General features: G+C 41.1%; 1 protein-coding gene across 1 annotated transcript; it reads right to left on the reverse strand.

Annotated features, from left to right (window-relative positions):
- Positions 1-271: 271 nt before the first annotated feature.
- Positions 272-22,883, reverse strand: LOC129326477 (acetylserotonin O-methyltransferase-like). Its single transcript, XM_054974646.1, has 8 exons — positions 22,812-22,883; positions 21,271-21,445; positions 15,290-15,419; positions 14,146-14,208; positions 11,528-11,646; positions 10,026-10,166; positions 1,003-1,125; positions 272-480 (listed from the first exon to the last, which is right to left on the reverse strand). The coding sequence occupies exons 1-8, from the start codon at positions 22,881-22,883 to the stop codon at positions 272-274; spliced, it is 1,032 nt and encodes a 343-aa protein (XP_054830621.1).
- Positions 22,884-72,089: the final 49,206 nt, after the last annotated feature.

A 72,089-nucleotide genomic window follows, 5' to 3' on the forward strand; every position in this document is an offset into this window, starting at 1 on the left:
TTTTTGCACGAAATCACGTCTTCCTGGCACGATTTCGTGCGCAAAGACGCTGTCTTCCACAATGTTCCGGCAGAATGTAAGAAGTGCAGAAACAGCCAGTATTTGGCTATACAGGCAAGCCATTCAGTATGGAATGTTAAATTCATGGGACAAATAACATCATGTTCTTCATACTCCTTAAACTATGCTGCGCATTGAACATTTAGCCAAACTGATGGTGAGAATAACAAACATTTTGATGTTGGTCCTTCCTTTGTGAGCTAAACAAGGATCATTTTCTTGCTAAAATAGCATCGAAGAGTCTTGTTTTTTTTCTTTCAGCCTCCTTGAAGCCGGTTGCACTAAGAAGTGTGCTGTACTCTGATGGGGTCCGTTCTTTTCCTTCAGTAAGTGCCAGCATAAGAATCGACTTCAGGTGGACTAGTAAAGGCCCTTTTCTGTCTTCATTGAGAACCATTTCAATGATTAACACTCCACCACCTGTTTCAAAATAGATTTCCATTAGTTTGGAAGAAGCCAAGTCAGTTCCATGCATTATCTTTTGCTGCTTGTTTCCCTTCTTTACTTTGTTAAAAAACATAGAATTTCTGGTTATTCCTAAAGCATATTGATGTCACTTCTGAGTTTTCTCAAGAAATGACACCACACCATTGGCCCAACAGCAATATTTTTGTTGTCGGCAGGCAGTATCTCACCATATCAGGAGACTTGGCAACCTTATTCTGTTTTTTGCTGATACAGTATACAGAAAGAAAGAAAGAAAGAAAGAAAGAAAGAAAGAAAGAAAGAAAGAAAGAAAGAAAGAAAGAAAGAAAGAAAGAAAGAAAGAAAGAAAGAAAGAAAGAAAAAGAAAGAAAGTCTTCACTTGCTGGTGGAACACAGTGAGTAAGAGATTTAAGGTCCCTATGCGCAAAATAAGACATTGTGCCTTGGCTTGCTCACTTGCCCTCTACATCTTACTGGTTGCAATTTGGGTCATCCCTGCTTTATAAGTTCACATACGAGGTTTGCAGGCTTTGTACACTTTGGTTAGCAGCTGAGCACACTTCTCATCAGTCCAGTTATGGCATATTCTAGCCAGAATATACAGATCAGCTTCTGGAATGAGATCCTCAAAAAAATCACCTGTATTAAAACAAGGCAGTCGTCACTTTAATTAAGCATATAGTGCAACAAGAAGAATAAATAGCTGCATGTTATTAATCATCATGTATACACCTCATTATTACTGTTTCTAATAAAACTTAAGGAAAAATATTATGCATCACAATTCTCAGGGCACAACATAGGTGTGATGGCCAGCAAGACTCAGCATGGGTCCTAAAGTTCCCTGTAAAAACGGGGATGTGAATAAGTTAAAGCATAGCCTGTGCAGCAGATTTAGAAGAGCTGAATCCTCTTTTTCCGCCCATGTTTTCCAATCCAAAACATATTTTGAAAGCACATTTTTGCTCCAATGGGGTTAATCAAGAAATCCACTGATAAAGAAATGGCTAAAAAGTACTGCCCATTCCACTGCCTAACTACACAGTATGTTGCCCTTGGGTCTGCATGATCAAATGCTGGGAACTTAAGTCCAGGCACACATGGGCCCAGTTTGGGACCTTGGCATGCAAGGATAGTGGCTAAATTCTCTTCCTCAGCACCTTCCAGCCCTGAAAATGCCCTGTGGATCACTAGTTGCCCCCACTGGGGAAATCTACGTTTACCTTATCAGTGAATGTGGAGCCCCCAGCAGGGCAAACAGTGGCTTGCAGAGGCCGTTTCAGGCCAGGACAATGGCACAAGGGAAGACTAATACTTCTTCTCTCCATGTGCCGTGGCCAATCTGAATTGTATGCACACATGCCTCAGATTTCATTTCTCAAACTGCACAGACCCTGAGAACATGTAGTGTGTAGTTAGGCCTTTTAAAAGACACAGCAGGATACTGAATGCTGCACAAGAGTATGCTGCCATCAAGTTTAGTTTTGCCCTGAATCTGCAAGGCCCTGGCTTGCTCCAGAAAGCAAAATTTCCAGTAAAGGAAGACCAGAGAGCAATGAGGGAACATCTGATGGTAGTCATAGAGGGACAAAAAGCCAGCAATATTAGTGAGGTCACCAAACTGTAAAAAGAAATGTTTGAAACAATTTTCCTAGTTGCCAATTCTTGTCTGTGTTGCAAGTTGTGCTCCATTTGCCCAAAATTCTTACTCTACTAAATTCTCTAATCCACTAAAATAAAGAGATGTTATAATAAGCACATGTAGCTATTTTGTACCTGTGCATGTGGGACATTCCTGGCCAGGCTAGAAAGATAAAGGAGGAAATAGCTGTTGGCCCAGAAGCTGATTAACCTTCAGTGTCAGACCATTTGGAGGATACATTGACTTGTGACTGAGCAACTAAAATCAGCAGAGACTGTCAACCTTTACCAACACAAGGACCCTATTTTGATGTGAAATCTCCTCTCCTCCCACACCAGTGTCTGCCATTTGCCAGAAAAAATGTACAGTCAACTGTGCATGTCCCACGGAAGCCTCTATCCTCTAGTTTAAGTGGAATATTTGTACTGTCCACGCTAAATTTACAAGGCCAGGTATCAGAGAGTAGCTGATGCTAAATTGCCACCATTCAAAAGGCCCTGACCCAAAGTTCTAATTAACCCCATCACTTAATAGGGTTGCAAACTTCAGGTTGGAAAATTCTTGGAGATTTGGACATGGAGCCTGGTGAGGATGGAGTTTAGGGAGGGGAGGGGCCTCAGTGAGGTATAATGCCATAGAGCCCACCCTCCAAATCAGCTATTTTCTCTAGGGGAACTGATCTCTATTGTCTGGAGATCAGCTCCAATTCCACAAGATCACCATGCCCCACCTGAAGGCAGTCAACCCTATTACTTGATTGGAAGAGTTTTTGTTCTAGAGAAAATAAGATCCTTCCTTATTGATTAATAAATATTGAAAATATGTCTGGGAAAACTTTGAGAGTTATTCATAGAAAAATAAAAGATCAGTGTCATAAAATGTCAACATCTGGCCTTCTATGGAAACCAACAAGGTCTAATGGCCAAGAAAATAAAAAAAATATAAAAGAAATATAATTATTAATTGCATAGTGCAAAAGTGATTTAAAACGATGTACCTAGTAAAGACCTAGTACAGAGAGTCACAAAATGGTTGACTTATATAAAAGAACCAAGTCACAAAACTGATTGCACATACATACATACATATATATATATATATATATAAAAGATTACATACAGACCTGACCTGAGCCAGAGTTTCATTCCAAGTGTGAGTTCCTGTGCTAGTCAATGTGCATCTTTAAAAAGTTGCCCCATATCTAATATAGAAGGTGAAGGCTGGAGCAAATGATGCAATGTGTCAGCAATTTTCAATCTCAGAGTGGGAGGGGGGAGGAGGGAGGAATGGACAGAGAGAAAATGAGACCAGACTGCCTGCCTGAAGAAATGATAAGGAAATACAAATCACTGCACATGGTGACACATACAAATCAAGTCCTCCTGAACAAGTTACAAGCAAAGCCCATCAATTTCCTCATTATGTCCATGGAGTTGTAATGTATTTAAAGTGAATGTCCAGAAAGTCTCTCTTTGCCTGAGTTTTTTAATCAGCTGGTTTGGAGGCACCACAACCTGTTCTGGGTCTTTTCGCATTTAAAGCATTTCAGTATCTGTTCTGCTTCCCATGTTTGCAGGAGTTTCATACTTGCAAGGTAGTCATGGGATGCAGTACCAATGTTTGTTAACGGTATCCCTAATTTTCCCACCTGCAGACATACTGTGATGTTATTTTGAAGCTGTTGCCGAGTTGCATCTGGCCCAATTAACATCAGTGCGAACTCAGTACTCCCCTTCTGCTTCTCTTCTCCCCCATCTCCTTTTCCCCGGGAGCTGATTGGTCTGTGCAGAATTAACCACTCCCACCCTCTTCAGCTCTCTGAACTTTCCTGCCATTTTTATCAGTAAAGCGAAGTAAGGGTCATAAACCTGCTTCTCCATTGGCTTCCTTCCTCCCAGGTAGAGATGGGCATGAACAGAAAAAAAACTCGATCATGATGTTTGCTGTTCATTGCCATCCATGAACAGGGACTCACGAACAACCATGAACATGGCCCTGTTCATGAACATGTTTGTGGTTGGCTGTTCGTGGGTGCCAGCAGGCTCTCCTCCAGCCATCATCCAAGTCAAAATCCCTACTGCACCACTCCCAGAAACCTGACTTGAGCAGGCACCAGGAAAGGTACCAATAATAAATAATAGCTTGGCCCCAGAGCCTGACAGCAGCCCTGGAACTTGAAGGGATAGATCCCTACCACACCACTCCCAGAAACCTTACCTGAGCAGACAGCAGGAAAGGTACCAATAATAAATAATAGCTTGGCCCCAGAGCCTGACAGCAGCCCTGGAACTTGAAGGGATAGATCCCTACCGCACCACTCCCAGAAACCTTACCTGAGCAGACAGCAGGAAAGGTACCAATAATCAATAATAGCTTGGCCCAGAGCCTGGCCGCAGCCCTGGAACTTGAAGAGGTAGATCCCTATCCCACCACACACGAAGAAAATTCAAGTTCCAATGCACTCTATCAAAATCCCAACAGCAACTGTCTCTCCACTGTCTGCAGAGTCAGAGCTTGGAGCCCCCCTCTCCCCTGCTCTTTGCTCCCTTGCTGTAACAAATTTGGAGCTCCACATTTGAAAGGAAGACCTGCCTATCAAGCTAAATTGGGCTTAGATTGGGGTTTCCAGGGCAACAGCAGGAATTGAGACAGAGGTCAGACAATCCCTGCCTAAGTTGCCAAGGGAATTGATTGCAGGTGCCAGACTGTTTGGTTTGACAAACAGCAACGAACAGCAACGAACGAGGCTTGCAACAACCACCTGTTCATTTAGAATGAGGCCTCATGAACAGCTTGTTCGTGAACAGCAGATTGGGCTGTTCGTGGCTTTTTTTTGTTCGTATTGCTGTTCGTGCCCATCTCTACTCCTGGGTATGCAAGCTCTCTCTTTTTTTTGTTCAAAGCCAGGAACTATTCTTAATGTTGCTTCTTATTCTCTGCTGGCATTAAAAGCCTGAAAAAAGTTAAACAGCTACTTTCCCCTTACTCCCTCAAGGGTATATGTATGATCTCTTTTTTTTTTAAGCCAGGAATGAGTTGTATGGTTGCTGTGTTGCTGTGAGTTGTAAGGTTGCAGTAAGGTTACTGCTCATTTCTCTTGGCTTGGCTTAAAAAAATAAATGGAAGTGGAACAAGCATGAAAAGTACTTGTTTTCCCCCAGAACTCTGCCACCAATTGCCTCTCAGTGGGCATGGGACAGCCCAATCAGCAAATACATGATGGGATGGGTTCCAACATTGCAATATTATTACACATGCTTAAAGTATTTTTTAAGAAGTGTGACATGAATTGCAAAGCCCCGAAAGCCTGAAACTGCATTGCGGCTTCAAAGTCCGTCTAAAATGAAAAACAAGACAGCAAATCGAAACTGCCCTGGACAGTGTGGAACGTGGGGGTGCCATACCAAAGCCATTGTGATGGCGGTGAAGGCTCATAAATGGTGATTTAAACTGTAAGTACAAAAAGGGTCCTGCAATCCAGAAGCATAAATCTCTGTCAGTATGGGCAAAGGTGATGAAATGTTGTACCAAAGAAGCTGTAAGTTTCTTGGTGAAAATGCAGCTCCTATGTTCACAAATGCATGTTTTAACTGGTCTTCTAGAGAAGCCTACATACAGACATTTACAAGGACGAAGGCTTTCACAGCCGGAGAACGATGGTTGTTGTGCATTTTCCGGGCTGTATAGCCGAAGACCACAGCTATACAGCCTGGAAAATGCACAACAACTATTTACAAGGACATTGTACAATGTATATTATGGCTTCTGAATTACAATTTACAAAGAAATTTATAGAGAAAGTCTTATAATTGGATGAGTTCTGAAATGTATGTCTTTTTACTGAAAAAGCACAGGCTGAGCAGTTACCACAGGGGTAGATTTAAAATTTCTCTCCTCTCCAAAACATCATATAAAACCTCTAGTGCCTCATCCTGTGGGATATTGGTACAGAGTGACACCACATCCATAGTAACAAATAACACCTCCTCATTATGTAGCTTTAAGTTGCCAATATGGTTTTAAAAATCCATTCTCTCTCATAGGTATGATTTAATAGTACACAAAAGGCTTTAAAAATTGGTCCAAGTAGAAAGTGAAGGGTTCCAAAATGGATCCATACTCTGAGACTATAGGTCTACCAGGTACAGGGCAGATACCCTTATGAATCTTAAGTAATAGATAGAATTGAAGCACTTTTTCCTCAGTTTGCAAAAGGAAATCAAAGGTCTGTTTATCAATATAGTTCTCTAGCAGTCCTTCCTGAAGTAGCTCAAATACCTGCTTCTTAATCAGCCTGGTTGGATTCACAGGGATCTCTTAATATAGTGTTGTTCATTATGTAATTGTCTATGTACCTCTTGGATATAATCCTCCCTATGCCATATAACCACAGCATCACCCTTATCTACCCGTTTAAAAATAATACCTGTGTGTTGGCAGAGTTGTTTAAAGATGTTTCTCTCCAAACTACTGAGGTTGTGTCAGACTCGTATCTCAACTTGTTGAAGTCTATTTAATTCTTCCAGGACCAACTCTTGGAAGACTAAAACTCTAGGGTTACTAGTTGGAGGACTGAATGTGGATTTGGACTTTGAGGAGGTCACAGTCATTGGTTGAGTTCAAAGTTTCCTTTTCCCCTTTAAAAAGTTTGCTAGTCTTATCTTCCTAAATAAGAGCTGGACTTCTGTAATCAGTTGGAAGGAATTCATTGGTGGTGTAGGTACAAACGAAAAACCTTTGCTTGATACTGAAAGCCCAATAGGGGTGAGTTCTGCCTTAGATAGATTGACTACCTGTCAGTTCTGGGGGTTCTTCTCTTGCTGTAAAATTTAGCTTCCTGAGTCCTGTATTTGTTCCCTGATCTCAGTTCCCAACCCACACCGAAAAAATTCTCCTCCTTCCTCAAAACAAAGTAATAAGAATTGTTATGAGGCCGTCTTGTAGAATGGGTACAGGTTATACCTTCAGACATGGTAGTTTTATCCGAGTCTGAGCTCATGTCTAGGGTGGTATTAAAGGACACTGATTTCTTTGTGCTAGTCTCTTTGCCTGATACCCAACTGTAAACTCTATTTTCATCATAATCTTTTTTCCCCTCTGGAATTTCCCAAGTTTGATCTCCTTCAATTCTGTAAATTGTGTTTGAACCTCTCTATCGAGGTGATTAACTGTAAAGTCACTGTCAGTTTAAGATGTTTTCATTTTTTCTTCCATTATTTTGATCTCTGTCTCTAATCTTGAACTTTCATCCATCAGTGTAATTTGCATTGTATTTAGGGGCATTGTACAGCATTTAATAGTCACAGAACTATACACTGATTACATGCCCTCACTATATACTGTATATTTTTGTAGAATGCTAGTTGAGCACCACTTCTGTGGAGTGAGGCCACCCAAGTAGATATTAACAACAAGTGACTTATATTAGTGGCTATAAATGTAAGTGCCACTGTCTTTTATTTTAAGTATATATAGTAATTAGAGATGGGCACAGACCGGCATTTGCCTACGGACCGCCGGTTCAGGGTTCATGGGCTTCCACGGACCACGGTCCACGAACTTTTAATGGACCAGGCCCGGTTTGAGAACCGGTTCAAGTCAGAAAAGGCCTTGGTTTTCCCACAGATTTTCACTTCAGTCGACTTTCCCCACCAAAGGTTCTCATGTAACACTCCTCGATTATCACTTTTCCAAAGAGACAAACAACAACTTCCCCTCCCCTATTCTGACTGACCCTTACCCACCCTTGGGGGAAGGAGAGAGACTTGTGCTCCTGTCCAGGAGAGGTGGCTGCCCACAAAACCCACTTACATGGGGCTGCATCAACAAGAGATGCCCTCCCCGGGGGAGGGGAGACCAACTCTCCATGATGGGAAATGATTGGATGTACTTGAGTGAAAGCCAACTCCGCAACAGGATCATGTAGCAATTCAAAGGCCCCTTGCTGGAATGGAAGGCACGGGAGGGATGGAAAGGATGTCTTCCACACCTTGAGGGAAAGAAACTTATGCTACCCTGTTCAGAGGGAGCCTCTTTGGGCTGTGGGTGACGAGTCCCACCTTAGTGACATGGTGTGTCAGCTTGCTTGCTATCAAGCAAGCTGACCTGGGCCACTGTCCTACTTCTCACTGGACTTTGGGGATTGACCCTCAGAGGGGCCCTTGCACTTGCACTTGCAAGAGCAGGACAGTCGCCGACGAAACCCACTTCACCGAGCGTGATGCAGTCCATCAAGGAAGCTCATCATGTGCCTTAGACTGTTTTGTCAGCATACAAATCATATCAAGAAAAAGAGGAGGTACTTAGAAGGTGCCAGGGACAGGGCTTGTCGTCGGGAGGAGGATAATATATGTTTGTAAAGCTCAGTCATCATGTGCCTTACACTGTTTCGTCAATATACAAATACAAATCCACAGAGCCCCCCAAAACGTGCTGCCAGTGGTCCTAGGGTGGGTGTTTCACAGAGGCCAGTAGCAGTCTTCCCCCTGCACCTCAAAAGCCAGGCTGGAAATATCCCCCCCCCCCATTTAGGGAGTGAAAAAGGCTTAGAAAGAAGTGAAGCAAACAGAGCCCCCCAAAGCCTGCTGCCGGTCATCAGAGAGTGGGTGTTTCACAGAGCCTAATAGCACTCTCCCTCTGCTTGCATCTCATCAGCAGCCAAGAAAGAACAAGGGGGGAAAGAAGGCAAGAACTCAGGCAGACAACGCCCAAAGCTGCCTTGCACCCACTGTGGGTCTGTGAGTGGGTGGCGTCAGAGCACAATAGAACCCACCGGCAACCCAGAAAAAAGGAAGAGATTTGGGGGGGAGGGGGGATTAAGCCCGAGAAGAACCCAAGGACTCGAAAAATGCAGAAAGAAAACTAGAATAGAAAGGAGGAGAAAAAAATTAAACAGGAATGGAGAAAAGGGTAAGCTCTCTTGCAACTGAAGCCCCAAAGCCCCAAGGCACAAGCCGCGCTCTCACAAAAAAAAAAAACAACCTTTCCCCACAGCAAGCAGTTGCTAAGCTAACTCGCGTCCCCGCGCCAGCAAAATGGAGCGGAGCTTCGCGCGCTTTGTCTTTTATGCAGAAAGGCTGGTGATCTCTGTTTGGCTGACAGAGCTGCCAATCAAGGTTTCCTGGGCTAAGATTGGTGTGTTCCAAACAGGGAAGGTGGCTCCACACCGCTGCCGAGGAAATTGTTTGAGTGGAAATCCTGGCATGATGAACCAACGGACACACGGACAGAAAGCCCCAATGTTCGGCGGTTTTGTGAGAAAAACACGCGCCCACGCCCCGCACGTTTGCGAAGGACGAACTGGGTAAGTTTGTGATGAAATTAGGTCTGTTATGCGGACCGTGCCCTTCTCTAATAGTAATATTTTTGACAGCATTCTGGAATTGTCTTACACCAATATGTTTATTTCTATTTTTAATTTTAGGTTCTATATTTATACTGAACCCGCAAGCTTTTATATTTATCAGTCATAATTTTTGTGTGTGTGTGATAACAAATTAGACTACTGAGGAAGGCCCAGAGGGCCAAAAAGTTTTTGGTCTCTGTATATGTGCAATTGATTTTGTGACTTGGTTCTTTTACATATGCCAACCATTTTGTGACTCTGTGTAACTGATGTTACTAGGTCTCTAGATTTTTAACTGTGTTCCATGGCTTTTAATCGCTTTTGTACCTGAGCAATAAATAATTATATATCTTTTATATTTTTATTTTCTTGGCTGCTCAACCATGTTGGTTCCTGACTTGTTTATTAGCTTGTGTTTCCCCCCTCTTGTTTTTGTCCTTCTATTGAAAACTCCCATTGGTTATTATTGTTTGTGGCTGTAGACTGGCATCTGTGTCTCTCTATGCTGACATGAAATATTAACAATAGGATTTTAGAACAACCTACACCCACCTTCTATGAAATGAATCCATTGTTCTTCCTCAGATATAAAGTGCTTCTTTGCTGTTCTTACCACTTCAGGCAGGTCTAAAATAGTGACTGTGCAATTTGGGTACAAATAAATGCATTCCTTAGCCAAGGCACCGCCACCCCCTTAAAGAGACAGAAAAATGCAGAGAAAGAGTTTTAAAAAACCCACTTTGTTCAATGTTTTTTCCTAGCAGCCTAGTGCAAAACACAACAACGTCACAGCAAGATGCTGGCCATCCAGTGATTTTATAGGCAGCCTAATTCAGTCTTTGAGTAGCTGTAATGATTTGGTAGCACAGAACTTTGGTCACAGACCTTCGTAGTAGTTGGTGCTAAATAGGGTTGCCAAGTCCCCTGAAGCTCACACTGGAGGTGGAGGGTGCTCATATCAGGAGGACTTACACTAGAATGGGGGTCAGTTTTTATCAACTCAGCCCCACATAGGGGTCTTCACTTCCTTGTCACGCCAGGAATCATATCATTTCTGGCACAAGAAGGAAGTGTTCTGGAGTGCACAGGAGCACACTGCAGGGGCTCCCAGGTCCGTTCCCACACTTTTTCCCACTGCTGGCCAGATGAGAAGTGGCAGAGGATGGAAGCTGGGAATGGGAGAATCCCCTAGCCCCACCATAGAAGAACACAGTGGAACAATTCTATCATCTCTAGCTGCAACAAAGAGGATACATGCTCAATAAAGTTAGATAGAAATGGCAACAACATATTCTGCTTCTGATATTATTAACAACTTGATCTATAATTCTTTCCATATAGTGGCCTCTATTATTTCAAAGTGGTATTTTTCCTTACTAGTTCCCATATGCAAAGTTAACCAGAAATAGGAGTAAAACAGTACAAAGAAATATCTAAACAGCTCAGTTCTCTCCAGGCTCTTTATCACCCACTGATTCCTTTACTTCTTTTCAGAACTCCACTTCTAGGATTATGGTAAAAAGGTAAACACTGGAAACACTGAGTCATTACTGACCCATGGGGGGACGTCGCATCACGTTTTCTTGGCAGACTTTTTGTTACAGCGTGGTTTGCCATTGCCTTCCCCAGTCATCTACACTTTACCCCCAGGAAACTGGGTACTCATTTTATTGACCTCGGAAGGATGGAAGGCTGAGTCAACCTTGAACCATTTATCTGAACCCAGCTTCTGCCAAGATTGAACTCGGATCGTGAGCAGAGCTTGCGCTGCAGTACTGCAGCTTACCACTCTGCGCCACGGGGCCACTTACTTCTAGGGTTCTCCACCCTAATTATTTTGGCCTTTACGTTCTCCATGCTTTTCCACCCACTTTGCTCTCCTGCTTGAATATATTGAATCATTCTTGTCTTCACTTTCCTTTTCAGTACATTAATCTGACAGGGTGATTTTAAAAATGTTCTAAGTTAAATTATATTGGAGCATTCATTCACTTTTGCTATAACACCCACACTGCAAGTAAAGGACGACAGCTGAGAATTTCTGTCATACTTACCTCCCAAATCACAAATTTGTGGGAACTGAGACAGATCAAACGCAGCAATTACATCTCTGCCCCCCAAGCTCCAGGTGCCATTCATACAGCTCACGAACCTTTGCATCTGCTCTTCTGATCTAGCATTTCAAAACAGTATTGATAGAAGTAAGAGACACTCAAATAGGGTCTGACTTTCAAGAAAGGCCTTGGTATGCAAAATACTACTGGGTGCAGCATTATAGAGTGTGGCACAGGTTTTCCACCTGGCCTTACAAACTCCAGCCATTCCTACAATCCTTAAATGACATGGGGCATTTTGTGAGGTTATTCCATTGGCTCTGGCCCCATACTGCTTCAGTTCATCCTCTGATTTCTGCATAAATTTTTGAGCCTTTGGCTTTTGCTTTGAGATCCCTCCTCCAGTTTTTTCCTGGTTCTTTTGAGACCACTTTTATCCTAATCTTTTTCTAGAAGCCAATTTTGAGTCAATGTTTTCTTCATGTATAATGTTTCTTTTGGTTTTGTTTGTCCCACCCGCTCTCCCACTCACCTCCAACCCACTTTGTAATATTGGACTGTCGCTATTGTCAAGCCACTTTCCAGCAATTTAAGAAAGCATGATGAGGGGGCATAAAGGGGGTGGTTCCTGTTGCAGCTCTGCAGACTCTTATTGGGCTTACCCCTTTTATGTCCCCCATCATGCTTTGCTGAATTACTGAAAAAGGCCACCCTGAAGACAAGTGGTTTTGTTTTTGATCTTCTTTTAAAAAATCAACCCCAGTTTCATGGCTGGCACAAGGAGTGTGCGCTTCGGGTTTCCAATTTGGGCTTTTTAACATTGCTGAGCTGATTCGGGAATCCCGAAGAAAAACTTCCCAAAGTGATTCGTATCGCTTAGGGAAGCTTTGGGCAAAGCAGAAGCAACCACAGCATTTTTCTAGCTGTTGACACTTGCAAACAAGCAAAGTTTCAAACTTCCCTACCCCTGAATTTTTCACCCAATGGGAGGGGGAGGAGGGACCCTCCCCTCCCCTCCCCTCCCATTGAGTGAAAAAAATGGTGGGCTGGAAGTTTGAAAGCAACACTTTTCTTGCCACATACAAGTGGCAAGAAAAGTGTTGCTTTCAAATGCCCACTGCTTTTTTTCAGCCAATGGGAGGGGGAGGAGGGGGGTCCAATCTCCCCCTCTTATGGGGTAAAAAAAGTGGTGACCATTTCAAAGCAGCAACACTTCTCTTGCACAGCAAGAAAAGTGCTGCTTTGAGCTTTGGTGCGCTCCATAAAGATTCCCAAATCTTTACAGAGCATACCAAAGCATTTAAACACCTGAATCCCGATGCAGATTGCTTTGACCCACTGTGTGGCCGTTCCCAATCAGGATTTGCCTGTGACATTCAAAGCCTGTTCCACAAATTTTGTTTCACAGCCATAGTTTGCTTACAATACTCTAATATTGTTGCTACCATCTGCATTTGTAGAAGTAGCACTATACCAGGGCTGTTTAATTGCTGAACTTCAAGTATAGTTGGATGCTGTGGATCTGTAGTCATAATGGCAGGACTTTCCTCCAACAGAAGAATCTTGACTGATGCTTGCACCACTCATTGTGTGTGGAGTGCTTCCAGCACTCATTGTGCTGGAAGAAAGTGCTGCTATTGAGGTATCAGGTCTTCTGGATCCAATCAAAATTTCTAGGCAGAGGCTTGGATCTTATGAACAAGTTCCATGCACAAATGAAAGTGCTAGTACATGAGGAAGCACACTCCATGGCAGAGACTACCTGGCATGCACATAGCTTGTTGAGAGCCAGTGTGGTGCAGTGGCTAGAGTGGTAGACTAGGATCTGATTGACCCACGTTCAAATCCCCACTCTGCCATGGAAGCTTGCTGAGTATCCTTTGAGCAGTCACAAGCTCAGCCTAACCCACTTCACTGGGTTGGAGGAGAGGAGAATTATGTAAGCCACGTTGGGTCCCCATGGAGAAGAAAGGTGGGGAATGAATGAATAAAATACAGATCCAAGCCAGAGTATCTGTACAACAGCTAGCATGGCACAATGGTACAGCAATGTTGTGGATTTTGCCTATAATCACATTAATCTTAAAGTTGTGTGTATCTGTCTTTTAACAATTATTTAAATCCTTGACTTCATAAATAATATTTTCCTACATTGCTGACGTTTCAACTTTTGTTCCACAACTCTTGTTTGCTTAGAATACATCAGTTTCACTGAAGCTCCAGTACTCATCAGCACATACTGGATTCTCCAACCAACAAGAACCTTTTTCAGTGTATGACTATGGAGGGACCAGATTCACATATGCAAAAGTATGTGCCTATCTCTTAGGATTAGGTCCAATGGATGATACATATGGAAACACATGCCTCATACATCTGAACTCATGAACTTCGGGGTATCTGGTCCCAGAAATAAGGGAGGGGGGGACCGTGTTGAAATAAGCAGCATGTCTGAAATATGCCCCTGTGTAACCTCTGAGAAATTGCAGGGGGAGGGGACTAGGCAGAAGAAAGTATGAATATAATAAATATATTTCATAATATCAAAATGTAAACAAGTTTCATCAGTCTTCTCTAGTACAAGAAAAACAAACAGATAGCCAGAATATAATTTTTACCTGTAAATACCATCATAAAATTTTTTTGAATTGAGAGATTTCTCATTCAGATTTTTTCCTTCCCTAGAAGGGAATATTTACTAAAATTAGATGACAATTAGGCTGCAAAAACAGAAAATTACATCTCAGACTTCTGTTGTTAAAGAGAGTGTATTACTTCTACAATTACCCATGTATGTTTTTCAATTTTAAAATGTTTCTGATTTTGCTATGATCCAACAAAACTCTCTTCAATCTTTGTCTATGTGCATCTGAAGTAGAGTTCCCAGCATTGCTTCAACAAATGCTGGGAGCTTTTGAGGGAAGTGCCTGGGGAGGATGGGGTTTGGGGAGGATGCAATATCACTCCTGGGTGACAATCTAAGAATTTCCTCTAAGCTCTGTGATAAAGACCATAGTGATTTTGGATAATTCCTAGCGAGTCATTATGGAGGTCATTTTCTGGACATTTTTTCCTCCCACTTCATCAGTTTCTCAAGACTGGGGGACTGGGGCTAAGGGCATGGTATACCCACCATGGGCAGACAAAAGGCAAGCTATAATCTAGAGAAGTGGACTCTAGTTCATGAAATTTATGCAAGAATAAAAATTTTGAGGTGCCACAAGACTCCTGTCTATTGAGTCTGCTCCTGAAATATAAACCCCACTTTTGTTTACTTTCAGTTAAGATTTATCACAAAGTTCATAACTTTGGGCGGGGGGTGGGTGGGGCAGCAGAATCAGACTACTGGTGGTCTACTACCAATTCTTCATCAACATGTATTGCACATTGTTCATTGTATAACTTACAATGCTTTATTTCACTGTTTTAAAATGTTGTGATCCATCTTGAGTCTCAGACAGAAAGGTAAATAATAAAGGAATGGATGAATATTGCTTCTTTAAAATTCTTCATTAGCTTATGAATAGGCACAGAGGATATGAAATTAAATAAAGGGAGTACTTCACCAGCAGGTGGCAAAGTTGTCCACTGAACCTGCTGATAGTCCCAAACACCATAATTGTCAATGCCATCCTTGCAAAACTTTCAAAGCAATTTTAAGCAGACGTATTCATTTCCGTAGCTGCCCAGACCCTCCCTCAGCAGCACAGCACTTCACAGTGAATAGTTTTCTGTTTTAGTGTTTAGACCCCACATCCTCACCTCACAGCATCTGCCAAGTAGTGTAAATTCATATAGATGCTTTCCGAGAACCACATCATATGATGATACTGAGATTTTGGACTTGATTTACCAAGACAGAGACTGGAAAGGTCCGTGTTTCCATAGAGAACTTTTTAAAAGGGAGAGAAAAAAGATATTAATGTTTTCACAGCTTTGTACATGGCCCATTTTTATCTCTTCCTGAAACACCAAGCACAAATGTTTAATTCTACAATAGTAAGGGAGAACAAAGTTTACTATGGCAAGAATAACCCAAACAAATCAAAACAAATCAAGCTCCTGGCTGAGTTAGGTGCTGTCTCTTTAAGAAGAGCTCACTGAGAGGGAGACCTCTGGTCCGCTAATCTTCTTATAGGCTCCCTGGACCCAGAGAGTGCAGGAGGAACTCTGTACGACCTGGGTAAAGGAGGAAGCTGTGAAGACCTGGACAGACACTTGCCCACTTTCTCCAAGGATATAAAGGACAGCCAATTTCAAGGGGTAGAAAAACCATTAGAACTGAGTTGTGAAGACCATTAAAAGCCATAAAGAAGTACTAAGAAGAGAAGGAAATTACTCACAGCACTGGAGATTTGAAAGCTTGAGAAATCAGCCAGCCAGCTTTGCTGAAAGATCTGCAAATATGGTGAGGTGTTTTTAGGTCTCTGACACTATAGAATTAATAAGAGTAAAACTGAAGGATTTACCTCATACAGAGAGCAAAGCTATAAGGAGAGACCGTTAAGAAAGTTAAAAACGGATGAAAGGACTGGGAAAGCAAAACTAAAGAAGCTTAGTAAAAAAAAAAGCAATGGAACTGTTGCAAGCTTTGTAAAAAGAGCTATAAACTGGCATAGCAAAAGAAAAGCAAGCCAATAATGCCACCTAATGGATATTTTGTGTATAAGTTTATAAGTTTTCTAACACTGAAAAGAAGAGACAACTTTGTTGTCAGATACTAATGGCAGCAGCTCGAAGACGCAGGGGAAATTCAGTAGACATTCAAAAGCCACCCACTCTCACACACCAACTACAAGGGATGGAAACCATAAAGAACTTGTTAGAAGGTATGGAGAAAAGGTTGGAACAAAGATTTACCCATTTAGAAAATAACTTAGACTCTTTAAAGTTGGACATCTCAAAGGAATTTAAAGGTTTCAAAGATTCTGTTAAACAAATGAAAGAGCAGGTGGATGGTATTAAACTGAGATCAGAAACTATAGAGGTTAAAAGTGAAGTAATGAATAAGGAATTATGTGAGCAACAAGACAGGCTGGGTTTATTGAAACTGAAGATGAAAGAAAACCAGCTGAGATTTAGAGTTTTAGAATTTAGGAGTGAAGAAATTAGGGATAAGATGGTTGCAGAAATATCTAACTTCCTGGATTCAGAGATAGATGTACTGGATGCAGAAACTGATTCTGTCCATAGGATAAATTCTAGATATGCATCAATTAACAAAGTACCAAGAGATGTCCTGATTAACTTTGTGAAAAAAGCTACTAGGGATGCTCTGTTGCTAAAGCACTCCAAATAAAGGTTTAAAATAGAAGACAAAGAGGTAATTGTTATGAAGGAGATCCCATTGTGCATATTAAGAAAAAGAAAAGATTATGCATTTCTTACACAGATATTGAGACAGAAGAAAATTACCTTCAGGTGGCAGAACTTAGAAAGAGTGAGCTTTAGATTCCAGCAGAAGAGACATAGAATAAACACAGTGCAGAAAGCAAGAGAATTTTTGGAGAAATTTATGCCAGAAGAGAAAGACCTCAATCCAAGGGGAGAAATACAGCAGGAAGAAGATGAAAAAGAAGGGGGCAAAGATGACTTAAGTTTGGACATTTCTAATATTTAGCCCAGTATGAGTTATAAGTGCTTATGGGCTTAATATAAATGGGCTTAATATCCCACAGAAAAGAAGAAAGATCTTTTATTATTTGAAAAACAAAAATTGGACATTATTTGTCTACAAGAAACACACATTATAAAAAAGGATTATAAATACCCAATTCAAAAGAACCTTGGTCAAGAAGTTATAGCAGCTAGTAATAAAAAGAAAAGTGGTGTTGTATATAAATCAGCAATTGAAACAAGACAATCTGGGGAGGTTTGTGGGGGTGGAAATCACTCTAGATGGTGAAAAAAAATTGGTGTTATGAGTATATGCACCAATTGATGAAAAGGTGAAATTTTATGATTATTTGATGGGAAAATTATTAGATTTACAATATACCAATTGGTGGCTGATGAGTGATTGCGAATGGAGTGACACAACCACAAATTGACAGGAAAACAGAAAAAGTGTGAAAGATTCACAAGGGAAGTTGCCAAAGATATGTTTTGAGTTATTTCAATATCTGGGGGTGATTGATGTATGGAGAATTAAAAATGGCAATGTAAGAGAATTCATGTACTCTTTGGAAAGATGTAAATCATTTTCAGTTTAGATATGTTTTGGATCTCAAGTAATTTGCTTGCAAAAGTAGGGAAGGTCGAGATCCTACCAAAGTCGTTGTTCCAAAACAACTATGTCAAGGTATGGAATAAAATTAAAAAAGACCTAGAAAGATGGGAGAAATTATAACTATCATTGTTAGGAAAATTTTCTGTCGTTAAAATGAATGTCCTGCCAAGACTGTTGTTTTTGTTTCAGACAATCCCAATTTTAAGCTCTGATAAGCAGTTAGAGTTATGGCAAAGAGATATAATGAAGTTTATATGGCAAAGGAAAAAACCACGTATTAAACAAAAGCTTTTGCAAGATGCAAAGGAAAGAGGTGGATTGGGGCTGCCGGATCTAAAACTATATTATGCAGCTGCCTGTTTAGTTTGGTTAAAGGACTAGATAAAGTTAAAGAATAGGAGACTCCTGGAATTAGAAGGACATGACCTAAGATATGAGTGGCATGGATACTTGTGGTACAATAAGATCAAAATAAATGTAGATTTTAAGAACCATATCATACGTCAAGCCCTGATACGAATTTGGAATAAATTCAAGGCACAAATAACAATAAAAACACCATTATGACTTTCATCACATGAGACGTTATTTAGAAGGGAAATAGTATGTAAAGATAAGTGGTTAACATACTACGATCTATGTAATTTTTCACAGGGGGTGATAAAAGAGAAAGGCTTTGACTGTCAGTGGTTTTCATATATGCAACTATCAGAAAGGTTTAAAAATGACCTTAAAATGTATGGTATGGAGGAAACTACTAGTACATTTGAAAAAGAGTTATGTAAAAAAGAAGATCTCTTAATATCTAGAATGCATAAATTTATACTAAAAATTGAACTTGAAGAAGAACAAGTGAAGGACTGTATGGTTAAATGGGCTAAAAATTTTGGATATAATATCCATATGGAGCAATGGGAGAAAATGTGGAATTATGGTCTAACATTTACATTATGTTATAACATGAAAGAAAACTCATATAAAATGATGTGTAGGTGGTACATGACCCCACAAAAATTAGCTAAGATGTTTAAGGGGGTGTCAAACAAATGTTGGAAGTGTCAAAAAAATGAGAGTTCCTTCTACCATATGTGGTGGTCCTGCCTGGTTGCTAAAAAGTATTGGAAACAAATACATCTGACAAGTTAAAAAATGTTAAAGAGCAACCTACAACTAAAGCCAGAGATGTGTCTATTGAGTTTAGTGGATATTTCAATAGAAAATGAATTTGGAATTTTGATTAAATATATGACAAAGGTTGCAAGAATAAATTATGCACAATATTGGAAATCGAATAAATTGCCAACAGTAGATGATTGGCTAATAAAGATGTTGGAGATTGTGGAAATGGCAAAATTAATGGAATTGCTGAGGGACAAAACAACAGCAAATTTTGTGAAGATCTGGAAACCTTTCATGGACTTTCTGTATATAAAAGAAAAGTCAGAACTAATGATCTGTGGATTTGAAAATTAGAGTTATAAGGTTGGCAACAAATGATAGGTTGAAGTAAGCAGGAAAAATGCAGATATCTTCGCAAAAAAGTTGAAGTTATATGTTTAGTTAAGATATGGGTATTACGGAAGTGTTATTAAGTAATAAGAAAAAAATTCTGTAAAATGTTTAAATGGTATGTCTCCCTCTATGTTCTTGTTTGTTTGTTTGTTTGTTTTTATGTTTTTGTTTCTTTATGTGAACCTTTGCTTGTCGTTTGCTGTAATAATTTTTTTATTTAAAAAAAGCAGGTACTGTCTCAGAACTAAGATCTCTACAGTGCTGTCCTTTACATGTATACTCAGAAGTAAGTTCCCCTTAATGCCACGAGACTTAAAGTCCTTTGCATAGCATTGCTACATTAACTAGCTTTTCTAATGGGACTTCTATGTCTTTTACACAGAAACCTGCTCCACAGGAATTAAATGGATACTGTACTCTGCATTAATAACAGGACACTCTGCCCCTCCTTGGTAACCCGAGGGGGGGGGGAGAAAAAAGAAGAGCTCACAAAACCTAGTTTCAATTAGTTCTAAAAATGAAAGTTTCCATTTTTTTCAGTTAACAGACGCAAGGCCTCCTGCAGGAACTTAATAAACAAGCTGAATAACAAGTTCACTTTCTAAGGATGGTTAATAATCATGAACATAACAGGCTGTGTTTCAACACACACTCTATCTTGTCCCTTCCTAATCTTCAAAAAGGTTTCATGACTCTCCCATACATTCATGCTTACTCCACAAACAGTTGTGAACCAAGTTCTGTTTTCAATTAATGCTAAACAGGAGCAGTTTCACTAATACGCACCCAAATATATTTCATGTAATTTGCTGAGACAAAGGTTCTGGGACCTTGAAGCACTCATAGGAAACTAAAGTGGCTGTTCTCTGGAATCATCATGAATTCAGGTTTCAGAAGAAATTAGTAAATGTGACTGGCAAGCTGGATGGACACATGGGTGCAATGAGAGCTGGTTTGGTGTAGTGGTTAAGAGCACGGGACTCTAATCTGGAGAGCTGGGTTTGATTCCCCACTCCTCCACTAGAAGCCAGCTGGGTGACCTTGGGCTAGTCACAGTTCTCTGGAGCTCTCTCAGCCCCACCCACCTCACAGGGTGTTTTGTTGTAGAGATAATAGTAACATACTTTGTAAACCACTCTGAATGGGCATTAAGCTCTCCTGAGGGCGGTATATAAATCAAATGGTTGTTGTGGGTTTTCCGGGCTGTATTGCCGTGGTCTTGGCAAGCCATTGGCACAGGGAAGCCATTGAAATTCACAAGCATAAGCAAAACTTCAACAGGAAAGAAGAAACCTTAAGAATGAACAGAGCATGGTTTCCAGTTCTGAAAAACACCAGGCTAACTAAACATTCTATCCCCGACAATAGCCCTGCAGAGAAGATTAGCACATCAAGTACCAATCCATATGCAAAAGAACCTCCTCAGGATACAGTGAAGCCTCCTGCCATTAGCATTCCACACCCTGGGAAACTCTTACAGGATGACTCAGCTCAACCCCACCCCTCCTGAGTAGATACAAAGGACCTACATCTTTTCCACACTGTGACACTGAGAGATCTCTGTCTTTTGGTGCTACACCTCTGAAGATGCCAGCCACAGCTGCTGGCGAAACGTCAGGAACTACAATGCCAAGACCACGGCAATACAGCCCGGAAAACCCACAACAACCATCGTTCTCCGGCCGTGAAAGCCTTCGACAATACATATAAATCAAATGTTGTTGTTGTTGTTGTTGTTGTTGTTGTAGTTGTTATAGAAGCCCACTGTGAAAAAAGTTTCACTAAAGGAAGATGGGCCAAGGGAAGATGTGCTGAAAAGCACTGTGGACAGACAGCGCCTCTGTTTCATTTAATGCTCTACAGCCAACAGCACAAAAAAGTTGCTGATCCGGCGGTACTTCTAGTAGTTTACGCAGCTAAAGTCATTCATTCTCAGTTATCTTGAGAGTTTTTTTTTTTAAAGGAACCAACTTTGGTTGCTGCCTCCTTTCAACACGGGTACCTTGCTCATCCTTCCTCTCTGTTCTCAGGAGCTTTAAAGCCACGCAGGCGCCCAAGAGCAGCTCCATCCCATGAGGGCTGGTGCCCAGGCATTCAGCAATGGTTGTGGAGCTCAAGGGTTCTCCTGACTCCAGCAACAGATCAAATACTCCCAATTCACAGGCTGTAAACATGACCTGGAAACAAAGATAAAAAAGTAGGCAGCGTACAAGAATAAATGTTATGCCCTTAAGTTTATCAAGAGAAAAGACACCATGCACGTTGACGTGTGTTCCTGTACATATAGGCCCCCTTCATAGCCTGACAGTTCATGTCATGTTTTGTTATTTAAAAACAAGATGAGCTGTTATCACGTGGAGGTTCTGTGCTAGCTCATCCCAGGAAGCAACTCCTGCAATCCTCAGAGCTGCCTGGGTATTCAACAATATCAGGGCAAACTCAAGATGCTTCTACATAATGCTCTATGTCAGGATAGTGAATAAGTGGCTAGAGATATAGAGAATGGGTAGGGGAAGATGAGCCATTGCTATGCCTATGAACTGAAATGTGTCTCTTTCTTGATAAAAGCTTCCATGCTATAAATGGAAGAAGAAAAGGACTATCAAATTCTGTATTATCCCTGCAAAATCTCAGAGACGTGGGTTGCTTTCATAAGGACCAGTCCAAAGTCCATAAGAAATCTGAAACATTTTGCTAAGGCAAAGGCATTTTCACAATGCACATCCATTAGTGGCGAAGGGTAGCCATGTTTCTTACTGCTAAAATAAACAAGGAACTTGTAGTACTTTAAAGCCTAACTAGCTTTTATTCTATGATAAGATGGAATGGTCCATGAAAGCATACAATAGAATAAAAACAAGTAGTCTTTAAGGTGCCACGAAACTCCTGTCTGTCCTCCTTGTAGTTGTCCAGGATTGGGGCCCTCCTTGGAGTCAGCCCCAGCCCCAGTCGTACCTCATCACTGCCCTGGGCAGGAGAAGGGCACACTTGCCCCAATGAACAAACAATGGTTTGGGCCCTCCAAGGCCTGGCTGCCACCGACTAAAGCAGCTAATGCCAGTCCAAGGCTGGGGAAGAGGGAATAGGGTGGTGGAAAACTGCATGATTGGCTAGCCTCGATCCTGGCCCCCCATAAGACTTCCTTCTCTCATGAGCAATCAGGAGGGGCCACTGATGAGACCCCCCTCCACTTTTCCATTTCTGAGGCACTGCTGGCCCCAAGGAGACCTCAAGCTAAGGGGGATGGAAGGTGATTCATCTGAACAAGGGGATCTGGTTTACATAGAGCTGGCAATCTCCAGGTTGAAGCTGGAGTTCTCCCAGAATTACAACCGATCTCCAGATGAAAGAGAGCAGTTTCCCTGGAGAAAATGGCAGATCCAGAGGATAGACTCTATGACATCACATCCCTGCTGAGTTTCCTCTCCCACTCAAACTCCGCCTTCCTCAGGCTCCACCTCCAAATCTCCAAGAATTTCCCAACCCAGAGTTGGCAGTCCTAGGTTAACAGTAGTATAGGCAAGCGTTGCCTGTGGGTCTTACCTTCGAAATTACAAATCCATGCTGATATTGAATCAAAGTGGTAATACTTTCTGCCTCCTCTGTAGAAATCATTGTTGTTCACTGTTTTTGAAGCTGTTTTTGCTCTCCTCAGTGTCACTGTGCTGGCAATATCGCTGTGCTGGATTCTCCAGTGGGGTCAAAAGAGCCTGAGCTGAAAATAGAGACTTGACAGCTGCCCTAAAACAGGTGCAAGTTACATTTCATAATTTAGTTGACTGGTTTCTTTGTGACAAATGATTGTCCTACTTTGTACAGAATATTCTTTCTGCGTGATTATATTCAGTTGGTCAGGAACCACTTCATACATTTACCTGCTGAACAAAATGCACAGCGTTGAATGTCCTCTCCATGTATTGCAGTGAAAAAGTATTCTCATCCCACCCCCTTTTTACAGTAGAAATGTGATCTTTTGCCACACGTTGACTCCTTGCCAGTGATTCAGACTTGGATAAAATAAAGCAATATATAAACCTTTTTGGAGTATGACTCCAAAGCAAACACATGGAGGCTTTCCTATGCTTTAGGGCTTACATGCTTTCAATCTAGAAAGGGTCTTTCTTTTTAAAAATTGGAACATTTATTTGGGGGAGTTTTTTAAAAAGAAAAATACCCATTAAAATAGTTAAAGTTTTGCACCAGTATTACTAGAAATAACATTAAAATCAGCATATTTTCTGTATAGATGTAATCTATAATCTGATATTTTCAAAAATCTCCCTGTCATAAAGCTGGACCAGCAGTCAGTAATGCACACCAAGTTCAAGCATTATGCTGACCCATGGCTACTTGTTTCCACACTACTCACCTTCATCTGGAGCGGGGTGCAACGTCGCGAAAAAAATGCAGAAAATAGCGTCTTCTTGCACAAGTTTTTCATGACGTTGCGCAAAACTTGCGTGAGAAGACGCTATCTTCCACATTTTTTTCCCAACGTTGCGCCCCATTCCAGATGAAGGTGAGTGGTTTGGAAACAAGTCTCTAACTTTTTCCATTTATTCCATTGCATTTTACCTACCACTGGATCATCATTGGTGAGCTTCTCCCATCCTTGGGTCACCAAATAACTAAGGAAGTCTCGGAGGCAATGGTCTTGGCCATCAGAGCAAAGTCCCAAGACCAAAAGGGTTATGTACAAACTCAGCATCTTTACCCAAAGATGAGAAAATTTTTAAGTATTTTACTAATACTTGAGTCTCCTTGAGGAAAAAAACATGCAAAGCAGTGAAGCAACTTCCCTCTGCACAGTCACAGGCATTGCAGTTTTCAGAAATGGAATGACACATTTTATTTTCAGTTATCATTCTTGATGATTAATATGAAGTTGTTTTTTTTAAGTACACTGGTTGCAACTGCAAATTGTCCTGAGCAGGATTAGAATAGTTTAATGGTGGCAATTTATTAAGAAAAGGGTATGAGCAGAAAGCCATAAACAGCCGTCTTCTCCCTTCCCCCTTTAAATTGTACACCTTGGAGCTGTGATCTGTAATTTTTTGTTTTAAATGATGAAAATAACCCCTAAATGAAACTCTTAGGTGTCACAGAGACAGAACTCTAGAACTGTTTATGCATACACAGAGTTCTGGTTTTTTGTCCATTTTTGTCTCATTATAGCCAGAGAGTTAGGTCTGAGAAATAATCACCTGTCTTCTAAAACGATGTGTGTGCACATATTTATGTATGGTTAGTCTACTAAACAGCACTGCTATTAAGACAGCAATTGTAATATTTCAGTGATCTAGATTAGTATTTGCAAATTTAAAATATTATTTTTAAATTTTTACTTGCAGCAAGATTATTTGGAGTTGTAAAATGTTTTTCTTAATCAGAGAGCTCTACATTCCCAGTCAATCTTTATTTTCTTATTAGATAGTAATACAAAAGAACATCTTAAAACATCTTGAAAGAACATGTCCCACCCTTGGAAATCATTGCTTCAGGGGAAGTTCTCACACAAGCCTCTCCTGTGCAATGGGTGAAGCATGTGGGTGCATATTATCTTTCTATTTACATTAATACCACTAGTTACACATTTTATCTCAACATACATACAACATATAATAGGCATGCCATCAGTTAAACATTTCTTACCAACATATATGCAATGGTCAATAGGTATACCAATCTGCTTCTGCAACCTCCACTCTTAAGTGTTTCTGGAGAGTGCATCCGCGATGACATGCTTCCTCCCTTTTATATGTATGATATCGAAATTATAATCCTGTACCTGAGACTCCATCTTATCAGTTTGCTGTTTGTACTCTTCACCGGGCTTAACCAACACAAAGATGAATGATCAGTACACACAATGAATTTCCTCCCCATAGGTACGGTTTTACCTATGACCCACACTATTGCCAAACATTCCCTCTCAATCACAGAGAGATATTGCTCAATCACAGAGATGTTGCTCTCTATCCACCAACTTCCTACTGATGTAGAGAATGCAAGAGCAAAGTCTTTCAGCCCAGTTAGCAGTTTATCAATCAGCCTCTGGAATGTGGCTGGGGCATTCCTAAGATCAAACGCTAAGACTGTGAGTTCAAAGAGTCCTTCTCTGGTCAAAAAAGCAGTTTCGGGTTGGTCCTTAAGATCCTTTGCTACCTGCCAATATCCTTTTGTTAGGTCAATGGTGGAAATGAAATGTGCGTCCCCAGTGACTTCCAGCAGTTCCTCCACCCTTGACATGGGGAAAACATCTGGGACTGTAACTTATTCAACCTTCATTAGACAACACAAAATCTCACTGTTTGGTCTTTTAAATTTTTTTAAAAAATTTATTGTGAAAAACTTAAAAGATAGAGCAAAAGAAAGAAAGTAAAACAAAACAAAAAAACCCAACTACAGAGAGCCAACAATGGCCTGCATCAATCTGGGCTGCGTGATTTGGGGTGATCTAAAGGCTGATTTGGGGCACAGAGAGCTTTAATCTTTCCCTGTTCCTTATTCATGGCTATTCTCAATACAACGTTCTAGGAGGCAGGCTGGATAGGAGGTCTTAGCTCCAGGACCAGTGTTTGGATCAGCAGCACCAGCACATGCAGGGGACAGTCTCTGGAGTTCAGGGCTGTGTGATTTGGGGTGATCCAAATTTTTTTCCCCACTGCAGCTGCCCCTTTCTGCTTATTGATTTGTTCTAGGGGCACCCTACTTTTAAGCTGTTAACTCAAGAACTGGGCTCTGTAGGATGACCCAATATAGGTCCATTTGGAGGGCAGAGTCTGCTGAATATGGAAGTGTATGATATGTGCCCCTACAAACTTTATTTTGGGGTGCAGAGCTTTTCAATTTCCCCTAATATTTGTGTTTCACTTCGTGAATAAGGATCTGAAAACTGCAAATAAGGAACTAGGAACTCGGAACCAACTTCAGCTACGTGGTTCGGGGTGGGTTCTGTGACTTCTTCTGTCTTTTTTACTAGTTGACAATTTTTGATAAAGTTTGCTGTTTTTCTTTATACAGCTTTAGACAGTAGGATTTCATGTACCTCTCTTCCTAACCTGCTTTTCCTGTTTAGTTCAAGAGTGTTCCGCCTCACAGGGTTGGTTTTAAATGGCTCATTTTTCTCTGAGGTGCCCCAAACTTTATTTTTCTTGATTGGGGGGTGGTGGTGGTGGTAAAAGAGATCCTCCTGAGTCCCCTTCTTTTTCATCCAATAAAGTGGCAGCTTCATCTAACGTTTTAAACTTTTTATTCCTTAGGAACCATCTAAATTGTGAGGGAACTTGTTTGTAAAACTGTTCCAAGCCTATTAATTGCTTCAGTTCCTCAGATGTTTTTACTTTACTTCCCTTCGCCCATTTGTTAAAGTCTCTGTCCAAACAGCCTACCTGGACATATGTTTCTCCCTGCTTTCTTTAAATTTCCCTGAAAGATTTTCTGCTTTATTCAGCAGTCAGCCCAAATCTAACACTGACGTTTTCCTTAAGAAGTAAATAATCTGAGGTTTCTTCATTCCTTATCTCTGAGTAAGCCTTTCTCAATCCTCCACAAATCTGTGGGCACATATAAATCATTCTGCCCTCCTCTGGGACCCCAAAAGCTCCACAACTTTGTTCACAACTGCAGAAAAATGCCTCTACATTATCTCCTTTTTGATCATGTAGACATTTCTTTTGTTCCATAAAGGTACCTTTCCCAACTCTGTAGAAGCAGCAATTCTGCCCTTAACTGAATTTCCTTCATCTTCATATTATATATTTCTTTTTCATCTTCCCTCTCCGCTTCCCTCTCTTGCTGGGCCCTCTCTGCTAATTCTTTTTCTGCCAAAATTTTGTCTAACTGTATTTGTTTTTCTTTCTCTGTCTCAGTTCTGACTTTTTAACTGCTTCAATTCTTGCCTGTTCAAATTTCATTCTCATAATTTCTACATCCTGACTAGAATTCTCCTCAGTCGATTTTACTCTCTCTCATCTTCATGTGACTGATGTAGTGGAGCCATTTCTGACAGGAACTTTATGGTAATTCCTCACAAAGTTACAAAATATTTTCTTATTTCAGTTTGTATCTGTGATGGAACAAACTAGTTGTGGGTTTTACTTTTGTATCACAGTAATGCTACCAGTTATGACATTCCCTCATTCTTAAACCAGAGAAATGGATTTTTAAAACTCAAAAATAACCCACCTGCCCCCATTTCTGGCAAGGACCAGGCTGGCAGCAGAAGCACTGCTCACTCGCAAATGACCCCCCCCCCTCTGCCAGTGCCGCTCCCAGAAACATGCTCCTTTTTCCTGGAAAAGTAAAACCAGAGAGGCAACCGAATTCAGCAAGGGCCAAACCCACAGCCCCTAGCACTCAGGACCAGCCCCCCGAGTCTTGGAGCCTGGAGAGGCAGGTCCTCAGAGGCAAGCTGGGGGATGATTACTGAAATGAATAATAATAATAATAATATTTGATTTATATACTGCCCTTCATGACAACTTAATGTCCACTCAGAGCAGTTTACAAAGTGCATTATTATTATCCTCACAACAATCACCCTGTGAAGTGGGTGGGATTGAGAGAGCTCTAAAAGATCTGAGACTGACCCAAGGTCACCCATCTGGCTTCAAGTGGAGGAGTGAGTAATCAAACCTGGTTCTGCAGATTAGAGTCCTGCCACTCTTAACCACTGCATGAAACTGAATGATGATAATGCCCATTTGAAACAATGGGAGAGGTTTGAAGGCTCATTGACTTGACAGCCCACAGAATGGAATGGACCAGAGAAACTGCTCTGGGGGGCGGGGCATCATTCCAAATGATGGGCTGTCATTCCGGCCCCAGAACAAGAGTCTTGAGGTCCAGCCTAGTGCAGTAATGTATTCCAGTGGAGTCAATGCAAGTCAATAGGCATTCATACCTACCGTCATATCTAATGGGCTTTCAAGCCTATCCCATTGTTTCCAATGGGCATTCTCGTCATTTGTTTCAGTACTTCCCCAAGCTGGGAGGGAACTGATACCCCGCTCCTCGCAATTGTGATGACCCCTGCAGCTACTTGGGGCCAGACAGAGAGTATCGTGCTGATCAGCATGGCTTGATGGGAAGACGATGAGATAGACCCTGGAGGGGTGGGGGAGAAGGTGACCTAAAGCCCAAGGTCTTGCTCCCCTCATCTACCAACAGCAAAAGGGAGAGTGGGCTGGCCTTGCAGGGGAGGCAACCTAGAGTTCCATCAGTTTGGCCTAGATGTAGCTCCACATACACCCCAAACATCCTGGCATCAACCTTACCCACTCCTCATGCTCCAATCTTCTTCATGTGGGTCAATGAGAGACCTCCAAGTCCCAACGTGCTCATTGCAGTGTATCTGAGGGGAAGAGGGTGGGAGAGAAACTAACAAATCTAACACAAATGTTGAGAAAAATTGAAAAGCTCTGTATCCCCAAACAAGGTTTACACCACCACATATAATACACCCCCACATTCAGGGGACTCTGCCCTTCAAGTGGACCTATGCTGGTTCCTGCTTCAAAGCCCCTTTCTTGTGCTAACTGTTCCAGACTGGGGTGCCTGCAGGACACAAAAGCACATACAGAAACAGGAGTGAAGCTGCACCCCAAAACAATCTTTGGACAATCCTTCCACTGCTTGTTTTGTGTGTGTTTCAAGTAGGTAGCCATGTTGATCTGCAGAAGAACAGCAGCATTTGAGTCCAGTGGCACCTAAGACATCAACAAGGTCTTCAGGGTATAAGCTTTTGAGAGTCAAAGCTTTTGAAAGTCAGAGGTAACTAGAAGAGATGCAATACACAAGTCTATGTCAGTGTCTAGAATTGCCCATTTTGCCCGAGCAGAACACGTGTTCTGTATCCCTGGTTCGTGCATGTGTCGGGAAAACGTGTGGTTGAATTTGCAAGTGTCTGTGGACGTTATCATCAAGTCACCATTGCAGAGTGGCGATTTTGTTCAGCTTCCACTTTCCTCTTCCCCTTTCTCGCAACTGTTCTTCCTCTGCACACGTAGATGGCACTCTTGTCTATTAACAGATACTGTACATTTGGGGTAGGAGAACTGTCAATCTACTCATTCAAGCCTGTCTACTGGTCAGGAACCATAGATTGAGGTTTGAGGTTTGCTTTCTGTCTGGTTGCATTAAGGAGAGCATCCGACTGCTGGTGTTTCATGGTAAGTTTTTATTTAATTAACTAATTAATAGATCCTTCCCTGAGTTGCATTCAATGGTTAGGTCATTAACTGCATTTGGTGGAAAAACCTTAGAGGTGTGAGTGTTAGACACTTCTTTTCTATCGTAATCAATAGTTCAGGATAAGTTCTAGCTAGCACAGATCTTTAAGAAATGAATAAATGCAATGTCTTGCACATGTATGCCAGGCGCTTCTTCCATTTCCTTTTGTTTGCATATGTTTTGCCAAGACTTGTTGGTATATAAGCCTTCTGGTCAGCTGGTGGCTTCTACTTGAAGGACTGGAACATGGGCAAGCTTGTATGGAATGGAAGTATGGAACTGGAGAGCCAGTTTAGAACTGGAGAGCCAGGTTGGTATAGTGGTTAAGAGCACAAGACTGTAATCTGGAGAGCCGGTTTTGATTCCCAGCTCCTCCACTTGAAGCCAGCTGGGTGACCTTGGGCTAGTCACAGTTCTCTGGAGCTCTCTCAGCCCCACCCAACTCACAGGGAGTTCTGCTGTGGTGATAATAGTAACATAATTTGTAAACCGCTCTGAGTGGGCATTAATTTGTCCTGAAGGGCGGTATATAAATCAAATGTTGTTGTTAAGTACTAGCAATAAAGCTAGTGGGTTAAAAATACAACAGGCTCTAGAAAGGGGAGGGTGGGCAGGCAGGCATTTGCTCCTCCTCCATCTGCTCCTCCTCCATCCCTGAGTCTAGCTGGTGAAGGAGGGGGATGGGCATTGTCATCTGCTCCATGCCTGATCTCAGCCATGTGAAGGGGTGGTGGGCTTTGCTACCTGATCCATGCCTGATACATGCTGGGTAAAGGGGGGCATTGCTTCGTGTTCTGCACCTGACTATGGCTGGGTGATGAAGGGCAGGCATTGCTGCCTGCTCCGAGCCTGATCCCACCTAAGTAAAGGGGGGTGGGCATTGCCACCTTCTCCCCACTGGGTGAAGGGAGGAACAGGTATTGCCTCCTGCTCCACAACTGATCCTGACAGTTGAATGTGGACGGCGGGATTAACTACTTGCTCTGCTCCTGATGCCAGCTGGGAGAAGGGGAGCGGGCATTGCCACCTGCTCCATTCCTGATCCCAGTCGGGTGAAAGAGGGTGGGCATTGCCATCTGATCTGCTCCTGATCCCAGCTAGGTGAAGGGAGGTGGGAATTGTCAACTGCTCTGCTCCTGTTCCCAGCTGGGTTAAGGTGTGTGTGGGGTGGGCAGGCATTGCCACCTGCTCCGCTCCTAATACCTGCTGGCTTAAGGCAGTGGGTGGGCATAGCCACTTACTCTGCTTCTGATCCCAGCTGGGTGAAGGGGGTGGGCAGTGCTCCACTCCTAATACCAGCTGGGTTAAGGTGGGGCGAGGGCATTGCCATCTGCTCCAATTCTTATCCCAGCCAGGTGAAGGGGGGTGGGCATTGCCATCTGATCTGCTCCTGATCCCAGCTGGGTAAAGGGGGTTAGGCATTGCCACCCTCTCCGCTCCCAATGCCAGCTGGGTTAAGGTGGGCAGATGGCATTGCCACCTGCTCTGCTCCTAATATCAACTGGGTTAAGGTGGGGGTGGACATTGCCATCTGCTCCACTCCTAATATCAGCTGGGTGAAGGCAGGAGGTAGGAATTGCCACCTGCTCTGCTCCTTATACCAGCTGCATTAAAGTGGGGGTGGGCACTGCCACCTACTCTGCCACTAATACCAGCTGGGTTAAGGCAGGGGGCAGACATTGCCACCTTCTTTGCTCCTGATCCCAGCTTGCTGATGGGGGAGTGGGACCAGTTGGATTATGGCAGGTAGAGAGCATTACCACCTGCTCCACTCCTATTACCAGCTGGGTTAAGGCAGGGGCTGGGTATTGCCACCTGCTCCGCTCCTAATACCAGCTGGGTTAAGGTTGGGGGCGGGCATTGCCAACTGCTCTGCTCCTGATCCTAACTGGTTCAAAGGGGGTGGGAATTGCCACCTGTTCCATTGCTAATACCAGCTGGGTTAATGCGGAGGTTAGGCATTGCCACCTGCTTTGCTCCTAATACCACCTGGGTTAAGGCAGGGGGTGGGCATGCCACCTGCTTTGCTCCTAATGCTAGCTGGGTTAAGGTGAGCAGAGGGCACTGCCACCTGCTCCGCTCCTAATACCAACTGGATTAAGGAGGGGGTGGTCATTGCCACCTTCTCCACTCCTAATATCAGCTGGGTGAAGGCAGGAGGTAGGCATTGCCACCTGCTCCGCTCCTTATACTAGAAAATACAAAGAGCCCTTAGGAAAATGCAATCAACAATTATCCCAAATTCATATATTTAAGGCGCTAAAAGTGCTCAGTGTGAGTAAGTCCATCATATGAATTGTTCCATCATACAAGTTGTCATAAAACAAATATCAGCGATGGTATGAAATCACAAATTTCCTTTAGACATCAACGGTGGTATACAAGTCACAAAATTTCTACAAGCAGTACATGTAAGAAGTACATAAGGTGCTTGGAAGCCCTAATAGTCCCATATAAAGCCAGAATTTTCCACAAGAATGTAGCTTCCAGGTCATAAAAGTCTTCTCTTGAGTAATGTACGCTGCCTATGGGGTTCGCCAGCATGCAAAAAGTCCAGTCCTGTTTCGCCCCAAAGGTTCATAGGCAAGATATCTATATTCCAATTCAATATAAGTCAAACATTAGCTCAGCATTTTACAAGCAAAAATTAACCAAGCAAATTACAACATATCAACTCACAGACCAAGTAACAGTCAATCTCATTCCACCATTGCAATTCCTTCCAGTCAATCTAGCGTCGTACCTGGGTGTAACCTTCCCACAGCTTATATACAGTCTTTTGTTTAAAGGTACAGCCACCTAACAACCTCCACAAATTTACAGAAAACAATTCAAATCCAATGCATTATTAAGCCCATAAGGAGTCAAGCTATTCAGTCTATGTATCCACTGTGCTTCAAGTTGCAGCAGCCTCCACTGGGCATCTAAATTTTTGTCTTGTAATACTTGAAGAGCCATCACTTTAAATTCTGTTTTAGTGTCATGGTATTTAATAAAATGTTCCACAAGTGGTGCATCTATTACTCCATTCCGAATTCGAGACTGGTATTCCTGAATACGAGTCTTTAAGGGGCAAGTAGTACTACCCACATACATCAAAGGACAGCTGCATTGAATCAAATACACCACGTGTGATGTTTTACAGTTAGAAAAGGCTGTGCAATAGAGAGATCTGTTAGTAATAGGATTAACAATCTCTGTAGTCTTAACAGTTACTGGACAAATGTTGCAGCTCCCACAGGGAAAATGCCCTTTTGGAAGCTGTACGTTGCGAACTTCTGCTCCCATTGCTGAGTGCACTATAATATCTTTAAGGTTCCTCGTTTGTCTAAATCCAGCAGATGGTGCTTGTGCGCAACCTTCTATACTAGAGACCAAATGACAATGTTTACGTACAATGTCAACAATGCCTGGAGCCAAATTGGTATCTAACGCCCATTTCAATTTATTGTCTCCCTGTTTCCCCTTAGGAGCCAGTAGAGAATTATGGAGGGTGTTAAAAGCTCTTATATTAGCCTCCTCTATGATCTTCATAGGGTAACCTCTAGATTCAAAACTTCTATCTAAAAGCTTCCTGTTATAATCAAAGTCCCTCATACAGGAAGAGTTACGTTTCAACCATATATACTGGGAAACAGGTATGTTCCTTTTTAAATGTGGAGGGTGAAACGAGGAGAAGTGCAGGTAGGAGGGGCGGTCCATAGGTTTTCTAAAGGGACGTACTGCAAGTTTCTGGCTGTCAAGTTTAAACACAGTCACATCAAGGAAATTAACACAATCAGCACTACCCTGCCATGTGAACCATGTAGATGCCATGTTGGCATCTGCCCCATTCATCCATTGCGCTAACGTCTCCGCGCACGTGTGATCTTCTAGGATGAGTATGATGTCATCAATATACCTGCGATACCACACGATCTTACTGTGGCAAGGATTCTCATTTGCATTCAAAATAAACCTCTCTTCTAAAGCTGACATGAATAGGTTGGCAATACTGGGGGCGGTGGCCACCTCCTTAACCTGATAGTAGAATTGGTCCCTAAAAGAAAAATAGTTGTATTCCAAAATAATGTCCAAGGATACAGACAGGAATTTCTATTTGCTCTATGAGTCTTTCCATCCAACACACGTAAAACACAACATACCTTATGGTCATTTTTTTGAGACTGAAACGTAATTCATCAGTAGAGGAGGATTATGGAGGGCGTGGCTCTGGTTGAGACAAGATGGATGCCTGAAGTGCTGGCTCTAGCCTGACCCAGCCCCAAAAGCCTCAAATAAGCAACTAAAAGCACGCAGACTAGTCTGCTATGAGAGGCAAACACAAGCCTTACAACAAAAAACAAAAAAGGGGTGAAGCATCTAAAGGACTGTTTTCCTGCCACTGAACAGCAGAACCCTCCAGAGGAGATAACAAACAGAGGCAGAGATGGCGACGATAGAAGGCCAAGTAAGTACAAAAGAACCATCAACCCTTGATCCTGCAATACAAGCAATATTTACCAATGGTTGTTGGGGGTTTTCCGGGCTGTATTGCCGTGGTCTTGGCATTGTAGTTCCTGACGTTTCGCCAGCAGCTGTGGCTGGCATCTTCAGAGGTGTAGCACCAAAAGACAGAGATCTCTCAGTGTCACAGTGTGGAAAAGATGTAGGTCATTTGTATCTACTCAGGAGGGGTGGGGTTGAGCTGAGTCATTCTGTAAGAGTTTCCCAGGGTGTGGAATGCTAATGGAGGGAGGCTTCACTGTATCCTGAGGAGGTTCTTTTGCATATGGATTGGTGCTTGATGTGCTAATCTTCTCTGCAAGGCTATTGTCGGGTGTGGAGTGTTTTGTTGGCCTGGTGTTTTTCAGAACTGGAGCCCATGCTCTGTTCATTCTTAAGGTTTCTTCTTTCCTGTTGAAGTTTTGCTTATGCTTGTGAATTTCAATGGCTTCCCTGTGCAGTCTGACAAAGTAGTTGGAAGTGTTGTCCAGTATTTTGGTGTCCTGGAATAAGATACTGTGCCCTGTTTGAGTTAGGCTATGTTCAGCCACTGCTGATTTTTCAGGCTGTCCAAGTCTGCAGTGTCTTTCATGTTCTTTTATTCTTGTCTGGATGCTACGCTTTGTGGTCCCGATGTAAACTTGTCCACAGCTGCAGGGTATACGGTATACTCCTGCAGAGGTGAGGGGGTCTCTGCTGTCTTTTGCTGATCGTAGCATCTGTTGTATTTTTCGGGTGGGTCTGAATACTGCTTGAAGGTTATGCTTTTCCATAAGCTTTCCCATCTGATCAGTAATTCCTTTGATATATGGCAAAAACACTTTTCCTGTAGGTGACTGTTTTTCCTTGGTTGTTTGATTCATCCTGGGTTTGATTGCTCTTCGGATTTCATTTCTGGAGTAGCCATTTGCCTGAAGTGCATGGTTTAGATGATTAATTTCCTCATTGAGAAAGCACGGCTCACATATCCGTCTTGCACGATCCACTAATGTTTTCATTATGCCTCTTTTCTGTCGGGGGTGGTGATTGGAGTTTTTGTGTAAGTACCGATCAGTGTGAGTTGGTTTCCTGTAGACCTTGTGACCTAACTGAAAGTTTGCTTTGCGGATGACCAAGGTATCCAGGAATGAGAGTTTTCCCTCACTTTCTTTCTCCATTGTGAATTGTATGCTCAGGTGGATGTTGTTGAGATGATTCAAAAACTCCCTCAATTCTTCCTCCCCATGGCTCCAAATGATGAATGTATCATCCACAAACCGGAACCATACACTGGGTTTGTGGGGTGCTGATTCTAGAGCTGTTTTTTCAAAATGTTCCATGTAGAAGTTTGCTATAACTGGGCTGAGTGGGCTCCCCATGGCCACCCCATCCATCTGTTCATAGAATTCGTTGTCCCATTGGAAGTAACTGGTTGTCAGACAATGATGGAATAAGGCTGTTAGATCCTCTGGGAAAATCTGATTAATCAGTGCAATAGTGTCTTTTACTGGAACCTTGGTAAACAGGGATACAACATCAAAACTGACAAGTATGTCTTGTGGATTGAGTTTCAGAGAACTGATTTTGTTGATGAAATCTGCTGAATCTTTGATGTAAGACGAGGTTTTCCCGATGTGGTCCTGCAGGAGATCTACCAGATGTCTAGCTAATTCATATGTCGGTGAACCAATGGCACTCACAATGGGTCGGAGTGGGACTGAATCTTTATGTATTTTGGGGAGTCCATATAGTCTAGGTGGCTGTGCTTCAGTCTTGCATAGTTTTCTGTGCGTGTCGGGATGTAGTGAGGAATTCTTGATCAGCGCATTTGTTAGCCTGGTGATTTTGCAAGTGGGATCTCGTTTTAGTTTTTTGTAGGTGGAGGGGTCCAGGAGTTCCTTAATCTTCTTTTTGTATTCCTCCGTTTTCATGATCACTGTAGCATTGCCTTTATCAGCTGGTAGAATGATGATGTCTGGATCTGCATTGAGGGTCTTGATGGCATTTCTCTCCTTGCGTGTTATATTGCTGGTGGGAAGCTTTGCCTTTCGTAGAATCCTGGCTGTCTCTCCTCTTATTTCCTCAGCTTCCTCTTCAGGTAGATGACGGATGGCAGCTTCTACATTTGCAATGATGTCTTCCACAGGAATTCTGGTGGGGGTGACTGCAAAGTTTCCTCCCTTTGCCAAGATGGAGGTTTCTTCTGGTGAGAGTTGACGGTCTGTCAGATTGATGACAATGCGTGCATTGTCGAGCATTGGGCTTGTCTGTCTTTTTTCCTGTAGTTTGTTAAACTTCTGCTTCTGTCTGGATGTGTGGTTGGTAAACACTTGTTCCATCTTCCTGTAGGTGAGATTATCGACCTTGTCCCAATCCTGACTTCTCATTTTATGGCTGGTGTTGATATGCAAGCAAAATAGCTCCTTGTCTGTGGCAGCAAGTTCTCTGCGGGTAGTGTGGATTCTCTCACGTAAGAGGGCCTGTTCTAGACGGTCATAAATGCGGTTCGCCTGTGTGGTTTTGAAGATTCTTTTAGTTGTGAGAAAAGATGGAATGGTTCTTGTGTCCCTGCAGCGTAGAAGAAAGGTCAAAGAACAGAGTAGATGTGCTTTCTTGTTCCGAAGTGTTTCCAATCTTCGGGTCTGTTGGAATGTTTCCTCCCCGTAGAGGTGTTCGATGTATTGTCGAAGGCTTTCACGGCCGGAGAACGATGGTTGTTGGGGGTTTTCCGGGCTGTATTGCCGTGGTCTTGGCATTGTAGTTCCTGACATTTCGCCAGCAGCTGTGGCTGGCATCTTCAGAGGTGTAGCACCAAAAGACAGAGATCTCTCAGTGTCACAGTGTGGAAAAGATGTAGGTCATTTGTATCTACTCAGGAGGGGTGGGGTTGAGCTGAGTCATTCTGTAAGAGTTTCCCAGGGTGTGGAATGCTAATGGAGGGAGGCTTCACTGTATCCTGAGGAGGTTCTTTTGCATATGGATTGGTGCTTGATGTGCTAATCTTCTCTGCAAGGCTATTGTCGGGTGTGGAGTGTTTTGTTGGCCTGGTGTTTTTCAGAACTGGAGCCCATGCTCTGTTCATTCTTAAGGTTTCTTCTTTCCTGTTGAAGTTTTGCTTATGCTTGTGAATTTCAATGGCTTCCCTGTGCAGTCTGACAAAGTAGTTGGAAGTGTTGTCCAGTATTTTGGTGTCCTGGAATAAGATACTGTGCCCTGTTTGAGTTAGGCTATGTTCAGCCACTGCTGATTTTTCAGGCTGTCCAAGTCTGCAGTGTCTTTCATGTTCTTTTATTCTTGTCTGGATGCTACGCTTTGTGGTCCCGATGTAAACTTGTCCACAGCTGCAGGGTATACGGTATACTCCTGCAGAGGTGAGGGGGTCTCTGCTGTCTTTTGCTGATCGTAGCATCTGTTGTATTTTTCGGGTGGGTCTGAATACTGCTTGAAGGTTATGCTTTTCCATAAGCTTTCCCATCTGATCAGTAATTCCTTTGATATATGGCAAAAACACTTTTCCTGTAGGTGACTGTTTTTCCTTGGTTGTTTGATTCATCCTGGGTTTGATTGCTCTTCGGATTTCATTTCTGGAGTAGCCATTTGCCTGAAGTGCATGGTTTAGATGATTAATTTCCTCATTGAGAAAGCACGGCTCACATATCCGTCTTGCACGATCCACTAATGTTTTCATTATGCCTCTTTTCTGTCGGGGGTGGTGATTGGAGTTTTTGTGTAAGTACCGATCAGTGTGAGTTGGTTTCCTGTAGACCTTGTGACCTAACTGAAAGTTTGCTTTGCGGATGACCAAGGTATCCAGGAATGAGAGTTTTCCCTCACTTTCTTTCTCCATTGTGAATTGTATGTTCAGGTGGATGTTGTTGAGATGATTCAAAAACTCCCTCAATTCTTCCTCCCCATGGCTCCAAATGATGAATGTATCATCCACAAACCGGAACCATACACTGGGTTTGTGGGGTGCTGATTCTAGAGCTGTTTTTTCAAAATGTTCCATGTAGAAGTTTGCTATAACTGGGCTGAGTGGGCTCCCCATGGCCACCCCATCCATCTGTTCATAGAATTCGTTGTCCCATTGGAAGTAACTGGTTGTCAGACAATGATGGAATAAGGCTTATTCCATCATTGTCTGACAACCAGTTACTTCCAATGGGACAACGAATTCTATGAACAGATGGATGGGGTGGCCATGGGGAGCCCACTCAGCCCAGTTATAGCAAACTTCTACATGGAACATTTTGAAAAAACAGCTCTAGAATCAGCACCCCACAAACCCAGTGTATGGTTCCGGTTTGTGGATGATACATTCATCATTTGGAGCCATGGGGAGGAAGAATTGAGGGAGTTTTTGAATCATCTCAACAACATCCACCTGAACATACAATTCACAATGGAGAAAGAAAGTGAGGGAAAACTCTCATTCCTGGATACCTTGGTCATCCGCAAAGCAAACTTTCAGTTAGGTCACAAGGTCTACAGGAAACCAACTCACACTGATCGGTACTTACACAAAAACTCCAATCACCACCCCCGACAGAAAAGAGGCATAATGAAAACATTAGTGGATCGTGCAAGACGGATATGTGAGCCGTGCTTTCTCAATGAGGAAATTAATCATCTAAACCATGCACTTCAGGCAAATGGCTACTCCAGAAATGAAATCCGAAGAGCAATCAAACCCAGGATGAATCAAACAACCAAGGAAAAACAGTCACCTACAGGAAAAGTGTTTTTGCCATATATCAAAGGAATTACTGATCAGATGGGAAAGCTTATGGAAAAGCATAACCTTCAAGCAGTATTCAGACCCACCCGAAAAATACAACAGATGCTACGATCAGCAAAAGACAGCAGAGACCCCCTCACCTCTGCAGGAGTATACCGTATACCCTGCAGCTGTGGACAAGTTTACATCGGGACCACAAAGCGTAGCATCCAGACAAGAATAAAAGAACATGAAAGACACTGCAGACTTGGACAGCCTGAAAAATCAGCAGTGGCTGAACATAGCCTAACTCAAACAGGGCACAGTATCTTATTCCAGGACACCAAAATACTGGACAACACTTCCAACTACTTTGTCAGACTGCACAGGGAAGCCATTGAAATTCACAAGCATAAGCAAAACTTCAACAGGAAAGAAGAAACCTTAAGAATGAACAGAGCATGGGCTCCAGTTCTGAAAAACACCAGGCCAACAAAACACTCCACACCCGACAATAGCCTTGCAGAGAAGATTAGCACATCAAGCACCAATCCATATGCAAAAGAACCTCCTCAGGATACAGTGAAGCCTCCCTCCATTAGCATTCCACACCCTGGGAAACTCTTACAGAATGACTCAGCTCAACCCCACCCCTCCTGAGTAGATACAAATGACCTACATCTTTTCCACACTGTGACACTGAGAGATCTCTGTCTTTTGGTGCTACACCTCTGAAGATGCCAGCCACAGCTGCTGGCGAAACGTCAGGAACTACAATGCCAAGACCACGGCAATACAGCCCGGAAAACCCCCAACAACCATCGTTCTCCGGCCGTGAAAGCCTTCGACAATACATCAATATTTACCAACTTTGAAAAGAGCATCTTGAGTAAAATGACTTTGCTTTTAAACCCAATAACCAAGCAGATTGGGGAAATGAAAGCAGCCTTAAATGCAGTTGTGCAAGCAACAGACAAAGCACTAGGAATGAATGCTACAATGCAGGAAGAAATTCAGGTGCTACAATCAGAACACAAAGATGCCCAAAAAAGAATATTAATGCTAGAAATGCACACTCAAAGCCAGAATTTAAAATTTAGGGGCTTTAAAGAGCATGCATCATCCAAACTGGACCTTGCAAAATTCTTATCAGACTGGTTAGCACCAATATTGCAACTGGAAGATGGAGCTGCACCAATACTAAAAGCATACAGAGTTGGCCCAGCAAATGCTAAAAGCAAAGAAACCCCAAGAGATATTGTAGCAACCTTCACAAACTGGAGAGAAAGAAAGAAGGTATTGGAAATTGCTAGAACTCAAAAGTCACTACTAGTTTTCAATGAGACATTAATCATGGAAACAACATGTTGCATGCATTGGGCATAATAACATCAATGAAAATCGAAATGAACTCACAAAAAAGGAAATGCAGCCAACCATCTACCCCGCAGAAAGGAAGCAAGATCCCCATTAGAAACAACTGCGTGTAAAGAACAGATAAAGGAAACTAAAATTTATCCTTTTCTCTTTCTTTGTTATTTTTATTTTCTTGCTCTTTTTCTTGTAGAAAGCCTAAAAATGTGATTGCCTATACAAGCAATAGGCTGTGGGGTTTTGGGGGAGGGGGAGGGTGGAAGTCAAACTAATTACTCTCAGAACAGTCAATCCCTTTTACTGTGCCATATGCAATAACCCTGTTGAAGAGGTATTCACAGGGTTATAAGGGATTGTTTAGCAATTACAAATTTTCTTTATATAGAAGGCTAAATATTAGCATCAAGAGAAGCTATAAAGATAAGGGTTTTTTTTAGTTAATAAGTGACAAATATATTCAGATAAGAACTATAAAGTTTGAAACACAACAGAAACAAGCTTGCTATAGAAATAAAGTTAACGATTGTTAAGTGTTAAATTAGCAAATTGAACTGAGAATTATCTAGAACTATAATTACTAAGATATTTAATTTTTAGTTGATAAAAGTTCACTGTTGAACATTTAAGTTTATTACTATTTACTCAGTGTTGAATTTAATTGTAATTTGAAGTTGATTGAAATAAGAGCACACAACTTACTTTGAAGGAAAATAAGAAAGTGTGTATAAGTTATAATAGGGAATAAAGAAAGGGAGCTGAACTAACTATATAGTACAGTTGTAACTCAATTAGTTAAGTGAAACCTTTTATTAACTCTTGTTAAATAATATTGATTTTTAATCTCATTTTGAGGAAAATTGTGACTATCTATCATGGTATCCAACATCTACAAATTTCACAAAGGTCATTTTATTTTATTTTTTACATAAACAGATTAAGGAGAAACAGAGGGAAGGCGTAATAACTTCAAAATATAGAGTCTACACAGAAGAAACAAATGGCCTCTCCCTCAAAATTAAATATAGTATCTCAAAATACACATGGGCCGATTCCAGACGGCCAGAAATAGCGTTTTTTCCGCGGGAATAATCGCTTACCGGCCACGCGTGTATTTTTGCCTCCATCCGCTTTGTCTCGTCTCCATCCGCTTTGTGCCGTGCCGTCCCGCTTCCGGATGTTCGCACGGCCAACTGAGGGACCCGGGATTGGTTCTTTCCTCCCCGCCACAACTGACGTCGGGGGCCTTCATTGGTTCACATCTCGGGGGGTTTTTTTTTGGTCTTTTTTCTTGTTTTGCGCAAATGCACAAATGCGCATGTGTGCGAAAACGCGGTGTCGACGATGCTCTCGATGATTGGTTGGGAGCGTCTCGCGAGGTACATTGGTTGACGATGTGGCCCCTCTCAGCCATCTGCCTCGAGATTGTTTGGAAGTAGTCCAGGTTCCTATGGGTGCTTCGGAGAGCTTCCTGTATCTTCTCCTCCCCCCAGAAGTGTAGCAGATCCATTATCTCTCTATGCCGACAGGACACCCCCCCGCTTCCTAGCCACTTCCCCTCCGCTGGCCATGCTGCTCCCGACAAGCTGATATTGTATGAGCACAAGCGTGTGTGCCTGTGCCTGCATGCTGTGATTTCTCGGCAACCGAGATTGCCCCCCCCCCAAAAAACGCCCCTGCAATCGGCGCACAAGTCTGCAGGGCAAAGGTCAGCGATACGTCTCAGGGTTGGATTCTCTGAGGGTGACAAAATGGCGGCCGATAGTAAAGCCTCAAGTGCGCATTTCAGGAGGGCCACACCAATGCAATTGCGCACATGCGGAAAATGGATCGAAAAAAACCTTGGCCACACGTCCTGATGCTGATTATGCATCTGTGCACATTTGCGCAGTTCTATGTTCGCAGACGCGCGAGTGCGCAAATGGCGCCTGTTTTTTTTTTAAAAAATGGCGATATTGTGGCTGGCCACCCGGCAAAGGTCTGGAAAGGGGAGTGCCTCTCCACCGCGACGAATCGTCATGAAGTGGACAAACCCGCCATACCATGTTCACACCATCCGCTTTTATAGCGCGACCGAGCGCCATGGACCTCAGATAAGCCAGGATGGGAAATTGTGGGGTTTTATGAGTGCTGTCACTTGAAAAGCGAAAGCACTCGCTTTATTTGTGCCCGTCTGGAATCGGCCATGGTCTCAACAATTTGATTAAAAGAAAACAAATTCTAACAAATTTGGCAAAGCTCAATCCAGACATAGTCTTGTTACAGAAAACCCATCTACATTCTAAGAATGAGGAAGAACTGAAAACTAAATGGATTCAAATGCAATTTCATGCCAAAGGCACCTCTAAATCTAGAGGAGTTGCAATAATCTTGTCTAAAAAAGTCCAATTTACACACAAAGCTACTTTAAAAGACTCAAGGGGTAGATACATCTTTGTAAAGGGATCAATAGAAGGACAAATGTATACATTAGCTTCAATTTATGCACCAAATTCCAACCAATTAAATTTTATAGAAGAGACGCTCAAGGAACAACAACTTTTCCAGGAGGGTTCAGTGATAGCAGGAGGTGATCTTAACTACATGATGAACAATAAACTAGACAGAACTCACTTCAATAACAGGAAAAGAAAAAAGAACAAAAACAACACTCATTTAGTATCAATATTAAAGCACTATCATATGGTAGACATATGGAGAGTATTAAATGAAACAGAAAAAAATTACACATACTACTCTACAAGACATAATGTATACACTAGAATCTATTATATTTTAGTTTCGGAAGACTTAATTTAAAAAACTGCAATTGCTGAAATAGGGAACATTGACTATTCAGATCATGCATGGGTCAAATGCACAATATCAACAATTAAAGAAACAGTGAAAGAAAAACACTGGACATTTGATAAAAATCTACTGTATAGTATGAGAAATATGGAAAAGATTGAACAATATATTAAGCAGTATCTAAAAGAAAATCAAACAGATAATATAGCTCCACACATTTTGTGGGATGCATTAAAAGTAGTACTAAGAGGACAATTAATAGCTTTAACATCATATTTAAATAAAAATAAAAATCTCCAAAAGCAAGAAATAGTGCAAAAAATCCAACAATTGGAACAATCACACAAAGAAACAGGTAGCAAAAAAATGTACAAACAATTATTAAATGAACGGAAACTGCTGGAAACTATAGAAGTCAACAAAATTCATAGAAATCTATTATATTTAAAACGAAAATATTGGTGCAATTCCCCAAGAATGCTACGCACGATCTCCTGGAAAATAAAGGAGAAAAAACCAACAAAAATTATCAAAATAATACAAGACCACAAAGGTCAAACATTTACAAAAGCAACAGAAATTGCCCGTGTTTTTAGAGATTTTTATTTAAAACTGTATTCATCTAGCAAACCGAGCGAAAGAAAAATCAAATAATTTTTACGAAATCATAAAGGCATTAAAAAACTGAAAGAAGCACACAAAACTATATTGGAAAACCCCATAACATCACAAGAAATCTTAGAGACAATAAAAACCCTTAAAATTAATAAAGCAACAGGACCTGATGGTTACCCCCCTGAATTCTATAAAAAATTTGCCAGTACACTGGTACAACCGCTAATGAGTAACTGCAATAATATACTCAACACTGGCAGGCAACCTCCTTCTTGGTCGGAAGCAACAATAACGCTAATACCTAAGCAAGGTAAAAAAACTTCCAATCCAGGCTCGTATAGACCAATATCATTATTAAACACAGATTACAAAATCTTTACAGCTATGTTAGCTAAGCGACTTAATATGTTTATTGGAGAATACATCCAACAAGATCAGGCCGGCTTTATTCCAAAAAGAGATATAGCTGATAATATCTGTAAAACTCTAAATATTTTATCTTTTTGTAAGCAGAACCAAATTGAATTAATATTGCTTTCACTAGATATAGAAAAGGCTTTTGATTCTTTGGAAATATTATATTTAAAAGAACTACTTCAATATATGAACTTTGGTCCACACTTCCTGCAAGCAATAAATGCAATTTATGCGCACCCTACCGCCAAAATTAAAACCAACGGAGTCACTTCAGAAAATATTAAATTAAATAGAGGTACAAGACAGGGTTGCCCTCTATCCCCTATACTTTTTGTTATAGCATTAGAACCCTTAGCTGAAGCAATAAGAAACAGCAAATGTATTCACAGTGTAGAAATAAATCATAAATCATATAAAATCAGTTTATTTGCAGATGACATTCTTTTATATATTACCCAACCAATCTCATCATTAAAAACACTTGATTTAGAACTTGCTAACTTTAGCCAAATTTCAGGATTAATAATAAACCAAGCCAAATCTAACTTACTACCAATCAACATAGCAGATCGAACAAAATCACTAATTATACAACAAAGCAGCTACCAATGGGCGCACCCCTATTTAACATATCTAGGAGTTAACATTTCACCTGAGTTGAACCAATTAATTCAATTTAACCATACACAAAAAATAAAGGAAATTAAAGCTGCTATACAAAAATGGAATAAACAACAATTATCCTGGCATGAGAGACTACATACAATTAAATCATTTATTCTTCCAAGGCTTCTTTTCTTATTTAGAACTATACCTATTAATATTCCAAATAAGCTACTAAAACACTGGCAATCATTAATAAATCAATTCTTATGGCACTATAAACACCCTAGAATCGCTTTCAACATAATAAAAAGGAAAAGATCACAAGGAGGCTTAAACTACCCTGACCTCACAACATACAATGCAGCTTCTAGACTTTTAAATGTAATTCACATATTACAAGATAAAGGACACACTGACTGGATCAATATTTTGGACCCTTTACAGCAGCACAACACAATAAAAGATACTATTTGGACTTCTCAAAAATATAGATCAAAAACAAGTAAACAAAACATGATTTTTGTAGCTATCCTTAATATTTGGGATAAATATAAAAGCAAAATTGTTCCGGAGATCTCACGGTACTCCACTTTAACATCACACCAATCCCTACCAGCACAACACACTCTATCCACACAAGGAAATATACGGCTAACAGACATTGCCACCAAACAAGGACTACTAGGAAAGAGAGAAATAGAAACAAAAATAGATCAAACTATTCCTTGGTTTTCATATTTTCAATTATCCTATTTTGCAAAGGATATCAACCTAAAAGAAATAATGAATACATCAAAAACAAATTTTGAACAATTTTTAGAAGTAGCAGAGTTTACTCGTAAAAATTTAATCTCTAAAATTTATAATATACTAATACATAATGAAGACATCCAACTTACAACTGCAGAATCAAAATGGCAACAAGATTGTGGAACACCTCTAACAAAAAAGATTGGGAACAAATTTGGACATCAAATTTATCCAACTCCAAGGTTATTAACACTAGGCTGCAAACTTATAAAATTATTAATCATTGGTACCTGACTCCCCCCAAACTATCAAAAATTTATTCAAGAAGTTCACCTCTTTGTTGGAAAAAGTGTGGCGAAGTAGGTTCCTTTGCCCGCTGTTGGTGGGAATGCAAGCATGTTACAAAGTTCTGGGAAAAAATATTACACCAAATAGCCCTTATTACAGCATACACTATTCCCCTAAAACCAGAATTAATTTTTTTAGACATCTGGAAAGACCAGTCAATACCACAAATCAGGAAAAAATTAATAACTACTTTTTTAGTAGCAGCAAAATCTACAATAGCCTCGTATTGGAAATCCCAAAGTTTACCAAACCTTGACACCTGGTATAACAAAATTTGGGACCAATTTATGATGGAAAAAATAACAGAAAAAATATGCTCTCAAACAAATCCAATGAGAACAACAGAATTTTACACTAAATGGGAACCCTTTTTGGAATTTCTCTCTAGAAATGAATTTTTAGTCACAAACCTTCTCCAACAAGCAGTTTCCAATTTGGAAATGTTAGGCTTATGGTAACTCATTAAGAAGCCAAACAACATAATGCAAGTTGTAGTTTATCAAAATGCCAATGTATGGAGTTTTATCAAAGCTTTAAATGTTACAAGTTGTAATTATAGATTCTTTATTGTTACTTGCTATTTGTTATATGTTTTTATTGTTATATTTAAAAAATGGAAAATTAATTTTAAAAAATTTTAAAAAGTAGAGGAGGATTATAATCAGGGCTGCTTGGAAATCCAAAAGGCCTTTGAACGAAGGGGTTACCCCAGACGCATTTTACAAAAAGCATCTTCCAGAGCCTCTGGGGTACATAGGGAGAGGTTGTTTGAAACCAACATTAGGGTGAAGTCAGATAGACTGCAATGGGCAATGGATTATACTCCCCTATGCAAATGCCTGTATGCTATTGTTCGCCGTCACTGGCCTTTGGTGTCAGATATAAAAGGATGTGAATTGCCACCTACCATAGGCTATAGGTGAACTAAAAACATCAGGGACACTTTAGTCCGTTTGGATTTGGCAAGGACACAGGCGATGGCAGATATGCCAATGGGGAATTACAAATGTGGGCATTGTGCTGCATGCCCCTTGATTTTGGAAGGGACTTGTATTGATGTGCCATCTATGGGAAAACAAGTGCGTATCAAACATTTCTCAACATGCCAGACTGCTGGGGTAATTTATCTCATTATATGTCCATGCCCCAAATTGTATGTGGAAAATACCATTAGACCATTGCGGCTTCAGATCCTTAAGCATGTATCAAGAATCAGAAATAATGTTCAGGAGGCCCCTTTGACTCAGCATTTTAGGGAGAAACATCACAAGGCACTGGATATGAAGGTAGCAGTTTTATTTGTGGCATGTAGAGGCTCTGGTCAATGTACACCCAAAGAATTATTTAGAAGGGAAGCCCAGTGGATTTTCTTTCTGAAAACTTTGAAGCCACAGGGGCTTAATAATGTACTAAAGTGCTTTTTGGGATAAGTACCAGTATAGGTTACTGCATCTTTAATTTCAGTGAAATGGTCAAGATAGAGTTACTATATAAGTAAGTAAGAACCAAGAGGGTGCACGCTAGATTGTCATGTCAGTGTCACCCTCTGGGTTCAAGGAAAGAATTGAAGGCTTGTATGGGTAAGCATGGAGATTTATTTAAACTTGGTAACAATTGTCGAAGTCTTTCATGGCCAGAGAACGATGGTTGTTGTGGATTTTCCGGGCTGTATAGCCGTGGTCTTGGCATTGTAGTTCCTGACGTTTCGCCAGCAGCTGTGACTGGCATCTTCAGAGGTGTAGCACCAAAAGACAGAGATCTCACAAGTAACAAGTATAATCTAATTCATTATTCAAACCATAAGATGCTAAACTCACCCTCTCAAAATTGGTATTGAAGAGCACTTATCAAGAATTCGACATAAGACAAAAGAGGCACCTCTTGTAGAACATTTTATTCAGTATCACAGTACACAAACGGAATTTAAGGTTTCAGTTTTGGAGGTATTAGATAGAACAAGGTTTGTGAACATACAGCAGAGACTCTTGCAGCTGGAATCCCGATGGATTTTCCGTCTGAACAGTTTAGCACCTTATGGTTTGAATAATGAATTAGATTATACTTGTTACTTGTGAGATTTAATGTTGAATGGAAAGTATAATTAATAGGGTGCAGTTCCCTTTAAAAGCACAAGAGTTTAAATTGTAGCAATGTAGAGGCTCCATTCATGGCGTCAGACCATCCTGCAAACACTGACATGGTGGTGTGAAACTGTTAGAAGCATTTGCTGTAAGTAAAGAGCTGATGGGGTGGCTTTATGAATTGTTGTAAGGGCTTTTGTATACTATTTGTATATTATTATTTAACAGATAAAAACTTGCCTGTGAAGAAGTGTCAACACGAAACGGGATGGGACTAATTATGCTGGCAAAACCCGTAGGCGTGGCATTTTCAGCCTTGTTGCTTCTCTGATTCCATCTAGCAAGTCTACATTCCTGGCTCGAGATTTTGACCATCTGGCTTGTGTGCCTGTGTGCACCAACGTAAATGAACTGGTTTAAAGGAACTGATTAATAATTATTGTTGTAGATTCTTCCCACCATTTGGATATTCATGTAAAGACTTTGTATAGAGTGCTATATGTGTTGTTACCTTCTGTTATTTATTGTATTTATTTATTAACAATCATTGATAAGCTAGGCACTTTAAAAAGGTTTATAAAAATTGGGACTTCCGGTTTGGGATTCATGGAGGTCTAACACAGCTCAAAGAGCTGGGCTGTCCGTGCCGTTGTTTGTGGAGGCTGGAGGGGCGCAAACTGCCCGCAGCCCCCTGTTCCCAGGCGGGGAACAGGCAAGTACACTCGAGAACCTGAGGGCGCGTTGATCTCGGGTGTGAGGGGGGTTCTACACAACGAGCCCCTTTCCACCCTTGAGGTCCCACCCGAAGAAAGGTTTGCTAAAATCTCTGCAACGGCTCTGGAGTCAGTTTCTGGCATAAGACCTACATGCCCAAGCTTCAGTAAACCAGGAAGGGAACTGGAATTGATCGGATAATTGAAGCAGCGATTACAACCCAAGAGAAACATCTAAGAAGGTAAAGATTGCTATCTCTCAGTACGGGACAGATTATAAAAAGGAGTAAAGAGATAAAGACGATTTAAAAACTGCAAGGGACTTGTTATATATAGGAGAGAACTCCGGCAAGTTAAATCTTAAAAAAAAGTGACATTATAAAGAGAAATAAACGCGGAAAACTGATTATTGTTTACATACCTGTGGCTAAGAGGAGATAACGAACTGTGAGAAAGTTTTAACATCGCGAGAACTGCCGTGAAGAAAGGAGGAACAGGAAGTGTGTCAAAATCATAGAGAGACCGGTGAGAAGTGGTTTGCTAAAAGTGGAAGTAGAAAGCCGCCATTTTGAAGAAGGGCAAAGCTGTGGCTTCAAAGAAAACGGAAGTAGGCCATCTTGGATGAGGGTAAGGGCGATTACTTCAATATAAAACCATAGAGAAAAGACGGCCAACATTTTGGACCGTGTAAGCATTAACTTTTTAAAAATAAGCTGAACTGGGACATTTAAAATTAACAGAAAGGAGTAAATTAGCGCCACGGAGTTGAGGAAAAGAGCGAACTCGTGGGAGCGAGGTAGATCTAACCCCACGATGTCAAAGAAGGAGTGGCAAACTGCGCTGGAAAACTTGGACAAAAAAGTTTCAGAAGGAAATAAAGAGCTTAAAGAAATGATGCAAGAGAACTTTAAAGATTTTAAAGAGGCACTCAAATCGGAGATGGCAGAACTTACAAAGAAAATTGATCAAGTACAGAACGAACTGCAAGCTACACAGCAGAGAGTAAATGTTGTAGAGAATACAGTTGACACTTTAGCAGACGTGCAGAGAACAGAGATGAGAGGAATGAAGGGAAGAATGACTGTAGCTGAATGTAAACAAATGGAAAAACAACTTAGAATGCGCGGAATTCTGGAGATTACAGAAAAATCAGCTCAAGAACAGATTTCAGAAATTTTGGCAGGCTACCTGGGAAGAGAGGAAGAGGAGACTGCAGCTCTCCTGGACATGGCATACAGAATTAATTCAAAATTTGGAGCACAGAGGAAATTACTAAGAGATATGATTGTGCAATTTACAACCAGAACTATAAGAGAGACAATTGTAAGCAAACAATTCCAAGAACCATTAGAAGTCGATGGGAAGATGGTGAGAATCATGAAAGAATTGCCCAGATCGGTGTTGGTGGAGCGGAAAAAATACAGAGAGCTGGTCCAAATGTTAAAGGACTTGAAAATTAGATATAGATGGGAAATACCGGAAGGACTGGCATTTGAATTTGGTGGAACAAGGAAGAACATTAGATCTGGCCATGAGATGGAAGTTTTTATTAGGGACAATGAAAAGGACTTACCAAAAAGTACAAGAATGTAACCATGGAGTGTAAAATTATATCTTGGAATGTAAATGGACTAAATTCACCTTGTAAACGTAAGGCTATTTTCCATTGGCTTCTAAAACAAAAATGTAATATAGTATGCTTGCAAGAGACACATTAGAAAACAGGACTTAAAGTATTTAAAATTGGCAAAACTGGGAAATGAATGTGCAGCTGCCTCCAAAAAGAAGAAGAGAGGAGTTGCACTGTACATAAAGCCAAAACTAGTTTTAAGCGATGTAGAAGCCAGATATCTGGTGGTGGAAATAATTTGGAATTCAAAAAAGATTTTGGTGATTGGAATTTATGCACCGAACGGCGCAAAAGAAAACTTTTTTAAGGACTTGCAAGGACAACTAGAAGAGTTGACTTATGACCAAATAATTATGGCGGGCGACTTTAACAGAGTTACAAGCTTGGAAGAAGATAAGAAATCTAAAATTGCACAGAAAAAAGAGGACTTTTGCCAAAGTCTTTTTTTGCAATCAAAGAGCAAGAAAGTCTGGAGGATGTATGGAGGAGACAAAATCCTAAAAATAGACAATATACTTTTTACTCTGCAAGACATTTTACACTATCAAGAATAGATATGATCTGGGCTTCCAAAGAATTGACGTTGTGGACTAGAGATGTGGAGATTATGCCTAAAGTAAGCTCAGATCATAACCCAATTATGTGGAGATTTGGAAAAAATATCAAAAAAAGAGGATGGAGGATAAATGAAGACTTGCTGCAGATAGAAGACAACATGGCGTTGCTGCGAAAGGAGACCAAGTTCTTTATACAATGCAACATAAATAAGGATGTGTCAACTTACAAGGTATGGGACACCTACAAAGCAGTAATTAGAGGAATACTGATGGACTTAAACAGAAGAGATAGAAGGAGAAAAGAAGAAAAAAGAAAGGAAATAATGGAAAAAATTAAAGCCAAAGAGATGCAACTTAAGAAAAGACCAGGGAAGAAGCGAATATATCAGGATATAAAAATATTGCGGGAGCAATTGACGGCAATGAACAACAAAGAATTGGAGTGGAACTTGAAAAAAATGAACCAAAAAATATTTGAAGGTGCAAATAAACCTGGCAAATACCTAGCTTGGCAATTGAAAAAGAAAAAAGAGAAGAAAACTATAATTAAAATCCGAGAGGAAGATAGAATATTATTGGACCAAACAGCCATCAGTAAAGCCTTCTATAAATTTTATGCAAAACTGTACCAGAAAAAAGACGTGAATAGGGGTTCAATAGAGGAATACCTGGAGAAAATGAAACTACCAACGATGTCGGAGGAATGGAAAGAAAAATTAAACAGAGAAGTGACAGAGGAAGAAATAAAAGAGGCCATCCAATCAACGAAATTGGGGAAAGCACCGGGACCGGATGGACTAACAGCAAAGTTCTATAAAGTGATGGCTAACGAATTGGCACCTTTTCTGAGAGAGGTAATGAATGAAACTATGCAAGACCAAAAAATTCCTGATTCATGGAATGAAGCTAACATATCACTGATTCCGAAACTGGACTTGACTAATGTTAAAAATTATAGGCCAATTTCGTTATTGAACAATGACTATAAAATATTTGCAAAAGTTTTGGCAGAGAGAATAAAAGGATGGCTGGTGGAATTCATTGCAGAGGAACAGGCAGGATTTTTACCTAACAGACAAATCAAAGACAATTTAAGGACAGTAATAAATGCTATTGAATATTATGACAAGCATTGTGATAGGGAAGTTGGTTTCTTTTTCGTGGATGCAGAAAAAGCATTTGATAATCTGAACTGGGACTTTATGTTTGCCACTATGGAAAAGCTGCAAATGGGAGAAAGGTTCATACAAGCGGTCAGAGAAATTTACAGAGACCAAAGTGCAGCGATTGTAGTGAATGAGGACTTAACTAAAAAATTGAAAATAAGCAAAGGAACAAGGCAGGGTTGCCCTCTGTCTCCATTGTTGTTTATTCTGGTCTTGGAAATATTGATGGTTCAAATACGAGAGGATGATACAATCCAAAGTATAAAAATAAAGGAATTTTCCTACAAGGTCAGAGCATTTGCGGATGACATAATGTTAATAGTAGAAGATCCAATTGAAAACATGCCAAAGGTAATAGAGAAAATAAAGCGGTTTGGGGATCTAGCTGGATTTTATGTGAATAAAAAGAAGTCAAAAATATTATGCAAGAATATGACTAAACAGAAGCAACAAGAACTAACGGTGATAACGGACTGTGAGGTAACTAATAAAGTAAAATATCTGGGTATTGAACTGACTGCGAAAAATATAGATTTATTCAAAAACAACTATGATAAACTGTGGATACAAATAGAGAGAGACTTGATAAAATGGAATAAATTGAATTTATCATGGTTGGGAAGAATAGCAGCAGTAAAGATGAATGTTTTACCACGAGTGATGTTCTTGCTGCAAACAATTCCAGTTATTCGAGACTCAAAACAGTTTGATAAATGGCAAAGGAAAATTTCAGACTTTGTGTGGGCAGGCAAGAAACCACGCGTGAAAATGAAAGTATTACAGGATGCAAAGGAAAGAGGTGGCTTGCAACTGCCCAAAATAAGACTATATTATGAAGCAATATGCCTGGTATGGTTAAAAGATTGGATAACGTTAAAAAATCGTAAATTGCTGGCCTTGGAGGGACATAAAAAAATATTTGGATGGCATGCATACATGTGGTATGATAAAGTAAAAGCGGACTCGATGTTTTTGCACCATTATATTCGGAGAAGCCTCTTCACAGTCTGGAAAAAATATAAGGTTTACATGGAAGATGGAATTCCTTCATGGGTGGTTCCGTATGAAGTAATAGATCCGAGAACTGTCGACAATGAGCAGCAACGTCTAACCTACAAGGAGATAACACAAATACAACATTCAATGCTAAGAATAAAAACAGAAGAAGAGTTGTCTCCTTGTTATGGATGGTTTCAATATAGACAGCTCAGAGATCTTTATAACTCGGACTGCTTAAAAGGAGGTATAAGAATGGAAAATTCTGAACTAGAAGAAGTGATGCTACAAGAAGGTAAGAAAGAAATATCTAAGATTTATAAACTACTTCTGAAATGGCATACGGAGGATGAAACAGTTAAAATCCAGATGGTGAAGTGGGCAATAAACTTTCATAAAGAAATAACAATGGAGGCGTGGGAACACCTGTGGAAAAATACACTGAAGATTTCAACTTGTACGAATATTAAAGAGAATGTATACAAAATGATCTACAGATGGTACTTAACACCAAAGAAAATTGCGCTAGGGAATACGAATATGTCAGACAAATGCTGGAAATGCAAAAAGCATGAAGGATCATTGTACCATATGTGGTGGACTTGTGAAGTAGCTAAGCAATATTGGGGAGATATAACTGAAGTAATTAATGAGATTTTACAAATTCAAATAAATAAGGACCCTGAATTGTTGCTGCTGAACTTGGGGATGGAAGTTGTTCCAATGCAGTACAGAACATTGCTATTTTACATGACTACAGCGGCAAGACTTTTGTACGCGCAGAAGTGGAAAGTACAAGAAATACCAACCATAGAAGACTGGATTTACAAATTGCTGTACATGGCAGAAATGGACAAAATGACAAGGAAGCTTAAAGATCTTGACCTAGGACAATATATTGCTGATTGGGGGAAATGGAAACAATATTTAGAGAAAAAATGGGATGTGAAAGAACTGTGGCAGTTTGAGAACTTCTAAAGAACGGTGTTGTAAATGGAGAAGTGACTTTACCATTAAGGGGGAAATCTAATTATAATAATCTAAGCTAATTTTATGATTAAGAAAATTTGATTTAGAATATATAGTTTAACAAAGGAAAAATAAAATTGATAATAACAAATACTATATTGATAGTATATCTGATAGAGAATATGCATAAAAGAACTAGAACATGTTTAGAGTAAGAGATATTATGATCTATGTGTTGCAGATAAATATATGTTATGTTATATTATAATGCATGCTATGCTATATTGGATGGTATAGTATATAACAAATACTATATTGATAGTATATTTGATAGAGTATATGCATAAAAGAATTAGAATATGCTTAGAGTAAGAGATATTATGATCTATGTGTTGCAGGAAAATATAAGTGAAATAGAATTAAGCAATAAAAGGGGGTAAGGGTTGGAAAGCTGTTGGAAGTCAATAAGGAGGGGGAAGGAAAAGGGTGGGGAACAGAACTAATTAGATATGAAGGGAACGTATGTATCAAATTTGAAAATTCAAACTCACCAATAAAAATAAAAAAAATGTTTATAAAACTTTACAATTATTAGATTGATTGTTGTGAACTCTGGGATTTTTTCTTGGCTTAGTTGTTTTTTTTAATGCTGGTGCCCATCCAGAGCTCTTCTGCTAGGCGGCAGTCGTTTTAGAAATTATTAGAGAGAGAAGTGTGGGACCTATTTGTTCATTCTGCTTGAAATTTAGGGGGTCTTTAGATTAGAGGAAGGATTGTGTTCTGTGCAAATTTGGTGCCATTATCTTTATAATAGCTATCCAGACTCCAGAAGAAAAGCTACATAGATTTGACTCCTAAACTGGTAATATTCTACTCGAAAATAACCAGTCACGGTAAAATTTCCCCCTAAAGTTTGAATCAGAAATTATAACAAAAAATTTCTCAGTGCACACCCCAGCACTTGCTTATGCTCCTTCTCTTAAGTTTACACAGCAGAGACAGGCATGTTCAAAACAAGATCTGTTTAATAGCAAGAATATACAGGAATAGGACAACTGGTTTCAGGATAAGGGAGCTTGTGCAGCCTATAATTCTAGCTAATAAACAGAACCAAGGAGCCAGGAGAATAAATATAATAAATACACCACAAGAGCTTCTGCATGAAATGTTGAAGAAATACTATTAGAGTTATGCATGATTTCACTACCTGACGCTGTGTGATTGACTCTGCCTCTTGTTCCAGCCATTTTGTGGTTGGGCCTACTAACTTGTGTCAGAATTTTGAAGGAGCCTGCAAGCTTTAAAGGACTAGGGACCCCTGCTGTATCTTCTGGCTAATAGATGTTTGCACTCAGGCATCCCTGCTGTGGCCACCTAACAGTAGGAACCTGAGTGAATACTCTATTTCTGATTTGCAAGCAAAATGAAACATCTCAATAATAGTATTTGTACAACAATACTTGAACTATGTAAGTGTGGTTTACTTTTTAGCATACTTGGGATCAGATCTAGTAAGATGGTTGTTGCGGATTTTGCTGCACCAAAAGACAGAGATCTCTGTCTTTGGTGCTACACCTCTGAAGATGCCAGCCACAGCTGCTGGCGAAACGTCAGGAACTACAATGCCAAGACCACGGCTATACAGCCCAGAAAATCTGCAACAACCATTGTTCTCCAGCTGTGAAAGCCTTCAACAAGATCTAGTAAGAATTTTAATGAACCATTCCTTAATGTGTTAGGATTATAGTGTTTTTCTGCTAATGAGCAAGATCTTAGCAGCTAACTAAAGATAAATTATTATGGTCTAGCAGACCGATCTTAATGGCCAATATATTCAATAATATAACCATATGACTAATCTATATGCATAAAGACAAGTATCCTGACCAGGGGTGTAGACTTTCCAATTTCCGGGGGGGGGGGCGGGGGCTGGGGCTGGTTTCTCTCTGGTTTCTCCTGTTCTGAAACCTGAGGGAAGGGACAGCGTTAGCAATGGAGTCTTGTTGTTGTTATGTGCCGTCAAATTGCCTCCAACCTATGGCGACCCTATGAATTAAAGATCTCCAAAACGTCCCATCATTAACAGGCTTGCTCAGATCCTGCAAACTGGAGGACATGGCTTCTTTTATTGAGTCAAGCCATCTCATTTTAGGTCTTCCTCTTTTCCTATTGCCTTCTACTTTTCCTAGCATTGTTGACTTTTCTAGAGAATCTTGTTTTCTCATGATGTGACCAGCGTACAGTAGCCTCAGTTTTGTCATTTTAAGCTTCTAGGGAGAATTCAGGCTTGATTTGATCTAGTACCCACTTATTTGTCTTTCTGGCTGTTCATGGAACCCGCAAAACTCTCTTCCAGCACCACATTTCAAATGAATCCATTTTCTTCCTGTCTGCTTTCTTCACTCTCCAACTTTCACATCCATACAAAGTAATGGGGAATACCACCGTTTAGATTATCTTGATCTTGGTTCCCAGAGATACATCTTTATCTTTAGGGATCTTCTCTAACTCTCTCACAGCTGCTCTTCCAAGTCTCAATCTTCTTCTGATTTCTTCATTGCAGTCTCCATTTTGGTTGATGATTGAGCCAAGGAATAGAAAAACTTGGACAATTTCAATTTCCTCATTGTCAACTTTAAAATTCTGTAATTCCTCAGTAGTCATTATTTTTGTCTTCTTGATGTTCAGTTGTAATCCTGCTTCGGTGCTTTCTCCTTTAACCTTCATCAGTAGTCATTTCAAGTCTTCACTATTTTCTGCTAGTAATGTGGTGTCATCTGCATATCTCAAATTGTTAATGTTCCTTCCATCAATTTTCACTCCACCTTCTTCTAGATCAAATCCAGCTTTCCTGATGATATGCTCTGCGTAGAGGTTGAACAGGTAGGGAGATAATATGAATCCTTGTCTGACACTTTTGCCAATTGGAAACCATTTTGGTTTCCCATGTTCTGTCCTGACAGAAGTCTCTTGTCCAGAGTACAGGTTGCGCATCAAAACAATCAGATGTTGTGGCACCCCCATTTCTTTTAAGTCTCCTTAGCTTTTCATGATCCACACAGACAAAGTTTTGCTATAATTTATAAAACACAGGCTTATTTTCTTCTGAAATTCCCTGATATATTCCATTAGCCATCGTAAATTTGCAATGTGATCTCTGGTGCCTCTTCCTTTTCTGAATCCAGCTTGAAATTTGGTATTTCTCATTCCGAACATGGTAAGAGTCTGCTTTAGAATTTTGAGCATCACTTTGCTTGCATGGGAAAATAATACGATAGTTCGATAGTTACTGCACTCTTTGGCATCCCCTTTTGGGGGAATTGTAATGTAGACTGAGTGTTTCCAGTCTATGGGCCGTTGTTTTGTTTTCCAAATGTAAATTGGAGCCAAGCAATTATGTTGCAATTATGCCCAACAGAAGCTTTGCAATTTGACTGTTGCTACATTGAAAGTGGGTGCAGCCAGCCACAGGTAAGGACTAAACTACTTAGTGTGGGCCATAGCCATATTTTAAGGCAGTGCATACATTCTTTTTTTATATAAAATTTATTTTTATAAATATAAGCAGAACAAAAAAGAAAATAAAAATGATAGCACAATTATAATTACATCAAAAGAAAAAGGAAAGAAAGAGTAAACATATAATAAACAATATAAATAACTGAGTTTTTTTAAATATCCAGCATATATCAATCCTTGAATGTGTTTAGTCTCTGTTAGAAAAGAAAGTATAGTCTCCAGTATTCAGATTTTTGATCCTCCAAGCATCTTCCAATTGTAACATTTCCATATAATTAAACACATTTTGGGGAAGTTTGCCTTCTTTGGTTTTTTTCACCTATGTTTTTTTTTAAAAGATCCATTGCCCCATTCATGTCTCCAAAGATCATTATCTTCTTGAAAATCAAAAATGGATTAGAAAACATTTTCATAAAATTTTTTCTCTTGCATTGTTTGGTGCATATATTGTTGCTAGTGTGTAAATCTTGACTTCCTGGAGCCTGATTTTCAAAATCATATATCTTCCGTCAGTCTCTCTTAATTCTGTAACATTTATTTGTAAATTGTTTATATAAATTGAAACTCCTTTTAAAAATTATAAATTCTTAATAAACATAAAAATACATAAGAGCAAAAAACAGGAAAAAAATCCCAAAGAATCATGGAAATCGTAATATGATACAACAGAAAGGGTGGACAGTCGTACGTTTCATCTGCCACTATTACTCCCTCATGTGAGTATGTCACTGCTTGCCCCCCTCGGCCAAATCCAAGGGGGCTTGAGCCCCTCAGTCCCCATGTAGTTCACCAGTTTCCCAGGGGGGGCTCAGCCCCCCTGGCCTAATCCCTGGGGGCTTGAGCTCCTCAGCCCCCCCCCCCCCCGTAGTTTACACCTATGATCCTGACTGACTCATCATTGCCCAGCCCAAACCCCTGGTCCTAGAAACATGAAATTTGGGGAGAACATTCCTTTCATGATTTTAAGAAATTCACCCCCTAAAGGAGTAAAAAGGGGTTAAATGTGTTTTCCCCTAGGGATACAGCTTCCCTGTGTGGCTGGCAGGTTGCTATCTGCTCCCCCTGCCCACTGTCAGCTTGGCCAGTCTTCCCTGATTGTGCCAGCCTTTCAAGATCATTTGCATATGTGGGCTGATTGGGGCTCACGACATTCCACACCTCATCCCTCTCCCCCAGAGACAATTGGAACACAGAAGTCACTTGCGTATGTGGCCTGATTGGTCCTTGCCCCCCACATTCTGAACAGTATGCAGTTACTATTGGGAGTCATTGAATGTGTCCTGAGGTAAAATACACCTCCCAGCATTCGCCTAAAAGTTCACTAGGGTTGCCACTCTCCCTGTGGGACCTGGCTTTCCTGTGTGGCTTGCAGGTTCCTGCCTGCTTGCACCCCCCCTCTCTCTTATTGGCCAGCTGTGGAACTCTGTGTTCTGAGGTAAAAATCAGGTAAAGGAAACTGCAGACAGTTGAAGAAAGACGATACAAGACTCCTGAATAGGGATAATATACTTCGCTTTATTCAAACACCTTTGTAAAGCTCGGGTACTATGGTATTATACTACAAACCCAACTTAACCCCTCCCCCTCCCACAAACAGAACAATATTACATACCCATAAGTATTATAACTGGATTTAAAATAGTTAAATACCGTAGTGAAGCACCGGTATCAAGTTAGTATATTCAATAAAATACTCAAAACGATTGATATTCAAGTCAGTAGCATCTTTAAAACCAACAAAATTTCCAAGGTATAAGCTTCCAAGAAACAAAGCTCCCTTCATCAGATACACGTGGAAATCCCTGAACCTTATATCACAATCAGAAGATCGGAAAGGTGTTGCAGAGAAGGAAGTTAGGATGCAAAGGTATAATGCAAAACATAATCAGCTCAATTAGAGCAGGGAAGAAATGCTTTAAATTAGTATCTGTAGTGAGATAATTTTATGTGGGAGGCCAAGTTGGTCTGCAGTAGAACAGTAGGATTTGAGTCCAGTGGCACCTTAGACACCAACAAGATTTTAATGGTATAAGCTTTTGAGAGTCAGAGCTTCTTTCTTCAGATACTTCAGATAGTGAAATAAGAGTCCTATGTCCTTATTCATCCCTGGGAAGGTGTCTATTGTTCTGAATCTGTGAATGGGCTCAAGTTCAACAACTGTGCATTGCAATTTAAATCTCCCCTTTTTGGTGAATCAATAGTTTAGAAGGAACAATGTGTTCTGTGTGGTTTTGGTGCTGCTTAGTGCAAAAAAATCTGCCCCCTCCCCAGCCTAGAAGCTTTCTGGGATCAACACTCACGATAACGAAAAAAGCCCAAATAGGTTAGGTCCAAGCTGGCAATGCCCCATCTGGAAAAAAAACAATAATGATGCATAGTTCCAGTCTAAGCCCATCGATTTCAACTAGTCAACTAACCTAAAAGGATACTCCTCTACGAGTAAGCCCCAGTACATAAGTAAGCATTCTGATTAGATCTGCTTTAGGATTGTTCACTAAGTTTTCATAGGGGGTGATATCAAACTAGAGGGTGGATCCAGCACATGACAAATCAGATCACTGACTGTAAAAACCAGCTGACCCTGGGATTTGCTGAAGAGTTATCTGGTCTGAGGTCAAGATGTTCAGTGAGCAGTATCACAACATCCCTACACCGAGAGGAAACTGGTGCATAAAAGTGTTTACTAAACTAGGGCGAATTAAGCAGCTTCTTCCCAAAACTTTTATGGTGCATTTCTTGAAGCAGCATTACATCTAGGAGCGTTTTTGTTGTTAGGCATCTTAATGAGAGTTCCTAACATTAAGGAGGGGAAAATTGCAAGTTCTGACCCTCCATTTTTTCCTTATGAGAAGCAGATACCTTTGAAAGTGATTTTTGCCAGGTTCCAAAGTAATTTTAAAACAAGTAGTCTGGGTACATGGGCAAAATCAACAGCTTCTCATACACATGCATTCTCGGTGGTGGCCCCCACTTTATGGAATGGCCTTGTTAGCTTAACTTTCAGCTAAACCAGGTTGCTATGCGAGAGAGGGATCTTTGACATATCTTGAACTGAACAGATTTTCCCCAAATGAAGAGAGAGCAAGGATACAACACAGGCCAGGACATAAATTTAGTAAGTTTTATTTAAATCATTTTGTACAGGTTACAGGAAACTTAAAAATCATGGTACAGCATGGTACTAGCAATACAATAAGGCATAATGAATTATCTTACCAATCCTGGAGATGTTCCTGAAGGTCCATATTGATGGGAAAGATGGAGAGAACTTCGCCAATCTGAAAAGAAATGGAGAGATAGCAAGGAAGTAACTCCTTCTCTCCTCCTTCATTGATTCCATGTCTTTACCGCTCATCTTTATATGATTTGAAATATCGTCTCCCCACTTTTTTCCACCAATCGGATTCCTCATAGTCATCTCTGTAAGGGGAAATCACCTAAAAATTGTAACGTCTGCAAAATGATCAGGTCACTCTGATCCCTCAATATTGGCTATCATTACTCATATGAATAACAACATGCGTCAACAAAAAACCCCTAGATTTTAGCCCATTGCCACGTAGCTGTCCAAAGGTTCATTTAGATTCCATTTTCTTTGGTTCAGTATATCCTGAGTTCCTTATAACTATATGATTGAGGCCTATATATATATGATATATGCATAATGATTGTTGAGTTATTTCATGTAGAGTTATAATAGGATTGATTGAACTGTGAATATGTGAATATATGTCTGCATGTATATGTATTTCCAACAAAACAATCACATGGTTATTGTTAGTGAGATGATAATGTCAAGACAGCATTTCTAAATGACTTGGATTAACTTTGCAGAAAGATAGAACGGAGTTTTCTTCAGAGAGATCAGCAAAGTTCTCACTTGCTGGGGTTTTATTCATTTCTCTCTCTTTTAATTGTACTCTCTTCACTATTAACATATACTCAAGGCTTTTCCTTTCGGAAATACAATGACAAGTATAAGAATTACTGCATTCTAACGTCTTAGATGCAGAGAAGTTAGCCGTGTTAGTCTGTGGTAGCAAAATCAAAAAGAGTCCAGTAGCACCTTTAAGACTAACCAATTTTATTTTAGCATAAGCTTTCGAGAATCAAGTTCTCTTCGTCAGAGTCTCTGTATCAGGCATCTGACGAAGAGAACTTGATTCTCGAAAGCTTATGCTAAAATAAAATTGGTTAGTCTTAAAGGTGCTACTGGACTCTTTTTGATTTTTCTAACGTCTTGAATCTTAAGAGTCAGAAAAAGGAAAAAAGATGGTTCTTTTAAAACTGCGGCTTGGGTTTCGTCAACCCCCCCCCCTTTCGCTGCTAGCCTTTGTGACACTTTTAAACAGTGACCGAATCTTGGACAGTTACCAAAATACTGACCCTCTTCCCATTATTGACTTTGTCTCTGTCCACAAGCTACAGCAAACACTGCCATAGAAAAAACATTCCTTGTTTTCCCTGTTCAAAGAGCATGACATTTGGAATCTTTCCCGGATGAGACACAATCTGTGTCTGAAATTTAATCTTCTGTTAAAACGGTGCTTTCCATATGTAAGATGGATTTCAGGATTGATTGACAGATTGGCTTCACTATTCAGGAATACAACAGCCTACCTGAGAAGGTTGGGAAAGCTCCTACTTTCCTGGTCTTCCAAAAACAATGCAAAACTGAATTATTCAAGAAGGCTTTTTACTCAGAAAGGAAGGCTGTACTGTAAAGACATTGTCTCAAGAGAGCCATCAGTAAAGGAATAGGGACTGAGACCACAGCATTTACTACTATTGCTATAAATATTTAGGGACCATAGACTCCACTACCATTGTTATAAGTATGATCCTATTGGGTACTTCCTTTGTTGTTTAATATGTGAGTTTTAGAACTGCTTATGCTCTCAACATTTCTTCAGCTCTGCATTAGATTTCTGCTGGTTATAAATCTTTGTAGATTTGCATACACACACACATTAGCTTGATACCCGTGCTTTGCTACAGTATTTAACTACTTTAAATCCAGTTATAATACTTATGGGTATGTAACATTTTTTGGTTTGTGTTTTTTGGTTTTGGGTTTTTTTTAGTTGGTTACATATTTCTTTGTCACATCTCTAAGTTTTACCATCGGTGTATCTTGCACAACATCTGCCAGGAGGCTTCTTGAGGGCAGTAAGAGGTGATGGCTGCGAGAGGTGTGAAGTGGAGTTGGACTGAGGGAGAGATGGTGTGGTGGAAACTACAGCAGGTTCATGTGAGGGGTTCGCATTGAAACGGCCCCTAGAAAGGTCGTGCACCATCTCCCAATGAACATTTGAAAACTCAGTTGCCATACTGACTTTTATATAAAATCCCTATTCAGGAGTCTTGTATTGTCTTTCATCAACTGTCTGCAGTTTCCTTCACCTGATTTTTACCTCAGAACACAGAATTCCACAGCTGACCAACCTGAGAGGGGAGGGGGTGCAAGCAGGCAGGAGCCTGCCAGCCACACAGGAAAGCCAGGCCCCATAGGGAAACTGGCAACCTAGTGAACTTTTAGGGGAAGACTGGGAGGTGCATTTTACCTCAGGTCACATTCAATGACTTCCAACAGCAACTGCATACTGTTTTGCATGTGGGGGGTAAGGACCATTCAGGCCGCCTACGCAAATGACTTCTGTGTTCCAACTGTCTCTGGGGGGAGGATGACATGTGGAATGTTATGAGCTTCAATCAGCCTGCATATGCAAATGACCTTGAGAGGCTGGCCCAATCAGGGAAGAGTGACTGAGCTGGCAATGGGTGGGGGTGCAAGCAGGCCGTAGCCTGCCGGCCACACAGGGAAGCTGTATCTCTTTGGGAAAACACATTTTAGCCCCTTTTACATCCTGCCAGCCACAAAGGGAAGCTGTATCAGTCTGTGAAAACATATTTTACTCCCTTTTACCCTCCTTAGGGGACAAATTTCTTAAAATCTCTTCATAGTGAGTGTTTACATTAGAGATGGGCATGAACTGCATTACGAACTTCAAAAACCCACAAAATTGGTGATCGTGATCCGGCGGTTCGTGATTGTCCTCGTCCAACAAACCAGCATTTGGAAGAAGGTTGGTTCGGTGCTTTCGGCTGCGGTTCAGGAAGCCAGATAGTCAGGCGCCAGCAATAAATTCCCCTGGAAACGGAGCCGGGGGAATGCCTGAACTCTGTCTGCGCTCCTTCTGTCACCCTGGAAACCCGAATGGAAGCCCAGCTTACCTTGATCGGCAGGTCTTCCTTCCAACCATGGAGCTGCAAAACAGTCTCCAGTTGGGAGAAGACACCCAGGGGAGGGAGGGGGAAGGGGGTGTTCTGTAGCCATGGGCACTCCAATCTCATCCCTGCAAACCCTGATAGGCAGCTCTGACGGCCAAACACAGACCTCCTGCATTGCTCAATGGGACCTGTGCTTATAAATAGCCATGGGCTCCAAGGCTGGGTTTCACTTTCAGTAAGCAGTGGAGTGGGACAGAGCTCTTGCTTGCCACCTGCTAGCCTTTGGGGAGAGAGACTGAGAGTATAATTGAGCTTGTTTTTTTGTGGGAGTTTCCTGGGGGCCTTAGATTGGAGAGGGTATAACTCCAAGATCCCTTTTGCAATCTTGTCCAATCTTGGGTGATGGCTGTAGGAGAGCTTGCAAAACACTCCCCGGGAATATGGGCTCTCTAAGTGCCACGGGGGCCGTTCCACTCCCCATGAACCGTGAACCGTGAACCACTTCGGCAACGGAAAATGTTTGTTGCGGTTCGCGACCTCGGGATCGTCGTTGGCACCAAACCATGAACCGCAGAGTCGTTAATTTTTTGGGGTTCGTGCCCATGTCTAGTTGACATCATGAAAGGAATGTTCTCCCCTAATGTCATGTTTTTAGGTCCAGGGGTTTGGGTTGGGTGTTGATGAGTCAGTCAGGACACTTGTCTTTATATATATAAACGAGCTTGATGCCCGTGCTTCGCTACAGTATTTAACTGCTTTAAATCCAGTTATAATACTTACGGGTATGTAACATTTTTTGGTTTGTGGGGGCTTTTTGAGTTGGTTTTTTGAGATCTGTACTCCATTTCTGCCCCTTCGAGGGAGTTAAGTTGTGTTTCATTAATGATGGCAGCCTTGTCATTCTTGGGGGTCAGAATGGCATGCTTGCACAGCCCGCCCACGGACTTCTCCGTGAAAGTGATAATATCCAGGTATATCGTGGCTGTTAGGTCTGCTAGGGTCATCACTACTGTGCCCAGGCCTGCAGGAATGGTCACCTTTCCCTTGGACACAAGACTTGCTGGTACTTGGCCACTGCTGCTCAGTGCACCGCAGGAGTATGAAGTGCATATTTCTTTGCCACATCTCTAAGTTGCTTCCTCCTTTTAGCATCGGTATATCTTGCACAACGTCTGCCAGGAGGCTTCTTGGGGGCAGTAAGAGGTGATGGCTGTGCGAGATGTGAGGTGGAGTTGGACTGAGAGAGGGGTGGTGTGGTGGACACTTCGGCAGGTTCATGTGAGAGGTTTGAATTGAAATGGCCCCTAGAAAGGTTGTGTACCATCTCCCCAGGAACATTTAAAAACTCAGTTACCATACTAACTTTTATATAAAATCCCTTTTCAGGAGTCTTATACTGTCTTTCTTCAATTGTGTGCCGTTTCTTTGACCTAATATTTACCTCAGAACATAAAATCCCTTTTCAGGAGTCTTATACTGTCTGTCTTCAATTGTGTGCAGTTTCTTTGACCTAATTTTTACCTCAGAACACAGATCCACAGCTGACCCATCAGGCTGCCAGCCACACAGGAAAGCCAGGCCTCACAGGGGGGTTGGCAACCCTAGAGGGGAGGTGTATTTTTTACCTCAGGACATGTTTAATGACTGGGATGTCATTGAAAGTGTCCTGAGTACTTCATGTGTCCTGCCTGCTGTTTAGAATGTTGAGCTGTTGGCCAATCAAGGCTGCATATGCAAATGACCTCAGGGCAGAGTGACTGAGTTGGCAGTTGGTGGGGGGAGGGGGATGAGCACCCTGCCAGCCACACAGGGAAGCTATATCCCTATGGGAAAACACATTTTACACCACAAAAGGAATATCCTCCCAAAATTTCACATTTCTAGGTCCAGGGGTTTGGAATAGTCAGTTGGATCAATGATGATGGCTTTTGTGGTTCCTTGATCTATGCCTAATTCTTTCCTGCTATGAACAATAGTTGCAAAGTCCTGTTACTAACTTTAGAACTATTTATACTGATGTGAAATAATGCACTCACTGGGTTGATTACCTAATGACACCAACACCTCCATGAAGGATGTGGGGGATAAACACAGTAAATAAAAGTGAGCAGCAGGGGGCATCAGAGATCTATCCTAGATATATACTTAAGCATTGAAAATACGCCTTTTTTGCGGTCTTGTTGTTAATTGTTTGAGGGCTTATCTATGCATAACAAACTCCAAGTGTTCAGTGGGGAGGAACACAAGATCTCTCTGCATCACTTGCCACGCACACATCAGCTCTTTTCTGTTTGTGACCAAACGAGGGAGAAAGAGCTTTAGCCTCTCTAAGCTGCTTTTTTTTTGCATATGCAAACCACTCAGTGGAACTGCTTTGGGTTCCATTGTTAAAGTCACATTACTTAGTGCCACCTCTTCAGGAGTCCTGCCTGAGGCAGCTTAAAAAATAGAAACGAAACATTAAAAGCATAACATCCAGCATTACACTTGTGGGGTATGATGCCAAAGAATATGTTGAGCTGTCCCTGTTAGAAGGGCTTGGGGAAGGGAGAAAGACAGAGGATCAGCATAATAGTGGCTGTCCAATGCTGAATAAAGTTCTCTACTCTTGCTCGTCAACTGAAGCTTAAAAACTGGGGGAGTACCAGATTAGGTCCAATTCTCAAGGCCTGTGAGCTTTTAACCCTTGCTTTAATTTTTATGAGTTTTGTTAGCATAGCATCAACTTTAACCTTTCAGATCTGAATAATATACTTTTCAAATAGCATTCACACAAAGTCAACAAAATATGCAATCACTTATTGTGTTAGAATAAAACAAAAAACTAAACTTGTTTTGATAAAGCCTTCATCAGTGGTTCATCATCATTACCATATAACTATAAAATGAATAAAATGTGTGAGAACTTAAAGCTGCAATATGTTCCGTAATAGCAATGCCCACAAAATAAAGAAAATTTTCAAAACTGCCAGTGTTGTGTAGTGGTCAGAATGTTGGACTAAGATCTGGGAAAGCTAAGAAATTCTCTTATTTTTCTAATAGAGGTACTCACTGAGTTACCATATAATAACATTAAGAAATAATGCTGATTAGCCAACACTTAAACAACAATAAGTAGCAATTCATTTTCATGCATTAATATATTAGCAAACCTGTGAGCTCAGAGGGAAAAAGGCCAACCATTTCAAATAACTAACTGGTTAAAATGACCTATCAACAAAATTACCTGTATTCAAAAAGTCAATCTTTTCAAGTTAATTAAATCCATTTGAAAGCTGAGTATTGTTAAAATCCATGATTAAATTCACCTCTACTGAGTATTGCAGGACCAAGGAGGCACTACATTACTTAAAGGGAAAAATATTTCAAAGTCAAATATACATTGCTTCAATTTAGATTCAAATTTCACTCAACAGAACCAAAAAACCCAAAATTAATCCATAATGACAAATGCTAACTACTTATTGAACTCAGAGCAGAAATGTCACATTACAACTGTCCAATTGATGTCTTCATTCAATCCCAGAGGTATCAAAGAGCATAAAGTGAAAGAACAGACAATTTCAGGTGAAGCTGAATTCCAGAGGCTTCTATCTTCCCCACAAAGGAGAATCCTAGGTCATTCTCTATATATAAGAAGGCCAAAAAAGCTTCATAAAGGAGTGTACACCTTGCTAGTCCTTATGCACTGTTTGTCTCTGCAAATTGTCCTAATCACTCTTGTGGTCATGCTAATATGTATATTAGGTTGCAAGGACATTGTGCTTCATGGATTACACTCCATCTTAGCACTGCAGTTCACAAAGGACTTGATATGAATCCTCCTAGTGTTTGTGGAGTTTTCAAAAGATTGAATCCTCAGACAAGTGGTACCGGCACTATAGTGCCAATAGGGAAAATTACTAGGAGGAACTACTCCCCCTTAAAAAAAAGGGTAATATAATAGAAGGTGTTTTAATCCTGGTGTGGAACTACAGCTGGAATGTTTTTTTTTTTTATAAATTTTTTTATTTTCATAACTACAAAACACTACACCAGACTATCACAAGGAAAGGGGAGAGGAAAGGGACAAAGGGGGGTGGAAAAAGAAAAAGGGGGGGGGAATGAACTACAAACACTAAACACTACACTTCAATATTTCCCTTCATACTGTCATAATACAAAAATAGCTCCATAGAATAATGATGGAGTGGTTAATCATACAGAGAATAAACATTTCAAATTCTGATTACACTTTCCTCCCCCTTCTAGGTCCCGGACGCAATTCTCTCTGTGCAACTGCTGTTGCGATGCTCTCCTCCTCCTCCCCCCCCCCCTCCGGCTCCTCCTTTTCTTCGTTCTTGGTGCAGCAGAGTTCTGGGTTTTTATTCTCAAAATCCTTTAGTTGATCTTCTGATAATATCTTATAGGCCTGATCTTTATATCTGAACCATATTCCTTCCGGGAATAACCATTTGTACTTTATTCCCTGGTCCCTCAGAAGAGCTGCAAACTTTTTATATTTAAAACGCCGTTTCCGGACTAGAAATGGAACGTCCTTCAAAATCTTGACTTTCAAACCCATAAAGTCCAAGTCCGCATTGTATGAGTTATATAGGATGGTGTCCCGAATCTTTTTAGATGAAAAGTCAATAATGATCTCACGAGGCAACTGTCGCTTTGTTGCATATTTTGAAGAAGCCCGACGGACCTCCAAAATGGCGCTTTTAACCTCTTCTTTAGTCGTCCTCGCGGGTGTCGCCAGTAGTTCCGAGACCAAATCCCACAGATCCTCATTTTCCTCCTCTTTCACGTTTTGGAGACGCAAAATTGTCTGCGTTCGTTCCACCTGTAGCCCGATCAGCTGGTTCTCCACCAACTTCAGCTCCTTTTTTGTAGCCTTCACAAGTGACGCACTTTCCAGAGCAGACTTTTCTGCCCCCCCCCCGCTGCTGCCTTAATGGTTTTCACCTCGCTTTCAATTAAGCCCACCCTTTGATCAGTTTCGTTCAGCTTGTCAACAAAGGGTTTTATGGCTTCCACCACCGCCCTGCGCACCAACTCTTCGAGCGATTCCCCCTTCAAAGTAGCCGAGATTGACTTACCGAGAGCGGGACTTTGCTTCTTTGCTGCCATTTTGGGGGGGGGCACCAACAAAATTCTGGAACTCAACGAAGGGGAAGAGCGAGTCTTCTTCAGATCAACCTCTCCTTCACTAACGCTTGTAAAACAGAAGGGATTCGCTTGTTTACAGGCTCCCGCCTGTTTCTTTTACTTGCCGTTTCTCGTTGCCCGGCGGCACTCGAGGCGCCGCGCACATCTGCCGGCCTCCATAGGGACAAACGGGCAATTCCCCCCCCGCATTGATTTCGGGGAGTTCTTCCCGCCGCGTCCCGGACCCTGGCTCCCTCCCTGGGAGTCCTGGGGGCTAATCCTTGCGGATCAGCCGCCCGGTCAGGGTGCCCGGTTGTTTCCTCCCGGACCAGCCGAGAGGAGCGTCCGGCATGGCTGAGAAAACGAAACCGAATCCCTACAGCTGGAATGTTTAAAGGCAAATTCAGGTTTATACTAGGGTTTAGACTCTGGGCACCTTCCCCCAGCCTCTCAAACAGGCAGTTATCCGTCCACTAATTAAAAAATCATTCCTAGACAAAAATGATGTAGCCAATTATCACCCAGTTTGTAATCTACCTTTTCTGGGAAAACTGATTGAGAGAGCAGTAGCTGACCAGACTTTCTTGGATAACTCTAGTGCTCTGGACCCTTTCCAATCTGGATGGGACAGATACAGCACTATTAGCTTTACTGGATAATCATCGTCTGAACATAGACAAAGGCCATGCCTCCTTATTGCTCCTCCCGGATCTACCTGCAGCCTTTGATACAGTAGACCATGCCATCCTGTTGAGGCATCTAGAGACAGAAGTGGGCATCAAGGGATACGCCTTGTACGGGTTTGAATAGTTTCTCATGGAACGGACTCAAAGGGTTGCTGTCGGAGATCAGCTATCTCCAGAATGGGAGCTATCTTGTGGGGTTCCGCAGGGCACAGTCTTATCTCCCATGTTATTCAACCTCTATGTAAAGCCTTTAGGAGAACTCATTTGCAGCTATGGAGTGGGATGTCATCAATATGCAGATAACACCCAATTCTATATCTCGCTATCCAGGTGCCCACAAGATTCAGTAGAAATCTTGGATCGCTGCCTGACAACGGTGGTGAAATGGCTGAAAAATAAATTGAAATTGAATCCAGACAAGATGGAGATGATGCTTGTTGGGAAGGCAGAGATCCTGAAGGACACTGTATTCCTCACTTTGGATGGAATTCGTCTGACCCTTGCAGACTTGGTTAAGAGCCTAGGGATACTGAATCCAGCACTATTACTAGAAAAATAAGTTAAGGCAGCTGCAAAAAATGCTTTCTACAACCTCTCCCTAGCCTGGAAAATGGCTTCTTACCTTGACATGGCCAACCTAGCCACCTGGATCCATGCTATGGTAACATCAAGACTTGACTATTGCAATGCACTATACTTAGGTCTCCCATCTAAACTAACTAGGAGACTCCAATTGGTGCAAAATGCTGCAGATTGACTGCTATCAGGAACGAGCAGCAGCATGAACATCACTCCCATCCTGCAGTCACTCCATTGGCTACCCATTAGTTACCATGCGCAGTTCATGATATTGGTTATCACTTACAAAGCTCTTCATGGCCTTGCTCCAACATACCTACCAACCCCTCCCTCTTCATGCTACCCTACGACAGCATCGCTCTTCCAAACAGGGTCTCCTGCAGGTGCCACCCTGCACTGGCTGAAATCAACAGCAGCCCGTACACTGGCTTTCTCTGTGGTGGCCCCTACCCTGTGGAATGCCCTGCCTGAGCAGGTCAAGAAAGCCCCCACTCTCCTGGCTTTCTGCAAATGATGCAAAACTGAATTATTCAAAAAGTTTTTTTACTCAGATAGGATTGCTGTATAGGAGGGCTGTATTGTATGGAGAGGATCTCAAATTATCTGTTAATGAGTTAGGAACCATAAACTTCATCACTATGTTGTATGGGATTCCTGCAAATACTATGTCTTTGTGAACCTGTATCTATTTACCACATGGCATTGTTTATGGAACTTTCTTGATATTGACTGTCCTAATCTCACACAGTGTAATCTGCCTTGAGTCTCAGTGAGAAAGGCAGACTATAAATGACATACATACATATATAATAAATTACTGCAATTTCTCCATAGTTTTAGCATTTGTAAATAAAGTGAGTTTTCTTTTCAAATTGTTGCGTGTAGAAGTTGTCAGGGTGGGGGAGACACCTATGAGTTTCCTGTATACATCAGTATGACTACTGAGGCCATTCCAGCAGACTCCAGCATCCCAAAAGCTAATCCTATGATGATCGAATGCTATTTCAAGAGGCTTTACTACTTTTATATTATACTGTGGTGCCTTTGAATTATTCAATGTTGTATATCTGGTGTTGAAGCCGCCCCCGAGGAGGTCCCTCTGGACGAAACATCAGGTCATCTGCCCGCCCTGAATGTTGGGCAGATGGGCGATGTCTTGGGTGACCCGTTTATATTTCACACCACCCGTAAAATAAGCAGCATACCATAAGTAAATTCAAACTAAGAATTCTTTCTCTATACAAGTTTCTATGCAAATTGGATACTTACCTGAAGGATACTTACTTTCGACATCCATTCTGGATCTACACTGTACCTGTTGCACTGTACCTGCACTGTACCTGTTGTGTAACTTGCAGTTACACTATACAGGAGACTTTTGTTTTGATCCTTGGATGTTTGAAATAGAGCACCAATTGAGTACTTATTGAACATAAATTGTGTTGGTTTATTATTGGCAGCTATTATTTTTGAATATATTTGAATGACCCTTATGTCAATTGGTATATTATTGATCGAACAATTGATTAGGTGTATTGCCCTTCATGATAATGACTTCACTATATTAAATGTATTTCATTGTGTAAGTTTGCATGTCTCCTCCTGCAGTTTTCCGCTATTTTGCACTAGTACCATCTGGAGTTTGGCAACCCCACTTGCTAAAATCTGTTGCTGTGCTTGAAAGTATGAGTCTGAACATTTTTTTAAAACAAATTCCTTTTAAATTATTAAATGCTGGTAGTTGTTCTCTGTACCCCATAGACTTCCACTGCTTGAATAAGCAGCTTAAAATGGAAGACTTCCTTCACCTTAAGTGGTTTTTCCTTCGGGTGGGTAAGATACCTCCAATATCTTTTAGGACTAACAAAAAAAAAATCACAGTGTGTGGCTTTTATGTACATAGTTCTGTTCCTCATGCTTCCTTAGCACAGTCCCCTTGATTCTTTTGGACATGAAAAGCACAGAATCAGTAATAAAAAACCCCATCCCTCTGGTCCCAATAACCACAGGTGGCAGTTTGGTGAAATGTGGCTAATTCATGCAACAAGAAAGCAAAGTCCAGACCCCATTAGAATATTCAGCATCCATAATGACTAGAACAGGCACATCACTTCCAGCAGGCCTTGTCCGAGTCAGCTTTGCCTTTGGGAATAATGAGATCATACTTAAGTGAAGGATTACTAATGCATGATTTGAATAGCATTTTGTAGGTTACTACTGATATACCTTGAGTGACAGTTGTCATTAGGG

The sequence above is a fragment of the Eublepharis macularius genome, chromosome 3 (genome assembly GCF_028583425.1).
Source record: "Eublepharis macularius isolate TG4126 chromosome 3, MPM_Emac_v1.0, whole genome shotgun sequence".
In the NCBI taxonomy this organism is placed as follows: domain Eukaryota; kingdom Metazoa; phylum Chordata; class Lepidosauria; order Squamata; family Eublepharidae; genus Eublepharis; species Eublepharis macularius.

Coding starts and splice junctions, on each gene's coding strand:
- LOC129326477 (XM_054974646.1), bottom strand. CDS start 22,883: ATGATTTCTACAGAGGAGGCAGAAAGTATTACCACTTTGATTCAATAT. Junction 21,446..22,811: donor ATGGATTTGTAATTTCGAAG/GTAAGACCCACA, acceptor CTTTGTTTCCAG/GTCATGTTTACAGCCTGTGA. Junction 10,167..11,527: donor ACAAATTTGTGATTTGGGAG/GTAAGTATGACA, acceptor TGTCTCTTTAAG/GGGGTGGCGGTGCCTTGGCT.